Source organism: Ammospiza nelsoni, chromosome 1 (assembly GCF_027579445.1).
Source record: "Ammospiza nelsoni isolate bAmmNel1 chromosome 1, bAmmNel1.pri, whole genome shotgun sequence".
Lineage (NCBI taxonomy): Eukaryota > Metazoa > Chordata > Aves > Passeriformes > Passerellidae > Ammospiza > Ammospiza nelsoni.
The window spans coordinates 132,141,994-132,207,030 of NC_080633.1; the positions used below are offsets into that span (position 1 = coordinate 132,141,994).

General features: G+C 40.8%; 3 protein-coding genes across 5 annotated transcripts; 2 read left to right on the plus strand and 1 right to left on the minus strand.

Moving 5' to 3' along the window:
- Window positions 1-299: 299 nt before the first annotated feature.
- Window positions 300-28,691, minus strand: PTDSS1 (phosphatidylserine synthase 1). Of its 2 annotated transcripts, none has more exons than XM_059476814.1 (13): window positions 28,426-28,691; window positions 23,038-23,129; window positions 21,521-21,565; window positions 19,293-19,417; window positions 16,151-16,309; window positions 13,437-13,588; window positions 11,378-11,519; window positions 10,358-10,470; window positions 8,815-8,880; window positions 5,877-5,976; window positions 4,663-4,731; window positions 4,081-4,150; window positions 300-2,800 (listed from the first exon to the last, which is right to left on the minus strand). In XM_059476814.1, exons 1-13 carry the CDS (start codon window positions 28,602-28,604, stop codon window positions 2,691-2,693), a joined length of 1,422 nt encoding a protein of 473 aa, XP_059332797.1. In that variant the 5' UTR covers window positions 28,605-28,691; the 3' UTR covers window positions 300-2,690. The 2 variants fall into 2 exon arrangements, with proteins under 2 accessions (XP_059332797.1, XP_059332787.1); XM_059476804.1 differs by having other exon boundaries at window positions 300-2,803.
- Window positions 28,692-28,800: 109 nt separating this feature from the next.
- On the plus strand, window positions 28,801-43,168 carry MTERF3 (mitochondrial transcription termination factor 3). Of its 2 annotated transcripts, XM_059475676.1 has the most exons (8): window positions 28,801-28,969; window positions 29,378-29,729; window positions 32,060-32,212; window positions 33,173-33,362; window positions 36,332-36,479; window positions 37,679-37,750; window positions 40,500-40,661; window positions 42,912-43,168. In XM_059475676.1, exons 2-8 carry the CDS (start codon window positions 29,399-29,401, stop codon window positions 43,104-43,106), a joined length of 1,251 nt encoding a protein of 416 aa, XP_059331659.1. In that variant the 5' UTR covers window positions 28,801-28,969; window positions 29,378-29,398; the 3' UTR covers window positions 43,107-43,168. The 2 variants fall into 2 exon arrangements, with proteins under 2 accessions (XP_059331659.1, XP_059331650.1); XM_059475667.1 differs by having other exon boundaries at window positions 28,898-29,729.
- A 1,822-nt stretch (window positions 43,169-44,990) lies between these two features.
- On the plus strand, window positions 44,991-50,055 carry LOC132072684 (cytochrome b-c1 complex subunit 7). The gene is made up of 5 exons (XM_059471199.1): window positions 44,991-45,021; window positions 45,343-45,501; window positions 46,679-46,750; window positions 48,460-48,626; window positions 49,818-50,055. Exons 1-5 carry the CDS (start codon window positions 44,991-44,993, stop codon window positions 49,893-49,895), a joined length of 507 nt encoding a protein of 168 aa, XP_059327182.1. The 3' UTR covers window positions 49,896-50,055.
- Window positions 50,056-65,037: the final 14,982 nt, after the last annotated feature.

Sequence of the window (65,037 nt, forward strand, 5' to 3'; positions counted from 1 at the left end):
CTTGTGAGAACACATGAGAATTCCAGCCAGAACTGCTGATACAGGAGACAAAGTGCCATTTACCAAGCAGCACTTGAATAGTTTACTTAAGTTTCCCTTTTCCCTAGCAATCTCTCTTTTAAAGTAAAGAAAGAAAACACCCCAAAAACACAAGAAAAAAAACCAAACCACCAAACCAAAAAACCCCCAAAACACCCTGAAAACAAATAACAAAAAAACCCAAACAACCAACACCCTCCCAACCCCTCCCCAAATGAAACACCACACAACAACCAAAAAAACCCAACCAAACACAAACATTTAAAGTAAAAAAACTTAATTGGAAATAACTTAAATGTGTTGTCAAACAACATTTTTTCAGAACAAAGCTGTTGTAATAGTGTACAGAAGTCAGCTTCCATCAAGATGACACTTCAATATTTCTCTTTCGAGTATTTTTAGGGTGCAGTTCGGCAATGTGAGCACCAGACCTACATTTGCACAACATGTGCTTGTCCCCAAGGCAGGTAGATGATGTACTTCAGCATCTGTTTACACATGTAAGCTTTGTACACATAGTTGGTGTGTATACCCCTTGCAAGTACAAAACAGGCTCTCACACTGGAAATCCACAGTACTTAAAATACCCAAACCATTAGATTTCAAATCTCTTGCTTTGGTATTGAATCAATAGAAAATTTACAATGCCACTCTTCAGTCTTACACAGACTGAGTTTTTAACCAAGGAAATAAAAGAAATAACATGTCTCAGTATACAAAGAAATCTACAAATACATTCATCAATATGTAGTACATTACAAATACAAAGGCAATATATGGAATTGCTATAGTGTGAATAAAAACCAAGTAGCTGTAGGAGAGCCTGAAAATCTTCCTAACATATTTTTTCATGTAACATTAAATGTCACTGTGGCAATGATGATACAGCAGCTCCTACTACATCACTTTCCAAGCTCCATGTTTGATTGAAAAGCAGGGTAGGAAATTAAAGGCCTCTGAAGAGCTCAGCAGCAACACTTAAGTGCATTGAAAACATTGATAATCTGTGGCACATAGGAACTGATGGATTACACAGGATACTTTCTTCTATTTACAGTATCATACATTTGCATAAAATCTCTGCTGCATTTTTTCTTTAGTACCTAGCCTGTGGCAAATCACAGTAACATTAGTCAAAGAAAAAGCAAATCCTATTTTCTCATAAAGACTAAGTAACTAATGGGTATCACTTATCCTTGCTTAAGCTACCTACCCCTCTGAATGCCTTGAATCTCAAAATTTAATTGGCACTAAAACATTTTGATAACTTAATACAGAAACTCATTGCTCATGATTGCTTACCTCTTGACTTAATCATTACATTCACTGCTGGAGAATCATCCACTTTGCTAGATGTCACAATTAATGTATTTAAAAAACCCAAAAGAACACTCAGACAAAAAGTAAATCACCCTTCTCAAAAAAAAAACCCAAACTGCAAGACAGAAAAGAGAGACTTTGCTTTTGAGTATCTGATGCATGACAGGAAACACCAAAGCAATGGGCTCTATCACATCATGCTGCCTCTCAGACACCAAACACTACTGCAAGTCTTCACAAATAATTGTTTATGGAGATAGTAAGCAACGCAGCTTCAGCAAAAAACTGCCTTATCACCAAGCTCAAGCAGGGCATCTGAGCCTTCAAAGCAGTTCCTGATATCAGTCTGAAAACTGATTTCTGGGTCCAGCTAGGATGGAAGCAAATAGAAGGAAGTAGGAAGAAACACTGCACACAATGTGGCACACGTGAAAAAAAGACATATTTACACTTGAAAATGCAAAACACACTACAGTAGAGGAGGAAAAACAATGAAATAACATGACCTTTGTCACTGAGGACAGGAGGCATGGCCCTCTACTATGAAGCAATTTTTATATATGTATTTTAAAAACTTTTAAAAATTGAATATGTATGACTCAAGCAGGAGGACAATGTAGAAAAAAAAATCCCTGTGTTTGAAAATCAATTTCACATCCTTTACAAGAAACCTGGACCCATTTGCTTCCTGGTTAAACCCTGACATAAGGCCTAAAGAGCCTTTAAATAAAAGCAAGCAATATGAAATTTTTAAATACTTACTAACAGTTGCATGGGAAAGTTTTGTTGTGAAACTGAAAAGGAAAGGCAGAGCTGCTTTTAGTCAAAGGGTTGCATACTCTTCTAGAAAACAACACAATAAAGCAAACCAAAAAATTCAGTCAACCACACCAACTCACTATCAGTTTACTAACCTTTGGGTTGAAGTCCTCAACTAATCTATTAAAAATGACCTTGCAACACCTGAACACAAACCAGGGAGTACCTGCTATGATATAACAACTTTTTTTTCCAGTATACCCCTCATGAACTTTTGATGCCACCTACTGAAGAAACTAGATTTATATCAGTGAATGGCAAGTGTCATCAGGCAACAATTTATATCAGCGAATGGCAAGTGTCATCAGGCAACAATTTAGATCAGTGAATGGCAAGTGTCATCAGGCAACAATCTGCGCTACACTGGTGGCTCCATCTTCATCATCCTTCTCTTCAACACCTCCTTTTTTAAACTTTAATTTAAAAATGGTCTTCCATTTCGTAATTCAGAGCCAGGTCTGATCTTCTTTGTCACTTCTGGTCACACTGTAGAATGTCTTTAGATACCACTCTTATTTCTTGCCAATTCCATTTGATACTTTTGATTTGGAGTGTCGATTCCTCCTTCTAGATGAATGGCTTTCACTATTGACTGAATGTTTTGGCGGACTATTGTCAGCACCTGCTGAGAAATAAATATAAATTTAATTCATATTTATTTATTTATTTATTTAGTTGACATTGTCAAGCTCCTATCCGAAAGGCAGTAAGGCTTTTTAGAGCTAGAGTGTTAACAATATGGATTATTTCAGGCTAATACAAATTGGTTGATACTTGTACTCCATCTAGTGGCCCAGTTTTTTTAAAGCAATTCTTAAGACTCCTGTAAAATTCTTCCCTCTCCTCCCTCCCCCACCCAAAAAAATAAATTTGAAGTTTGCTATAGAAGAGTACAGTGGTGAAACATCTTCAAATTTAAATCATATCAATAATTGAGCCTCCTCATTTTTCTTAGTGGCAGAAGTTAAGAATTATTTAAGCAAAGTCCTAAATAAGAGGAAAGAATTATTTAAGCAAAGTCTTAAATAAGACTTTAGGCAAAATCAAGAACAAAATGTGAAAGAAGCTTGAAGCCTGTAATTAATGAAGTAACAGGAAGTTACAGAGAAGGGGTTTTTTAGTCAAATTTCTCCAGCATGCATAAATGGAAAAAACATTCTGAGTGTAAATAATTTTTCTCCAAAATATAAAAGTTCACAAATTTACTAAACTGAGAATAAACATCCAGAAAAATCATGTATGAAATATAAAGAAGATCTGGTTTAGATGCTTTTCAAACTTATGATAAATAAGAAATATTTTTAATTTTACAAACACCTGGAACATAAACTCTGACAGATAACTTCCAGGTGTGAATTTTTGATATACGTTCAATAAGCAAGACCACACCAAAAAGCCTATGGAGGAGACAGATAATTGACCTCTAGTGTAGGGAAAAGAAGTCAGAAAGAAGCTGCCTTTGCTTAGTGCAGAGAAAGCTGCTTATGACCATCAGGACTGCACAGACAAGGCAAAAGTCAGTAAGAACACAAGCTCCAGGGCCCATTGCTGACTATTTCTTAGCAAGAAGAAATAAAAGTACAGCAAATCAAACATGCAATGTTCAGAGAGAAAACCTGCTCACAACAGTTATGAAATGCATAATTCCCAGCACCTACAATAGTGGCCTGGAGTAACAACAGAAAAAAATCAGTTGATACATTAAAAAAAAAATACATTTCCAAGAATCAGAATTTAAAAGTGAGCAAAGAAAAATAGCTCTGTAGATGATTTATCTGCATTGGTCCTGCAGAGATGTTAAAACAAGTCCAGCTGAAACTAGGGAAATTTCTTAAGCCTCATTTTCTAGTGCTGAGCCTTAATTATACCATTTCAGGAATACAGCTACAGAAGTACCAATACCTCTGCTGAATTTAGAATGAAGCCAGGAAGCATCTGGACTGTATGGACTGTCTTCACTTTCTGATAAGGTCTGCAAAACAAGGACACATGTCATTGAGATGCTGGTGATTCATGTTATCACTTGGAAATGGACTTAGAAACCGTAGCAGAAGTCCTCATAAAACATTCAGACAGTACTTTGGACTTTTCCCTTCCTAGTTAGAAGGCACCACATAGATGATACAGTAAGAACTCACCACTTGCCACATGATCTGTTGTGTAACCAAGTATTCTTAATATTCCCCTAGCATTCCACCTGTGCAATGGGAACATTAGCTAACCATTCATCCTTGAATGCTGTGCTAAAATTACGGCCTCATTTTGAGTAACTAAGAGGACAGCATTCTTTAGAAACCACAGTGTAATTTGGGATCTGTCCAAGGCCTGCTGAATTCGGAGCTCTTTCTCTTGACTTCAGTTACACTCTAGACCATCCCCCCTTATCCCTATTTATGCTAACTCTGGTCAAGAATTCCAAAATCTAGGAGCTTTGGAGTTTTAACTCTGGAATGAAAAAAAGACAGGCTTCTTTTATATAAGTACCTTTTCTCGGTGGCCGTAGTACTCTGCATACCAAACCATTCCATATAAACACAGGAAAGTTGTAAAGGCCTAAACAAGGGGGGAGAAGAAAAAGAACAACAAGAAAAACAATCTGTAAAACTTTTTCCAAATTCCTTGCTGATTCAAGGTCTCAGAGTCCCTGGAGATGCCACATTTAGACTTTCATGCTCTGTTTCTCCCTGCATCTTTTGTCAGGATGAGTAAGACTCATGTGTCAACTTCAAGCTACACAGAGCTTGCCACCATGGGGTATGCAGAACAATTCTCAATGGGAGCAGGAAAATACATCCAGATCACCCACAGGTAACACTCCCAGCAGGATTTCGGTCCACACTGCGTACAGTCATCACACAAGGGCTGGTAGACACTTGTAGGTATATTATCAAGAAGCACCAGACTGGGAGAAAACCAAATTCTCCTTCTCTGCCCCATGCTTCAGGCTAGGTTACATACTTGGTTTTGTGGTACTCTGACCTGAGAAGCAATTCAGTACTTCTCTCCTCTGAAGTAGCAGGAATAAAATCACCAGGCTAAATAAGAGAACAATAAATTCTGACTCCCCATCACCTGTTCAAACTGTGTTCCCAATTAGAAGGGAGAAGTATTTATCTGTCAGCCCATTATAAATGCCTTCTTTTTCATTGACTGTGAAAAATGTGCTTGGCATCAGAGTTACAAGTCTGGCAAGACAAATGTCCATTTACTGTTATAAAATGGGCATTTCATGCTGCATTTGCAGTAATCACACTGAAGTACAGAAAGTTACAGGCTTAGTGAGAATGATTTGCTTGATAAATGAGGGCTGTTTATGTAGTTGTAAGACTTCAGTGTGGCACAACACACATTGCTTATTAACACTATCCATTTCCAGCAGGCACTACAGCAAACTCCACCAAAGCTAGGCTCAATCAAACTGACATCATCTCTCATAAAGATAAAGCCTCCTATAACTACTGTTTGTTTCATTGTTAAGCACCAGTAATCTGCTATGTCAAGAAATGAGAAGTTATTCTAGTCCCTTCAATGAGAGTTCTAAGCCATCTAGCATTTGTTTTTACTAGGACATGCATAAGGCTCTTAATCAGCATTGCCCCACAATGATCCCCTGCTGCCAACGTTTCAGAGAGGAAGCTATTTAGATGCTTTCAATGCTTTTGTCATGCTTTATGTTTCACATGAGAAATTTCACTTACCACACAGAGAAGCCAAAACACAACATACAGTATTTGTGTTTTGGAAAAAAGATCTTGTCCAAACTTGATGCACACAATAGCTTCAAGGAAGGCAATTACCCTATGGGTAAATGAAAGCAGGGAGGAGAGTGATTAAAAACACTAAGGATTTAACTCACATGTTCACAACTCAGACCCCAGACTGTCAGCTCTAAACAAGCACTACCCTCTAGTGAGCACTCACCTCCCTGACACCACCATTAACTGAAGCTCTGACAAATGTCATTTTCTATGTACACTTTTCTCAGCATAAACAGCACACAAAAAGTGATTGACTGAGAGTTCACTGTTCCATGGGGCTCAAGGGAACAAGGACTGTGTGTCAATAGCAGAGAATCTTCAATTGTGCCTACCCCTGTGCTTCAGTTCTCACCACATATGAATTTCTTTTCCATGCTGAACACCCAACAGACTCCCTTGATGGATGAACTAGAACTGAGCTTTGTTTATTTCTCTACTAGATGTAAATTTACTATAATTCTAAATTGTCTAGTTTGTTTGCTTCACATGTATTTCCCATATTTTCACATATGAGAACATTCCTATGAAACAACATTTCAAATTCTCTGAGAACCCATGCATTTGCTCGGGTTTATCTGTAACTCAGGTCCACACAACAGCCTCAGAGGATTTGGGGAGAAATGTGAGAGGAAAAAATGCAGTTTTTACTTTCCTCTCTGACATTAAAAGGATCAAAAAAAGTATCTCAATCTCTCTCTCTGCTACCAGGCGTTTACATCTTTTCAGGATCAAAAGCTATGAAGGCTTTTCCACTACTTGTTTATGAATCCAAAGTTTCTATTGTTTGCCATGAAAATAAATCTAGTTTGTATAGGTCCTGAAGAGAAAATTAGGTAGGTTTAACAATGTAAGTGTAGAAAAGTGACACTAAAAACCTGCATTAAAAGTGCAGGAAATTGACTCATCTCAATCTGAAGCAAATAATGAAAAACACTATTAAATTTCAAGTGTGATAGTTAGCTTGCTCAATAGAGGCTTTCCGGTTGTACATCTGAGCAATGCATGAAAACTCCTCCTCACCTATGTGCAGACACACTTCACATCACATCAAGTGTTCTAGTCTCCCAAGCTTGACACTGCAGTACCCATTCCCTACCAGCACTCTCAATGACCATTTCACCAAAAAATGGCACTACTGCCTTTCAGGGAAGACCCAGTTTCCCCCACAAAAGAGGAAGGAAAATGTGTGCTTGACTAAATCACTGGTATTGCAGAGATGGTCCTGGTATAAGTAATAAATCACAGCTTTCCCTGTACTATTCAATGTGACTTCCAGTATGATAAATGGGGCCAAAACTTAAAAATGTGGCAGTAACACCCAACTGACCAATACACAAATCAATGAGATGCACATTAGCAAAAAACTGAGAGCAGTATTATTCTCTTTAGTAACTATTTTTCCTTCTTGTTTTATATTATTTGTACTGATCCAGCTGCAGAGTAAGAAATCATGAAACCAGAAGGGGAAGAGAAAGACCGCCATCAGAAAACAAGCACAGGGTTATGATATACTCAAAGGCATAAACAAAACAATAGGCTATTTTTAATAAGGACTCCAAAAATACAGCTGTTTGCCCTGAACTTATACATTCTTTCTGTTATTCCTGTCAAGAATACTTGGGTTAAGCACATTTTACAATAGGAAAGCTATTACAGCTGATGAAAAGAGAAAGAAGGATGCTAACAGTGAAGGGTGTTAGTGTCCCACTGAAGGGTGATGAGAGCACTCCATAGAACTAAATGTGGTAAGTTTTCTTTCAAGCAAAATGGTCTTGTAACATTCTAACAAATTTTCCTTTTTGAAAGGCGTCATATTAATGAAAATAGTGCAATTTCAGCAAGACTGTTGCACTGACCTTGTTCATGCTTTACATCACTTTATATCTATCAAGAGTGATGCAATAGTTATGTCAAGTTGAAAGGAAACAGTTTTGTACTAATGAAAGGCACTAATTTTAATTATACCCATAGTTAGGCTGCTTAAAATTCCATTTGTGCCTTTAGAAGTGTCTTGTTTACCACAGAGATGAATGTTCCATATACTTCTTTTAATTGCTTCAAAAATTATATTCTAGATAGTTACATTACTGGAAGATTTCATCTTTTTCTGCAATCAACAGCAACTCCTAGTGATGCTCTGTTGTTTCTAGCAGATTACAGAAGTAAGCAGTAGGAAGGAGAATACTTATTCCATACACACTTCTCACTATGGAAGTGGGAAGTGTGTATGGAATAAGTACAGATCAGACTGTGGGTCAATGTTCTACTGCAGTAGACACAGAAGCAATCCTGCAGACATATTTGGGTATCTATTTATTGACATGTTACATTAATGTGTTCAGTGAGAGCTTTGGACCAAGGATGACGGGTTCTGTATCCTTAACAATTCTTCAGAAGCAAGCATGCAAACTCTTCATTTAAAGGTATTCTCAAAGAGAAAAAGAGATTGCAGTCAGGGTCACCATGGTTCATAGCACACTCACAGAAAGAGTGGATAACCATGCCTCATTTCACTGTCCTCTGCTGTGATGCTGCTAACAGCAGCAATGCCCACCTTGGCAGCCAGGGAAACTTCACCCTTACAGCCATCAAGCTGTAGAGGTAAGAGCTTTTTCCTTCTCACCTGACTAAGAATGGGCAGAAAGGCCAATGGTGCTTTGAAAGAGCCTAGCTTTATTCACCAGTTCCTAGTTATTCCTTCTGTTGTCCTTACTCATTCCATTACTTCCCATGTTCTTCCTCCAAATTCAGAATTTCCCTTTCCTCTGAGCTTGCAAAACCAAAACAAGACAAGGCTTCATGGGAACTGCCAGTTCCTGTGCTGGACCCATCTTTGACAATTGTCCAAGTGCTTCAGGAATGCAGCAAGAATACTTACCCAAACACCCAGCACTGAGTTCCCACCCTCTTGCACTGTGTGTCTGTGAGGTAAGCATAGTATTGCCTGAGAAGGAAAGAAAGAAAATTCTTCAGTGAAGTTGAAAGTCCCCAGAATATTTACATTTAGAAAAAAAATTGATACAGATGTATCTACAGTGAAAATGAAGTGGTGATGGTTAAATTCACATGTAATCCTTCTGGATGTCTACCAGATGGCTTCAATTCTAGCAGGACATATTATCACATATATCAAATAGCTTGAGACAACACAGAAAACAATCCTGAGAGCAAGGACTGGGAAAGTACCCAAACTAGTAGGCTAGCAACATTTGTCTCCTGCCTCTCCAGAGTCTCCAATTCTTATAAAAAAACTGCAACAGTTTCAAAAGAATTAGAGAATCCCTCATTTTTTTCCACAGTTTGTCTTTTATTTATTAACAACCACATTTTCTTGAGAAATGTGGGCTTGAAGCTTTAAAGAATATGGCTATTCCATATTATGTTTGAATGGTCTAACCACTGGCATATTTTCCTCTCAAGAACAGTAAAATTTTTCACTATTCTGAAAACAGTATGGAGGCCATTCTGCTCTGCTCTCTATGCTCCAGAAATTTAGGAGTTTTGAGAGGGGAATTCCAAAGAAGTGGAATCAAAGTTTCTGTTCTCAGTTTCTGATTTCCACTGACAGATGGAGAAGACAAGTGTTATTACTCCAACAATACAAGGACTGCTAAAGAATAAAGACTTCTACAGGAGTGCAAGTGCTACAAAGGAAAAAAAAAAAAAAAAACATGCAAATTCACCTATACAAGAGGTCACAGTGTATTTTGGGTGATTTAATTAATAGTGTGAAATCACTGCACATAACTTAAGACACTATTTGAGGAATAAACCAATTCATAGCTGTCATTTAACTGTCCAAGGTAACATCACTTTGGACATGAACAGGGAATTCTCTGCTTCTAAATTCAGATCTGTGTGCATTCTGTCTACCTCCAACTACGGAATGGGGAAAAAAAGAAAATTAAGGAACTTTGCTAACAAGGTAAAACAGCATGCATGACCAAAAGCAGATTCATGTTCCTATACAGCTGTCAACGCTGCATAAATATTGCTCTGTTCTCACAATAAGCTACTGCTCAATCACAATCAGGAGCTGTTAGAAAAATCAACAGCTCTGGTTTTCCTCATCTACACTTTTGGGAGCACCTGACTCACTAACTTGAATACTTTCACATGCAGTCCTCAAGGATAACATATGCAGCTACCTCACAAAACAGGGAGATCCTACACAAACAGGAGAAGGAACAGACTGGCTCTGCATCCCTATGGCAACACAGTTGTTAAGTACATTTTACCTCATTATTTTATTTGTGAGGAATTACATTTTATTGACAAGAGAGTATTGTTTTGCATTTTATGGTGGCAAAAGCATACATTTGTGAAATGTACATACATATTCACAAACTTTATGCAGTTCTTGGATGCCTAGAAGTTAAGCTACTTTAAACTGAAAAAAAACACTGAAGCAAAAAATTTACCTTACAGTGGGTGCTGTAATGATTCCTATGAAGAGAATTCTCCCCCAGCTTAAAGGGTGGCTTGCTTGGAACACAAAGATATGTTTCAAAAAGAATGTGTTCAACTCAGTTAGCTAGATCAAAAAAAAAGCTAGTTAATAATGTTCAACTTACATAATTCCTAATGAATTAGTACAGAAAATGTGCAAAGATTAATATGGAAACTAAAACAAGGAATTCCTGCTGTGTCTTTTGCTAGGACAAACAAGTAATATACTAGTAAAACAAAGAATTCTCCCCTAGAAACCTCTATCAAAGTATTTGCTCTCTTTCCCAAAACTCTTTAAGGGACCAGACACTAATTCATCCTGTAGAGATCTTCTGATAACTTGCACATCCTAAATCAAGTGCAAATAACCAAGGCAATTTTAGGAGAGAAGCAGAAGAGATCATACATTTGAAAAAAACCTCAAACAACTATATCAAATATTTATAGTTCTCCTTTAAACACTAAATAAGGATTGTTTTTTAAAATCACAAAAGTTTTAGTTTTAGAATCTTAAAGCATTTGTGACACACTATAGAGTCTTGCTGGACCAATGACAGTATTCTGAGTATCACTGATCCGTTCAACAGTCAATGGGAAAGGAAAAAAATCCAAGAAAAGCAAAGCAAAACAAACAAACACACACTCCCCACACAAACCACACTTAATCCCGTCACATCAACACAACAAAATAAAAATAAATTAAAATTCCACCACCTAAACTCTACTAACTAGCAGTTTTTAAATCTGTGTCAATGCAAAAAGCCAATACAGCAATCTGTAACATTTGGCTTTTTCCACAGATTCTGTAATTACACTCTTGAACTACCACATAACTCCCATGAAAGTGCCCTGTCCAATTCCTCATCATCACTTCATTTAACTGTATACTTCAGTAACAGACACACAGTCCATCAGAATATTTTTTTAGTCCAACACAGGCAGCAAGTAACTGAGCTGATGGCAGCTCTGATTTCACAGAATTGATTTCTTACCTGCCAAATAATCATGAAAAGGTAGACTCCAGCCACCCTCTGAAATGAAGACTTTGGGTCAAACCAGCGGACGTAGGTCCAGCTGGCTGGGGTGAACTGTAACACAGCTCTTTTGATCTTCCCTGTGGTTGTGTGAATGTCCCTGGGAAAAATAATGCCTGCAGTAAATACAAGGAATATGCCAGAAGGAAAAAACCAAAAAAGCAACAGCTCTGTTACTGATGCTTCTGAGGAACAACCACATTTTTTTGGTCAGCAGAGATCTTCTCAGACACAACTATGCACCAGGCAAGGGGGGGGATTCAGAAAAATAATCTATTAAGCATTTCAGTCAAGGTGTGTATTCTGCTAGAAAATTCTGCCCTTCTCTAGCCTCAGTCAATAACTCAGTAACTAACTACAAAACACATTTATCATTCTCTTCGCAAAGAAACAAGGACAGCAATTCTGCAACTTCCTTAATGAAAATCTAGAGGTTATTTCTTCCTAGTTTATGTTGCTACTGCTCTTGCCCCAAACACTCCTTGTTCTAGAGCTCACTGACATCAATCCTTCAAGAATCTGTAAGATTCATTATTCATTATTTGTATCAGGGACTGGGCTCCACAGGTTTGATAATACTACACCTCCAGCACACACAAGTCCTGCTGTTCTGATAGCAGATGCATGTGGATCTCCTGGAGAGGAGTGATAACACTGTTAAAAGCAAGAAAGCATTTAAATTCCATTTCAAAAGGGAATTATAATGTAGGCTCATCTGACGTGTTACTGATTCTTGCTTTTGATAATATTAATTCAGATGAGCAACAGCATCCAAAGGACACAGAATCTAAGAAAAACTCAGAGCTTCCTCTTCTGAAGGAAGACTAGCAGGACTAGAAGCCATTTTTCACCCTGTTATTTCTCTGGCCCTTCTAGATAAAAAAAAAAACCAAAAAATTATTGATAATTCCAATATTTGTGTTCTTCTAGGATAGAGAGAGCTTAGATTAGGGAGAATCTTCTAAACTTTAAGATCTGTATTTATTAAATGAAAAAAAAAAAGAAAAACTAAAAGGGCACAAGTAAAAGCTTCTCATTCTCATGAAGCAGCATCTTCATGTTAAAGGTCAGAAAAATCTACTCATGCATTAAAAAGAATATGAGGAAAGATTATTTCACAAAGACAGTAAAGACTAGTTGTGCCATAGATAGTCTGCTGTTTAAACTTTCAGTGAACCCCTCTAAAGACAGAAGGACCATCAACTCTAATAGAAATGCAGGAGAACTGAATTCAGACTAAAGGCTGGATGGTTCTTAGAGTAATTAACAAATCTGTGAGCAAAAAAAGAAAGCAGTACAGAAATTCACACAAGATACAAATTTGGAAATCAAGATCTGAGTTCCTTGTCCCTCCCTCAAGGGAATTCACTCTACTTGACCCTGTTTCATGCATATCATTGGTAATGTGCAGACATCCATGCTTGTTACCAGCTAGCAGGGCAGAAGGCAGGACAGGGCCAAAAAGCTATGGAAGAAGCCACACCTGGACAGCTAGGAACTGACATATTAGGCCATAAGCTGCTGCCCTTTTACACAGCAAATGCCTCTTTATTTTACAATTACTCCATTCATTTTAGAAGGTCAGCAATGAGGTAAAGCAATTCACAGCACAGGTACCATCAGCCCCATGCCCTCACTGCAATTTCTAGTGCTGACAGATTGCCACACTAATGGTGCACCAAGGTGAGCCCAAATCTAGTTAAAAAATATATGATGAAAAAATAATCACAATTTGTTTTGCTCCCTGACTTCCTCAAAGTTTTATGCACACAAAATAAACTGAAAATGCAAATAAGTTTACTATTTGTATTGTCCATTGGCATCAATGCTTGTAACTTGAAACTGCAAAGGAAAATCATATACAGAGTCACATTTAAAAACATGTACATACAGGAACATTACTATGACACTGATATTCAACATTTAAAATAAAATTACAGCACTGTTAGCACAGGCAGATTCCATGCTATTTTTTTACATGCAAAACAATGCTTATCAAGCTTTAATTTAGACCTACTTGAAGCTTGCCCAGTGATAGGTCCTCATCTCCAAGAAACGACAAACTACCATGCCCAACCAGATGCCACCCCCGTTACAAAGCAGGATGTCCAGAATGACTTGATCCCACCAGCATTCAGCAAAATTAGGCAGAAGGTGCATGAAGAAGAGCTACAGAATACAGCAAAAAGACTCTGGGTGAGGAACAGCACAGAATTAATATAAATTCACTTTTAAAGTACACATTCAAAAATCAGCTTTTCAGTACACAGCATACTTCAAAAGGACATGAGCCACAGCCACTGAAATTTGATGGACATCCTCCCATGAACTTCAGAAGGCCTTGAACAGAATCACACAAGGCATCAGAGGTTTCCTTCTCCCTGTTCCCTGTTGAGGCTATGCTGTATATAAGGATATCATGCAGCCCTTGCTTCTCAAAGATGATACACAATACATTAACAGAAATGTATGAAACAAACACAAACAACTGCATTTCCTGGAGGAAATAAGGTGGTTTGTGCTTTAAAAAATAAAATTAAGACAATCTTTGTTTCATTTTTGCTAAATAGTTTTAACTAGTATGTTTTGTAAACCAGCAACAAGATGCAGCAAGTAAAATGGATGCATTTGTAAAAACTGCCAGTACTAAAGCATGGTGGTGTTCAGGACCTAGGACTTATTTATTTCAACTCTATTTTCAGGAAATTTAGTGACTGTAAAAAAATTAAGAGTTCAACAGCATTTCAACAATTTTTGCTGCTATACTTAATACAGAATGGCTCAAGAAGTTAAGAGGACATTTCACTCCACTGATGCAGTGAGGGGAACAACTGGCCAGAGTTAAGGCAAGATATAAATATATTTTACCAAGAGCTACAAAAAAGGTTCACTGCCTCTCTTTCTCCTTTAAGAAGAATAATTTTACTTTCTTATTCTATGAAAAAAATCACTGCAATTAAAAAAAATAGACTGGAGAAGTTACCTATGGACAGGAAATCAAGACAGCCATGTGTTAAGCAGTCCCTCAGCAATACTCAAGGAGATAATTAAAAAAATACACAGCAAACTAAAGAATGTACCTCCACAAACACACTGCAATTCTTGTCAGTTAATGTACGTACACTGTGGCTGTGGAAGATTTTTGGTGTGATTTTGTAATAAAGTATCTTTTGTTCAGAGATGTGAGCATAAAGCACTGAAAAATATCAGATTTGAGAAAAGGAACAAGGATGTTTTCTGTATACAACACGAATGAATGCTGACTCATTTACAGTACATTACAGTGACTAATACTGGCAATGACAATTCCTGTGAAAACTCTTGCAAAAATGTATCAAATGCAGTTGTTTTTTTGTTTTTTTTTGACCAAGCTATGTGGATTTCAACCTTTACAAAAAAGAAAACTTGACTTTCTCTTCAGGAACCAAGTGATACAGTGTTGTTCATTGTCCTGGTAAAGTTTCCCTTTCATATTTTTGATTAATTTAGCCTGAGAGGGGCAATAGCCCACAAATGTCAGTAACATCCAGGCAAGGACACCAGAAGTCACAGATAATGAGGCAGCAAGACCCAGAGCACAGGTGTTAGCCTGACAGCCTCTAAGGTTCTCTAGCTGCTTTCTCACAATGAGACCAAGGTCTGCCTGCTCTCCAACTTTAATCCAAAAGTATGGAGCATGAGCCAAGGAGTTGGCTGCAATCCATGAATGCTAATAGGAAATACTCAGCTAAATCCCTAAGTAACTGCCATGATAACTTCTGGAAGTTTCTAATTACTCTCCTGAATTAACTGATTTATCAAAAATCCATTTGAGTGGTGATAACATATCTGTGTTTTGAACCTTGTCCAACACATTATCTGTTCCAATAATGTGCCTTCCAACAAGGGGAATACTAGACACCTGATGCTGTATCAAATTGAAGACAAGGGTTGTATGATGAACAGCAAGAGTATGAGTGAAACAAGTCCAAATACATTATTTTCCAGAGGGAAAAAATTAGTACAAGAACTAGCTGAGGTATTTTCTGTGAATGGGTACTTGTGAAATCCCAATCTTCATCAATTTCAAAATCACTTAGAAAACATAGTATCCTTCAATGCCACAGAACAAAAACACATTTTGAAGAGGAACTCACAGCACCAGGATTTTGAAACCCAAAATTTAATTTTAGACTAATAAATCCTCATCTATGCTTCTAAATTACAAATGCTTTATCAGATAAGCCATCCATTCTCAAGACAGCAAGCTTTAAAGAAAACTGATTTTAAAGACTAAGTTCAGGTGTTTACATCAAGAAGATTCCTCAACTCCACTTCACTTGTACATTTGCATCACTATACACAATGTGTGATATTGTTATATGTGAGGGACCAAGAGAGTAGATCACAGATACTGCAAAGTGAAAAAGGAGAACAGTTGCTCTGAATCAGGAAATATGTGAAATAGAAAAAGTAGCATGATCCTTATAACAGCAGAAAACAAATTATGAATGGCACAAATAGGCTGACTGAGACTTCTTTTCTACTCAAGCAGTAATAAATCACTTACAAAAAACCCAGCTTGCTGTTGTCTGTTCATTCAGCTGCATAAATTATTCATCTGGCTTATAAGACTTAAACTGTAAACCTCTACTGAGAAGTAGAGAGCCATCCTTCTAGTAACATTCACTCTTCCCCCAAGACCAATGCACATCTCTTCCCTTTGCAGATAATTAAGATGAAGTGCCCTACCTCAGTGAGCTCCCAGGTGATGCTGATAGTCCAGCAGAGCCCATAGCTGCGGATCAGCAGAGCCTTCATGGCCCAGCCCCAGAAATGTCCAAAAGCAAATATGTCAAAATGGCTGAGGATTCTCTCCCAGGTGATTACATGACAGTTCACTGCATACTCCTGTTAGGAAAAGAAAAAACCCAGAACAAAATTACTCCATCAACACACAACTTCAGAAAGAAGAAACATCTTTCCATCCAGTGCATTAAGCCTGGAATTATAAGGTATTAAAATCAGCATTATTTCATTTTCTTATCCTTCTAAACTGTGGCAAAAAACTTCCAGTATTAAGACTCAGTACTGCCATCACAGCTCTAATTTAGAGGGAAACAGAATGGACCTTGGTGCCTGAAGAAGCATATATTTCCTAAGTGACAGAGAAACAATGAAACCAATAAAATCCATAACAATAAAACCAGCAAACAATACTCCAGAAAATACTTATTTGCCCTTCTTTGGAGTCTTGATTTGAAATTGATTTCTCCACATTCATGTTGCCTGGTATTCAAATTGGGCTCATTAGTGGCTAATCCTCCTCAGTTTCTGATATAATGTTACTCATGTCAATGTTCACTTGAGTATCTTTTGTGTCTTATTTTCCTCATGAAAGCAATTTCCTAGAACCCATTCATATTGAGGACATTCAGCCACAGGCTTGGACTGAAAAAAAATTAGGGGAAGATCAAAGGGAACTTGCAAACGTTTTTTCACAGATGAGCAGCAGATTCCTTAAGAAGACCAATTAATATTCTAGTCACCAATGACAAAGGAACCAGGTTCTCAAAACATGTTGTACAGCAAGTGCTAGAAATCACTGCCCAGAAAGAAAAAATGCATGCCATCAGGAGGCTGCAAATGTGGGGTTCTGTCTCATCACTGGGCACAAACTGAACTATTCCTAACAGGAAACACATATTTTAAAAAATCTTTGCTCTTTAATCCTCCTAAAATACACATTGCCACCTGCAGGTGACAACTCAGCACTGCTCAGTGCTGTTAAATCAAGAATTCTCTTTCAGGCCAGAACTATTGCTAATCCTGCACAAATGAACACTAATCACGTTGAAGATGAGATAGCAGAGAAAGATTTAAATCCTGGCCACCACAAAGAGAAGAAAGCACAATTTCATATAAATCTGTCTAGCAGCAGGCAGCTAAGTCCCGCTGTGGGATGATAGGAGTTGTGTAGGTTACTGTAACTCACCCTTACTGCTGGTGCTTTCTTGTGCCTGTGCTGCTGGCCAGAGAAAGGTGCACCACCTGTTCTAAGGATGGTAAACCTGCAGCTTTAGTGCACCAAGAGAACTGAAACTGGCTCCTTTGCCAGCATGAGAAGCATGGAACACACCACAGAAGGTGCTGGCTCCTTGCTACACTATGATACCTATGATGAGTGCACAATGAGGCTATTTCGAAAGTAAGATATTTTCCATGGCTCTTGCTTTTTTATTTTATTTTTACTTTTTCCTATCTCATTTTTCCAGCTGCAGTGCTGCCAGTCATACAGTGAAATGTGTTGAACTTTTTTTTATACCCAAGCAACTTTGCTAGTCCTGAGCAAGCGACCAAGCTGCAGCCTTCATTACAGCTGCATTTTAAAAATTTACTCCAACTTCAAATGACAATACCTGGATTGCAAAGCAGACCAGGGCAAGTTTCCACTGACTGCTACAGTCAGGGAATCTGCTGTACTGTGCTTCTGTGCCAGTAGTAATACTAGTCCTCCCCTAGCTAGAATAAATTTCTAATTTAAATGACAGGAGAGCCAGGTGAATCTGACAAACCAACAGACTCCTTGTCTCAGCAACACCACTGACACTGGTGCTGGGGCTCCATTTAGCCATGTGCCCTCCCCCCATCCTAAGGGCAGGCTGCCCTCACCTCTCCAGCAGCACAGGAGGCTCCTTGCAGAACCCAAAGTCACAGCCCAGAGCTGCACAGCATGTACTGCTGACAGGCTGAGGTGCAGTACCTGAAGCATGCAGTTTTCCAGGCAAGGAGCATGCATGCAGCCCTCACTATCAATCAGCCAGCATGAGCTTACTGCCCTGTGAAGATTTCCATTCCCCCACGTGCTACAGGGCACGAGTTTGCAGCTGATGAGGTGCTGTGCCTTGGTCTGCATAAGCAATAAATTGCCATGTGTGAAAGACAGCCAGTCAATTTCCCTACTCATGAGGCATGAGCCCTATAGAAGCACCTAGCAGTCAACAGATGACCATGGTGGACAGATGCACAAACACGAGGTCAAGGGAGCATGTTGGTCAGATGGTGAGGAGTAATTTGATGTGATAGTGAGGAGGGCAAGATCAGTGATTCTTGCCTCCCCACACAGCCTCCTCTTCTGCTTGGTGCCCAACTGCTCACACAGTTCTGCCTGCCTCCCTGCATAACTCACACCCTTCTCTCAGGCCTCCTTTTACAAGCTCAGCTCTCTGTTCATGTCCCCACCTGAAGGGGAATGTTCTCCATAAGGAAACTCTTTGCAAGCTGCTCAGTGAGCAGAAGAACAAGCCTGGCTCTCTATGCCACTGCAGATTATGGTCTATGGAAATAATTTCCCAATGGTAACAGCATCAGTGCTCAGTTGCTGACTGACTGGAAGGGAGCAGAGTCCTGCAGTTGCCATACAAACACATACTCCACAGGCTCCATAGCACAACAGCAATGTACTAAGCTCAGAGCAACAAGATGAGACCAAAGCTCTTTGAGTGCAGCACTGTGGCATCAAAAACCCTGATCTGGGACACATACCATACAGGCTTCATTTAGATACTACCTTGCTAAGTCTATTTTCAGTATCCATCCTCATATCTATTACCAAAAAGCATCTAAAACTACCCCACTGCAAACATATATCCTATTCCAAATTGCACACTCATCCAAACATCTACATTAGCAAAAAAAAAAAAAAATACTGAGAAGACTCTTTTTCACACCAGCTGATGTCAATGTAAATAAATTGTTGACACAAAGGACTTGTTGGTTCTGTCAAGTATAGGCACAAACTTGCACTGGTCATGGAAACAAATTTAGATTTATCCATTCCCACTCATATAAAACATGCCTAAAGTACGTACAGTAAAGTGCCATGGATACATACCATAATATCTGCTTCCCTTGTGGCATATCGAAGATTAGGGTCCAGCCAGTACATCACTGCTTTTACCTGCTCAAAGTTGAGGAAGAGCACGAACACCAGGAACAGAAAATAGAGCACACTGAGACCTGCAAAAAGACTCAGTTTTAAAATCATGCTCAAAACTGCTTGGAACATAGAGTTCAAAAAGCTCTTTTCAAACAGCTGTTCTACAAATGAATTTCTATATGCAGCAGCTACATACAGAAAAGCTGAAGAGACCCCAGTCAGATGGCAATGTCTGAGCACTCTGCCCTTCGTATCCCCTCCTGTGACTAGTGATACAACACATGCTCAACTGCAGGAACAAAATCAGCCTAATCAATTTAGACATGTGCAGTACAAGGCTGTGATCAGGATGCTCCTTAGTAAGAGATACATTAGCATCCAGGATTGCATCAGCTCTGTCCCTTTGCTTTAAGTATTCTTGGTCTCACTAATGTAAGTCCCTAAGCCTTTACACAGATTTCAACATAAAGATCAACTTAATAATGCCACCTGGCAATTCTGAGCTGTGCTGGTAATAAAGAGTAATTATAAACTAATGCATGTCTGAGTTACTTTTGTGAGCTGGAAAATTTGCTGCTTGAACCTTTTAAAGATAAATATGATTATTATTTCTTTTCACATCATTATAAATTATGGAACACAACTGCATTTAGGAGTACCATTTCACTCTTCCAGTCTGAATAAGGTTTTTTTTCTTAAAAAGAAAAACTTATTGCCCTAGGTGTAGCACTGTGGGCAGATGAAGCTTTTGTTGGGACCATATCTTTACATTACTCACAAGATCCCAGATATCCAAGACCACATTTGGAGGAGGTATACAAACACCATTTCCAGAGCTTCAAATGTATCCTGCAGCAATGTCATGGAAGGCAGAAAGATTAATGTGAATAAACTTAGGATCTGCCATTCAAAATAAACTGCAGCAATTTTAAAAAGGCCTTTTAAACCATAACCAGGACTCACATGCTGATAGCCCACAGTGTACACCAGAAAGCAACTTTTGTTCAGAGACACATACATGCACAGGAAGTACGTGCATGGTCCTGTGCAGTCCCTCCCAGAAACACAAGGGCAACAGATGTCACCCTGCTAAATGAAGCACAGCCTGCAGGCCAGGGTGCATCTGGAAATGTTGAGGATGTACCAGTCCTGCCCTTCATCTACTGAAGGGGTCTGAGAACTGAAACACAGCTAAATGAACCACACCAGAAGGAGAATTACACAGGGAAAAATGCTGCTCCTGATTTTGCATGCAGCCTTTTCCCAAAAGTACAGGGGTCAAGCTCTGACAGCATCAACATTGAGAATGACCTTTCACTCTACATGTGGTGAAACTTGAAGTGAGCAGTAGGATCTAGTGTTTGCAGTAGGAGTAATGTTTCCTAAACTTTCCAAGAAGTAGGTTTGTTTAATGAGAACTGTCTAATCAGCAGTATCCTCTCAATGTCAACAGATGAGTAATCAGCTACTTTGGGAACCTACTTATTTTTAGATATAAGGTGGCAGGAGAGAGGAACATTCAGTCTGCCTAAAAAATAAGCAAATGTGCAGTCTACTATATGCTCTGTGAACCCTGAATTATTTAAAAATAAAATTCCTCATGATTTTGCTGTGTAATTCAGATGCTTAAGGAGCAGGATTTCACTTGTGAGTTTTGTAGCTAACAGAATTATTTTTGGAACTGTAAATGCAACTGATTTTTACAGGTACTTTTAATGAAATAAGTTAAGAATATGAATACATACATGTCAAGAATATTCATAAATGTTAACCTATGCAATTTAGCAAACAAATAAAGTAACAGCATATTTTGCCAATAAGGAAAAGAAACCAAGTACTCAACTGTGTTTAAAAATCAGACAGCATATGCAGTAGCTGGGGTTGGAAGAGCTGAAAGTAGGAAAGGTGTGGGGGAAGGAGATTGGGAAGCACAAAACAGGATTTGTAACAGAATTAATGATCCCTTTTTTGTGATTTCATTTACACCATCCCAACACAGGGTGACTACAATGAATTCCCAGACATAACTAAGAATAGATTATAAGCAACTGCTCAGGAGCAGGAGGAAAGTAACATTCACACAAGTTTGACACACAATTATGTTTCATGACAATTCCATTCATCAGAAAGCTAAAAAGGCAGGTCCTGCAAAATCAATGCAAAAGTTGGAAACACAAACTTACCAAAAACCATCCTCCACAGAGCAGGGTGAGGACGTGTAAAGGGTCCTATAGACAGCAAACAAAAAGCTTATTAGGAGACAGTCAGTAAAAACCACAAAATTTATTTTTGAGTCATTGCATATGACTACTTGGCATGAGCATGGATCAGTTCTTCATCAAACTATGTAATACACCTGAAAGCTGGAGCTCTATGCTGTTAAAAAAATTCCAGCAGATTTCAGAGTGGAAAAAGGAGACTGCCAGTTGGTAACATGAAGACAATTTTTCACTGTTTTTATGGAGTCATGTCCAGAACAGTAGCATGCTGTTTGTTCAGCAGACACCACATCTCAGGTGTCACCTGAGGATGTCCTGACCTGGTTTCCAGAATGCAGCTTGCTCCCAGTTAAGATATCACATACAAATTTGTCTGTGTTAACAAAAAAACATGGTCCTTAGTCTTCAGACCCACAAGAAATGTTACCAAACAGGCCTCCTGGAATTTCCAAACTGAGCATCATATATAGCTGACAAGAAGGAAGACACCTATGGTCTTTACTGGTGTGAAAGATGAAACTGATTTGTTAGACTAAAAACCTCTCAGCTAATGTGAACAGCAGAGAAGGTAAATCTGGTGAAACTGGAAAACATCTAAAGATGAATCAGACATTTAGGTAGCAAGAAGTGGCTCAACAAATATTTTCAGCCCACATTGCAGACCACTCTTCCACCACTGTATGCATCAAGCTGCTTTTTCTCTGGCATTCAGTTTTTTGTGCAGCACTTTGTGAAAAGCATGCATATAGAACTTTAACATCTGGGGAAAACATATCCCAACTCTGCAGTACAAAGCTGCCCTGCACATGATCACTATTTTTTCCTGAACATTGCCAACTGTCATACAGTTTAGACTTAACCCAAGAATCACTATTGTGCTGACAGGAATAAGCAAAAATTAAAAAAACCAAACCAGACAAACCATGTATAAGCATTTCTTCCACAGAATTAAGCGACACAGAAACGTTCTTACATTTTTATACTTTCTGCTCCTCACGCAACTACCAAAACTTTTGTCCAACTTTAATTTCTACTGAGCAACTGAGGTTTTACATTGTAAATGCAACTTAAACCATTTGTATTACTATCTTCTGGTAAGGTGCTGTGTCTGAGAACTTTTAGAATTATACTTCTGTTGAAACACACTGAGGCAAAGTTCTCCTAAACATTATTTAAGGGTCTGTTAGCATCATTACTTACAATCTGAGCTGCAACTGCACATCTGCAAATAGGACACTGATTTTGAGAACTTAACTTCCTTGTTAAACACAGACTATAAATAACAAGCTATAAATAACACTTATCTCTGCTCAGTATGACTACAACCCATTTTTAGACTGTTCCTTAACATAAAAGAATTCCAATGAGTAAAGAAAAATACACTGAAAATTGGTATTTAAATAAAAGTCCAAGTAAATATAGTGGCAATAAAGAGAAACATTTAAAAAACACAAAGAACAAGCTGTATAAACCTTACTCACCATTAGGAAAAGCTAGAACACTGATGATTAGAAAGAAGAAAATCACAGAGAGGATACCCCTCCAAATATTATCCTCTGGTACAGAATCATCCCTAAAGAAACAGACAACACAGTATTAAAGTACATTATAAGGATGAAGTCAAAAGGCTCTCAAGATACATTATTTAAATAAAGAATAAAAGGAAATTAAATATAAGAAATATGCATGCCCATTATGTTACAAGTTAAGACAGTAATTGCACTGAATGATTTTCACACTACACTTCTGGGTGTCTCCTTCTCACAGGAGGGTTAAATATTTAGTAAACACATGCAAGCCATTAGCATTGTTAGAAGTGAGTGTAGAAATAATGATCAAATTTAACATAAGGTGAAAAAAAATCTTCCTGCTTTAATACTTACAGAAACATCATTGAATTACTTTTACACAGCAACTTTTACTTTTACACCTAAACTAAAACTTCTGGAAGCCTGGATGCAATTCCTAGGTTTCCCTCTGCTGTTTTGGTGCTACTTACAATATCTTTCACTTCCTTTTGCCTATCCTCAACATCAAATGCCTGAGATGAGGGCAGAAATAATTATTATAATCAGTCTTTAGAAATAATGAATGTACAGCTTAGAATCTGTAACAGAGACACAGCACAACTTGAAAGACCCAAAGAAAAGTATCAATTACTTAAGATCGATTAAGCCAAAGCTCTGATTATAGCATCATGCATCTGTTGGGCTGCTGTTACATTATAGCCAGAAGACAGACCTAAGAATTCAGATTGGAATGCTGAGGCAAACTTGACAGAGCCCTTTCTTTTCAGGCAGGTAGAAGATTAACAAAATAACTCTCCCCTAACTTTACTAACCAGCAGACAGTTTCTGGGATACTTCAGTAATACAAAAAACCAAACTTCAGTCTATCATAGTATAAACAGTGAATATTTCATAATACCCACTACAACTAAAGTCAAAGTTTTACTATCTGGGTAGTTAGCATGCACTTAGGATCAGTTTATTCATTTGAGTATACTTGTTTATTTATCCACAACACAATAACAAAATAATTCCTAGCAAACTTTGAAGGTATAAAGCTCTTCCTGGAAGAGCATCTGTCACATTTCTGGGTGGTTCAGTAAAGAATCCATGACAGCATAAATGCTCTCCACATTAGATACTTGCTGCAGTTAGAAAATATTTCTCACTTAGCCAAATTATTTTTCTTTTCCTCAAAACTGAACCTTAACAGCTTCACAGCAGGCTTTCATCACTGTGAGGCATTTAAGCACTGTGTTAGTTTAAATGTATGGAAGGAAAAAGTGCATTAAACACAAATGGTTTCTCTGCAGGCCTTAGGGACTTCCCACAGCATTTTTTTTTAACCAGCTGAGTTCAGCCTTACCAGTCATTTTCCAGCAGCCATGCTGCACAGGCTGACACTTTATACCAGCCATAAACTCCAGGTTCCAGAGCTTAACTCAGGCTCCCTTGGCAATCCCAAGACTCATGCCATCCAGTGCACTTCTGGCCAGAGCCTCCAGCTCTGATGCCCCAGACAGCAGAACCATATCCCTCTTTTAACACATGTAAATAACACACTGAAACACTCTGTCATGGCTGCCACCAAGAGGATGAACTGGTGTTTTCCTTTTAGATAGAACAAATAAGTACAGTTGCATCACATCAATTCATCACAGCCAGCAAAGAAGTGAAAGACATTGTGATCACATCACTTAACTGCTGCACCAGGTGAGACTAAAGGTCCTCCCTTTGCACATCAGGATTCTGAGTACTACTCAGCTTCAGAAAAGCTCTCCTAGTCATGTTGGCACCACTTCCCGCCAAAATCAACAAAGATGTATGCAGGGTTAAACTGCCATTCATTCTAAGTGAGTGGCAAAGCATTTTACTTTGGCTTGCAGGTACATTTCACAAGGGATAGACACCCAATCTTCTTGCCAGAAGCAGGTAAGAACTGGTGTGAGCAGAAACTTACTGCTGCACACTAGCTGGTATAAGAATTATAGTGTTTACCTGGAAGAACTATTCTGGGGAATGCCAAAGGGAAAGATGCAATCATAACAAGCTGCAATTGGGAAAATGTACTAAATCATCTCCTTACATAGCCCAAGAATTGTTGACTCTGATTTTGAAATACAGCATTCATGCAGCAGAAGCAAGGTCTCTAATGCTTACATGGGAGGACAGATGAAAATTCTCAATTTTAACCCACTTTATAAGGGCATTTATCAATTCTGTGGCTTTTTAGAGAAGAAATTTGAAAAAACAAAGAGCATAAAAACTGCATAATCTTTATCCCTCTTCTGTTCTTCTCCAGAGCAGTAGATTACAAAAATGTCAACGAATGAGTTGTTACGTCACCAAAAAGAAGCTGAGGGGGGAACTCAATTGAGGAAAAAATAGCTAGGACACTAAATTTGGAACGTGGAAGAAAGAGGAAAAACATCTTCCATAAACTCAGCCAACCCTAAATACAACTAAAGAATCCAGTTTAATCAAGCCCATTAATCAAGGGACATGCAAGACAAAAGCCCTACATCCTACAGGTCCTACTCCTGCTTCCACAAACCCAGGCAGCTTCATCCCAGAAGCCACTAGTCTGTCACCCTCCTCAGTCCTGTTGTGTCCCACAAAATATCCCCTCCAGGACTCACTCCTGCAGGCTGCCTCTGGGCTCAGAGAGGGCCACACTCCTCTATCTAGGGTGGAAGAGGACAGGGAAAGCTAGAGCCACTCCCCACCTCTGCCCTGAGGCACAGGACAGAAGCAGTGGAGCCTCTGTCTGGCTCATTCAGCAGGAAACAACCAAGGAAGCTGCAGCCATTGTCAGAAGCACTAGAAGGATGTGCTTTAAAGAACAGAATACTCTCTATTACCCACTTTAACACAGAAAAATTAAAAAACACATTTCTTTTGGATTATTATTATTATTATCATCATACCTGAAGATTCCTGCTATCTGAAGTTCAGTTTCACCCTTATCTGTCAGCTCAAAGACAGTAGCAGCTGCTCTCAGTGATCCTAAGGAGGACTTCATGTTATGTATGGCTTGCTACACACAAGGGAAAAGCATTTTCTAAGTTCCTCAGAACTCTCCACATAATTTTGACACAAAGCAATTATAGAAGAGACAAGAATTTAAGGAACACAGAATTTCCTCTGTCTATGGTGAAGTTCCTGAAAGAATAAATTTTACTTCACAACATCAGCATGAATCTATCATAGAAAATCCCCCACTCAACAAAGTGCCCAGGAGAGCTACGGAACAACTGACAGCACAGGGGAAGCAAAGAATCACTTGTGACACCTTACAGGGAAGTCTACAGGGCCGTGTGCCCAGCAAGTGGGAAAAAGAACTTAAACATCACCTTAATTGCATGAGTCAGTGTAGACTCAATGCAATAAGCTGATGGAAAGGAGCACAGACTGTAAAAGCATGTGAGAAAGTATCTCCTCTTCCCCAGTCTCTCAAAGAGTGTATATGGTTTGCATAGTGTCCCAAATGAGGCCCAGAGGCAGCACTCTGATATCAATCAGATCTATGAAACTCCTACAACAGTTGAAAATAGCAGGACGAGAGGGGAGAAAGTAAAATCAGAGTACCTTCTACAACCTGAGAAGAGGAGAAATAGAGAAGAGTTAAACAGAAGTCAACTGGTATTTAAACACAGGAAGTGAGGCAGAGATAGACAGAGGGAAGAAAATGAAACTGAAGAAGTCAGTTAGAAAGACACACCAGCAATCCTCTTGGAAAAATGCAAACAAACATCCCAGAAGTGAAGCAATTTTATTTGGGCCTGGAAGACTCCAAAGCGCTGAAATTGCTTCTTAGCTCACCCTCTGCTTGAAAGAATTAATGGCAAAATTCCTTCCCCAAAGGTGAGCAATCCATTAATCCTCCAGAATGACACTGTGATGAAAATTTCTTAGTGAGTCAGAACTTTGACCTAAATTAGCCCTTCAGGGGAAAAGTGATGAGGCAAAGGGACGAGGAGCACTTGTACCAAAGGTCTGTAATTAAACATTGTAACAGAGCACAGAAATACATCTCTGATTTTGGAGTTAAGAAGGGATCCAAGTAGAACAAGGGATGTGCTCACCAAAAGTATCTCCCTTGGGGCCATACACATGTTGAAACAAGAAAAGGCACACCTCAGACTATCTGCACTATGTTACTTTTCCTTATGGCCCTGTCTCAGCTCAAGCCAGGCTTGGCCATTATTTCACAGCTGATGAAAACTAAACATTTGATTCTTAGAATAAGACAAAATTACACACTGAACTGTGTATCAGGCTTAGTGACAAATAATAATCTTCTTACATCAAATGGAGAGTTGTCATAAATTAGTGTTTTAAGGTCGCTTTCAAGGGGGGATTCGCCACAATCAGAGTTTAAGCCACAAGACCACTGAAATCCATGACTGCATACACACAGTGCCACAAAAATTTAAATGAGTCTAAAACGCACTGCACTACCTAGCCAAAACCTCACAGGAATCACTGCCTACGTACAACACAACTTAGTCTGCAGGAGGATTATACAATCATCTTCACATCCAGTGGGAAGCAACAAAGAGTATACACAACTTCAAAAAACATGCAGGATACCCCTGAGACTGCACTGCTATACCCCTTGTTTTCAAAGCAACGTTCCTGAAAAACCTGTCCGTTCCTGGCAGTATGGCCACAGATGACTGCAGGGGTGATGCCCACAGAACCCTCCCTCCCTGTGGTGCGCCAAGGATGTGGCTAAACCCACCCATGCCAGGGCCTGAGCCCTGCTAAACCCACCCGTGCCAGGGCCTGAGCCCTGCTAAACCCACCCATGCTGAGCCCACCCGTGCCAGGGCCTGAGCCCTGCCAAACCCACCCGTGCTGAGCACACCCGTGCCAGGGCCTCAGCCCACCCGAGACTGGCCACAGACAGCGTGGGGTACAGAAGCGGTGCCACAGAACAGCCACTGCCGTGCACCGCACGCTTGGGAAACCATCTACACGAGTGATGTCACCGCGGGGCTGCTCGATAGCCTAATAAAGGCCATTTCTGGCAACTCCTTGAAACACACATTTTAGTAGAGACTTTAGCAGATATCCCCAGAACGATGACCAAGTTCCCAGGAAACCCAGTGGGGATGATGCCCGCTCTGGAAAGGAGGGCAGGATGCCCACTCTCCATTCGGCACGGGCCTGCCGAGCGGGGGTCGCGGGGCGCTGCAGGAGCCGCCCGGGGAGCGCGCCGCAGGCACGGCCCGGCCGGAGCCGCGCTGCCCCTGCTCGCCCCGGGCCGGGCACCGACCCTCCCCATTCCCTGCCCGGGAACGCCGGGGCTGCCGGCACCCAGGGGCGGGGCTGCGGCTCCCCGCGGCGGCCGCGCACCTGGTGAAGGCGAAGGCCATGAGGCTGAGGATGGTGAAGCTGAGTAGGGTGATGGTGTGCGGGCGGTAGAAGAACTCTAGCGTGATGTCCTCCACCTGCTGCTCATTGATCATGCGGAAGTGCAGGCGGTAGTTTACGTCGTCCTTGCTCAGGGTCCGGCTCCCCACGCACGACGCCATCTCGCCCCCTCTCTCCCCTCGTCTCAGCGCGGCTGTGGATGCGCGGGGCGGCGCGGCGCGGCCCGAACCAGCCCGGCCGCCCGCCCGTGCCGCGTCCCGCCGAGCGCAGCCGAGCGGGCCGAGCGGGGCAGCGCCGCGCCCGCCGCGCCGAGGGGCGGAGCTCGCCCGGCCGCGCCCACGAGGCGAGGGAGGGAGAGAGAAACGGAGCGCAGGAGGGGAGTTGGCTGCGCCATACCGCCCTTTTATAACACGCGGAGAGAAGGACGCTGCTGCCTACTCCCCCGTGTTTCCTTCCTAGTGGTGTCGCCCAGGCCGGGCCGGGGAGCGGGGTGCACACGTGGGCCGCGCCGTGCCGCGCAGCGCCGGTGAGGCCCCGGTGGGTCCCGCTGTTCCCGGGCCGGGCGGCACTGTCCCTTCTCCCGCAGGCTGCACGCAGCGGCTACCGGCGTGGGGAGCCCTGCGGGGTGAGGACGGCGGGCGCGGCCCGACTCAGCCTCCCCGCCCTGTGCGGTTTTACGCGGAGGGCCCCGTGCCCCCGGGAGGGTTTAGGTCCTGGCTGGGCTTCCCCGTGCTCCCGAGGGAACGGCTGTTCTAGAGGGCGGCGGGCGGCGGCCTCAGACCCGGCTCCTCCGTTTGTGGCGCGTTTAAAGCCTGAAGGCCGTAGGTGGCGCTTTGCAGCGAGGGGTTGCTGTAACGCCGGGGGATTCACGCTCTCGGCTATACGGCGAGGCGGGCAGCGCCCGTATCACCCCGCGGCTTTTTCCTGCCCGTAGGATGCCGTGTTGCCGTGGGTGATGGCCGTGTGGGCTCGGCACGCCGCCCGCTGGGGCTGCCTGCTGAGCACGGCCCGTGCTGCTGCTGAGCTTCCTCGGCGGCTCGGGGTTGCCGCCTGCCCCGCACGGGCCTGCCCTGAGCTGGCCGGTCGGGCTGTGCTGCCCGCTGGAAAGGAGGCGGCTCTGTGCAGACTGCGGGGGCACAGGCGGCTGTCCGCAGGGAGCTGCTCCCCGCCCGACAGCGCCAAGGATGCAGCCTTCTCTGCTCCCGAAAGTAACCTGCCTTCAGTGCAACAGGAACAAGCAAAACCAGAAATATTACCTGATCTGAATGCAAAAATACTGGACGAAGGTAAGAGGCTTTAAGGGATACAATTTCTCCCGAATCCTCAAATTATGTCTGCAGTATGCTGTGGTTCAACCCCAACTGGGTTCTCCTTTTTTGCCCCGTTCGCCTAAAATATGTATCTGGATTTCCTGACTTTCACTTCTAATTAGCTCGTAGTTAATTCAGATAGTTATGGTCGATGTGGCATGCAAAGAATATCTTTAAAGTGAGATAAAGGTATAATGTTTTGGGTAGAAATGTAGGTCTGGAGCTGCTCTTTGAAGGAGTTTTCATAACCCTACCTGCATCTGTTTGCCTTTCCCTCACAGATGTGGTGGTACAAACTAAAAGGTTTTGGTTTGGGGGTTTTGGGCGTTTGGTTTTGGTGTTTTTTTAATTTTTTTTTTTTTTTTTTTTTTTTGGTTTGGGGTTTTTTTGCCTTTTTTTTTTTTTTTTGTTATTTGGCTTAGGTTTTTTTGTTTTGGTGGTTTTTTTTGTTTGGTCGGTTGTTTTGTTTTTGTGGGGGTTTTTGTTTTGTTGGTTTTTTTTTTTATTTTGAGTGAGGCTGGGAGACCGCACCCCTGAAGCAGCTCACACTCCACGGTTTGAGGGATCAGGAAGGAACAACAGGAGGCAGTGGTGTGAAGCCTCCTCAAGCGCTGCTCTGATGAGAAATGCTCACCCAACTGTCTTCTGAGGAAAGGACACGAAAGGAGATAAATGCAGCGGTGCCTTGGTGTTGTTGCCCTGAGGAAATTTACTCACTTTTTACCCCTACTTTTATATCTAAACAAAAAATATAATATTTCCATCCTTTCAAATTACTTTAGGTATGCTGAGGAAATCTGCTCTGAATTACTGAGCAGCTTTGTATGTTCAGATTCTGCTTTGAGCCCAGCCAGCCTGGATTATACAGAGCTTATTATTTGGGGTGGCTCAGACCTGCAGCAGAGATCTGTGTGTGTAGCTGGTTCTGAAACAGTGCTGCACCAAAGTGATGGATCAGCCAGTTGGTATGTGGCTGCACCTGTGATGTAGTTTATCCACTGGCCAGATTATCTGCCAGCAGACTGACTGGAGAATGTGTGTGTAGCATTTTGCCCAGTTGTCAGTCTGTATAATGGAGTAAACATAATTGATAATTTTTGGGGGTTTTGGTAACTTGAAGTATGATTCCCAATAGGAAGTGTAAGGACCTTAAAGTGGCAATAAAAGACATGTATGTGTGTGGAATGGACTTAATTGTATATTGGTTTGGTCCTCAACAAGTTGAAAAAAAACACCACCTGATATTCCTATATATTCCTAGAGAGTTCCTGTTCAATGTGTAAATGTTGCTGAAAGCATTGTACTGTGCTTTTGTTTCTGAGGCTATGAGAAAAAGACAAGACCTTCAATAGCTATCAAGCTAGTGTGTGCAACTCTTCCTGGAGCATTAGGCACATCCTAATTACTTTGGAGTTACTTGTAGAGTTCTAGTGTGCCTTTGTTTCTTGACTTCGAAGAGTGTTACCCTGGTCTCTCAGAAGCCATTATACAAAGGTGTAGAGCACTGAAAATCCCCTTCCCAAAGAGTTTATAATCAGGGCATCTGATCAGTAATCAAACTGATGATTGATGTGGATGCTAGCAGCTAGCCTGCAAACAGCAATCTTAATCTTGCTGCTGTGAAGTCCTATCTATGGAAAAATAGATCTGTTTAGAGAATTTGTTTTTTAAAGACCTTGAGTTCTGTGACTTGGAACACTTGGGGGAAAACAAGCATAATAATGTTCCCTTTGAAACCTTAGTGAGTAGGAAGTTATTCCTTTTGCTGTTAGAGATAGTGGCAGTCAGCTGCCTTTCTGTAATGGATAAGACATAATAGCCTGGCTGGAGTTGACTGTGAAATACATTGAAAGTTAAAACAGCTGCATTCCAGGCTGCATTTTCAGGACAGCCACAAAGCAGTGGGCTGGTCAGGTTATGAAAAATAGTCTTGGCAGTGGCCTTTTATCTGGCTGTGATCAGGCTAGAATGCATTTGTGAAGACATGAAAGAGGATCCTTTTCCAGAGGGTGATTTGATCTCTTGTCTGCAGTGTCTAGGCAGCAGACTGGCAGGCTTGCTGGGTGCTACTCTCAGATTTGGCCATATGAGTAAAAGTTGATGGGCAGTGACCAGGAGATGGAACAGAGGCAAAAACGGGGAGCAGAGTTTATGTTCACATGTTTTCAAATAATAGGCTGGCTGTTTATCACATGGCACAGTGTTCCTGCATTTTGGAAAGGATTTTAAGAGATCTGTATAGCATTTGGTGGGAGCAGCTTTGTCTTTCACAAAATGCATTTGGGTTTTCTATATTTGTTTCTCAGACTGGGATGACATCCCACCTTCATCTGCTCTGGAAGTGATTTCTGAGGAAGAAGCTGTACAGATCATTGCAGAACCCCTTCTCCCCATTCAGTCTTCCACGCTTCGTGATTACGTTGATCACTCAGAAACTCTTACAAAACTTGTCCACCTAGGTATGTGTGATTTTGTTTGTGTGCTCTGCCTATGCAGAGCTTTGCAAATCCTGTCATTTGTGCTTTGCTCTTTCTGATTACCTTGCAAACTTGAAAATGGGAACAGTGACCAATGGTGAAAAGCTGCAGAATGTTATCCAGGGTAAACAGACAAAAGGAGGGGACTGTGTCACTAGCAGTGCCATACTGCTGGGAAACAAAGCTGGCTGGTGTTAGTCCCTTAGTGCTCTGTTAGAAGGAGGCATCTCCCACAGCTTCAGGAGGTGGGAATCACTGTGTAATTTAATTTAATTGGTCTTTCTTCTTCTGGGCTGGTTAAAAATGCTTTGATTTGCTGCAAAACAAGCTGCAGCTCTTCATCCTTGGGAGGAAAGAAAAAGAATGGTTGCTATGCATAACATTAGGAGTGAGGCACAGTACACTGGAGAGGCAAGAGGGAAGTGTCAAAAAAACTTGGACTACAGAGATGCCCAAGTTCAAGCTTTCTCACCACCTTGTTCCCCAAACGTGCAAGGAAGACTGGGAAGAGGTTGGAGAAATTAATACTTGAGAGGAGGAATCTGTCCCCATATAGTAAGAAATTGTCATGTGTGAGTCAGTGTACAAAGGCCCTTCATTGCAAAATTGTCATCTCCCCTTTTATAACAGATTTGGAAATTTCATGTGCACATACTTCTGTGCAACAAGAGCAGGTCTCTAAATGTGGCACATGCAGGTTTCACTGCAAAGGTCTTTCTTCAAAAAATAAACTTAGCAAAAGCTTCTAAAATGACTGCTTATTTTATCTGGAGTCTTTCCACAATATACAAGGTATAGCTTTCTTGTGTTGAGTAATTAAAGTATGCAAAATCAGTGCAAAAAATTGAGTAGTCCTATAAATTCCAGCATGCCTTTGGGAAACACTTAGAGAAAGCAGGGTCTGTGTTTAATTAAAACAACTTCTAATTTTGTTTATTGTAGGAGTTGACTTATCCCAAGTGGAGAAACGTCAAAAGGCAGGTCAGCTCTTACTGACCTTGGACTTTGAAAAAGATGTAAAAAAAATACTTCTGTTTCTTAAGGATGTGGGTGTAGAAGACAATCAACTAGGACCATTCCTGACCAAAAATCCATACATTCTTGGTGAAGATCTGGAAGCTTTAGAAACCAGGTAAGCCTTTCAAGTAGTAGCAGGGTGTTAAGCCCCTTGGCTTGAAGATCTGGTTTCCCAAGGTGGTTTAACCTTGTCTGAAGGAACCTGTGCTGCCTGCTGCCTCCTTTCTTACTCTTACTCCTTTCTTACCCTGGCTGTATATTCTTGTGCCTCCCCATCTGTTGGCACTAATGTGTGATGGTATCATAAGTCAACACCGTCACCCACCTGAAAACTGCCTATTAACAAATTTTAATGCCCATCTCTGTCTCTCTGCCACAGAGGAAGCAGCTTGCCATCGTAGGCCACTTTCTTTACTTGTGTCAGCTTCCTTTCCAAAATGACATCCCTGAGGCTTTACATAAATTTGTTGAACAATATTAAACTCTTCAGCCACAATTTGAAGCCTCATGAATTCTGCAATCAAAGAAGCAGATCAGATTTCTTCTGTGTTGACATCTAATAGCAACAGGAGGTTTTGGTGACTTTTTTTCCTGTTGTCCAGCTGAAACTCAACACTACACTACAGTGAACTAATTTGTGTGTGTGTGTTTGTTCACACTTCTATGGCCCTAAACTGTTCTTCAGTCCTTAAAATGGACTTTAATTTGTAATATTATTCTTAATTCAATAGTTTTTTTCCCAGAACAACTCATGTATGTATGTGCATGTTTAATGAACTCAAAACTTCCCACTACTCCAGAGAAAAAGTCTGTCATCTTGGCTCTTGCATGTAGTAGCATTTCTATCTGAAAGTACCAGTATTTAGAAACAGGCACAAGAGTAGACTCTTGTATAACATAGACCTAACTTCTTTCTCCTCTGTTCTTCTAATCTTGTGTTTAATAAGTGGCCTTTCAGAAACAATATCCAAAAAAAATACCCTATGTCATTTTTCCAGAAGTAGTTTTGAGTTTAGGTATCAGACCAGACTGCTCTTCTGAAGAGAGGCTTGGGGTTTTTTTTGTGATAAATATCCTAACTCTTCCATTAAGTCAGATTTTCTTTTCAGTGACACTCCTGTGGCACTGGCTGATTAGTAAAGAAGGGGCTAAACAGAGCAATCCAATTTCTTCTTAATTTTCTGCAGTATGATTCTTCTGTAAGTTTGACACTGGTGAATGCTGTCCTGCAAGCTTTAAAGTAAGTGTGTGTGCTGTAAAGGCTGTGAAGTGAGTGTGTCTCAAATAGCTGTCTTTTGAAAGCTGAGTATCACCTTTGCATAAACAGTTCGGTGCAGATGGACGTGGTATTGGTTACATCACTCTGGAATGTTTTATTGCTATGGATCCCATGTTGCCAGGAAACAAAACAAAATTTCAATAGGTTTGGCATTTGACTTCAGATAAACACTGTAAAAGTCAAAACATTCCATAATTCCTAGCAATTTTGACAGTTGCAAATCAGTGTCTGTACTGCAGCTGCACCAGATGCTTTGTTTTATGCTGGTGTTAATGATGACTTAAAACTGTTAACATGCTACAGAGAACTGCTGAGCCCTGTAGTGGAACGAGGGCTGACCTTGGTGCCAACACTCACAGATGTATCTCAGGCTTTGGCCAGGTTGGATAGTTGTGTTCCTTTAATATTTTAGTTTCTACAGTCAAGTTACTACAATCTTGCCATTCCTCTTTTAAGTTTCTTGCCTTTCCAGGAAGAAACACTCCAAGTGTGAATCTTAATGACTTGTTAACAGAAAAGAAGTGGAGTCGGGACAGCCAAAAGATTTGATTTTTATTCTGCTCATTTAGCTGTTTCTGGGATGCTTGGAAGCTGTGCCAATTCCATTGTCATTGTCTGGAGCCTAGGGTGCTACCTTCTGTGTTGGGGTGCCTGCTCAGTTAGGAATTGGTCCTCTAGAGCTTGTTTTTATCTTCCATCTGGGAGTTTTTGGCTTGTGATAATTTCTGAGGATTTGTGGAAAGAGGGAAGTTGAGTGACTGGAAGGTAATTTTATTTTTTTTTCCTCTCCACAAGACATAGTTTAACAAAAAGCCCATTTTTTACTGAATATCTACTTCTGCAGAATATTCTGCAACCCATTTATTATCTTAATTACTACCAGATAAGGCAATTCTTGTATGCTCTAAGTTGATCTGACTGCAAATACTTCTCATATTGCAACTACTTTCATCTATAACCAGAAGAAGCCTCTCCAAATTGTAATTTAGTTGTTTAGTACATGGTCGTATGTGGATTAATTGTGTCTCTTTACTTGGTGTGCTGTATTTGTCCTCTTCAAGCATTTTCTTCTGGGAGCTGTGGTAATCATCTACTGCAAGTGGGACTTGAAATAGGATTTCACTTTCACTGAAATCAAAGTTTGGAAAAAGTTTTGACTTGGAAAGAAGGAAGGAAAGCAAGCTCTGTTAAATATCAAAACCTTAGTCAACTCCTCTTGCTTTCTGACAACCAGATGTTTGTTGCTCACTTGTTAGACCAGTGACTGAAAATAGGGCAAACACAACTTCAGCTGATGTAGAAATATCTTTTTCGACAATATCTCTACACACAGCATCCTTGTATGATATTTCTACTCCAATGCTATTGGCAAAACAGGAGTGTATGAGGTATAGACTCCATTCCTTCAGCAGTAGAAATGGAATTCATTAAAATAGCAAAAGGCTGTATATATCTTCTTGTCCATATCGTATTAATGTGTTTGCAGTCTAGGAGACAGACTAGTAGTTAACTGTAGGTTAACATTGTTATCTGCTTAAGTACAGCTGGAAGGAATTAAAATCTGTCTTCAGTATTGACATTCTGCTCTGAGGTTTATTTTACTTCTAATTAATTGGAAGGGAGGGTATTTTGCTTTTACGATAACTCCAGATTTCACCTTAATTATTTTTGGCAAGGTTGCATGTTAATGCTAGAACATCTGTCCATTTATAAGATATCATTGAGGAATTTAAGTGATCACTGAATAAATGGAGGCAATATAATCTTCATCACTGGATTTTATTTTGTTTTTGTTCTCTTTCTAGAGTGGCTTACTTAAAATCAAAAAAATTTGGTAAGTCAGAAATTGCTCAGATGGTCTCAAGAGCTCCATATTTGCTGTTGTTTTCAGTGGAAAGATTGGATAACAGACTGGGTTTCTTCAAAAATGAACTTGGTCTCAGTGTAAAAAAGGTAAAGACTGAAGTGTTCAGGTATTTTTTATTGACAGTTGTAAGGTCTTGCAATATGAATACTCCGAAGTGTTTGGAGATTATCAACAAACATTGTGTTAACACCAGCAATGTCACTAGAGGGTTATAGGAGGATAACATGGTTTTAACTGTCTGTGGAAGTGATATGGACACCTGACATTCAGAGGACCTGAAGTACAGCTTCTGAAGATGACCTGCTACAGTTTATTATCAAATAAGCATGTGTATGTCCAGTTCTGTTATTTGAGGTGGGTCAGAGGACTGAATTAATTACTGAAACAGCAAGCAGCTCTTTTAACTTCTGGAAAATTATTTGATGCTCTTCATCTCTTCAAGATACTTCAACATACTTAAAAATTATAAAACTAGTCTAATTTGTGAGTATCTTATCAAGATAAATGCTAAATCATACGCTCAGCTCACCAAGAGTGACCTCTGTGTTTGCTCATGGGTGCACACCACATTATGCGCTTAGCAGGTATTCAGCACCTTGCTTTGGATCTTCAGGGCAGGTGGTAGCTGGACTTGCCTGGAGTAAGTGGGCAGTGTTAATTGTGTCCTGCAGTAGGTGGGGATTGCAATGAATACCAAATTCCAAGTGGAATCTTGGGTTCGTCTGTTAGCTGAACAGTCATAGCTGCTACAGTGCTCTGTTGCTGGCCTTTCCGTATTTGAGGTGAGACATCTCCTTGGAAAAAGGTTTAGCCACCACCTTGTACTCAGGGTGGACTGCAAGTAATCAGACACTTCAGGGAATGTGGAGTATTTCTTGTAGTGCTGTTACACTGTGGTCTAACCAGATTCAGAAGTTAGCTCCACTGCCACTAAAAACCCTTTTATAGCTTCCATTGGGTGGTGTGTTGTTTACTTTTTTTAAAAAGATAGGAAGAAACAACTTGAGGGCTGAAAGAAATTGAGTACTTGAGCTTACTTTCTCCTTTTGATGCATGCTTTTACTCCCTATCAGCTTTACATTGTATTATTTTTTATTTTTTGTTTTCTTAAAGAACATATTTGAGTAATGTTTTGCATCTTAACATACTGCTGTTTCATGCAAATTCATCTTTGGTGTAGAGATAAAATGAAATACAAAATTAAATGAAAAAAAAAGTTTATATAGGATCTTTCTTTCAAAGCCTTCCATAAAACTCATTAATTTATGTGTTTTTCTGATTGTAGACAAAGGATCTGGTAATTCGTCTTCCAAGGCTACTGACTGGCAAAATAGAGCCTGTAAAAGAAAATCTTCAGGTGAGCTTATGAATAGATATTAAAAGTGTATTGTATATAGTTGAAGAGTTGTGAGGAGATTAAAATTCTTGTAGGGGATTGTGTACAGAAAGAATTTAATGAAATAATTTTGGTGGTGATATAAAGTAACTGTTAAACCATGTATTTTCCTCTATAGCATGCAAGCTCATTCAATGCACAGAGCATTACCTTATTCTCTTTTCTACTCTGATGCATTGCCTTCCTGCCAAAAGTTGCTATATGATGACATAAATGGTTACCCACTTTTAATGAGTAGAAAAATACTCAAGTCTTTTTTTCCCTCCCCTTAATTATTATGGTTTTTGCTAACTTGGATTGTCCGTGAGTATTTAGGAGCAAGAAATGTGCAGTTGATTATTTTTCTCCTGGCAGGTAACTAGCCTGCCAAAATGTGCATTTGACACCTATTGGCTGATAGCAGATGGTCATTATTAACAACTGTTGGGTAAATAACTTCAATCCCATGGGGATTCCTTTCCCTTTTGAAAATGTAAGTGTATTGCTTCAATTACTGTGCTGTAAAGCCATCGAGGCCAAACAGCATGATGTAGTGTAACAATTTGTGAAATTCCATAATTCTATAACAAATAACTATAAATCAAAATGTATAATTTTCAGACAGACTCACTGTTCTGAAACTATTAAACACTAGAAGTCTTGCAATCTGAAATGTGTGTGTGGTAAGGGAGGAGACTGGAAAGTAGCAGACTGTTCTAATTAATAGTGCTTTCTTTTAAACACACATTGTTTCCACAGGCTGGGGAGCCATTATTATAATGAATGTGTTTTTGAGGTCTTTATTTCTATGTGACTATCTTGTTTATCCACCAAGAAATACAGCATAGCACCTCTATTTTTAAAATGTGTGAGAAAGGGAAAGAAAGGAAGCGATTTTTAGGTCCCCACTGTTGGAATCTACTAATTCTTAAAAGCTCAAGCTTTTCAGGAGGTTGGATTCAGAATCTATGTTCAAACCTGTATGTCCTAAACTGGTGGTGGGAGGACAGTACTTGGAAAGTGAAATCTCGTACCAACAGTTCAGAAGTGATCAGGTTGCATCCCTCATTCTGCATGGACTGTTATTTAGAAACAAGTACAGTAGCTGATCTTGGTTGTCGTAAGATACCAGTCATGGACTAAATGTGCTGAAGGATTGTTTAGTCAATCCTCTGAGGGTTTAATCAAGCACAATTAGAGATTCATTGACAGGGTAAAACCTGTCAAAGCTTTCATTACCACTCCTATTGTGGGAATAATACATACTTTGTTGACTATTGCTGAGGCTTACACAATAAGGATATTAGCGTGTGTGGCTTAGAGAGTTATTGAATATTAAACATGTTTGCTGTCAGACTGAGTGCAGTCAAAGCAACTTACACTTGAGCTCACTGATCATGTCGAGGGAGCTGTTCCATGTCACAGAGTAGAAAATAAAAGCTCAAGATTCTTGCCACAGTTACCTCTATAGTGGGCCCAGCTTTATCTCTGCACTGATTTAACACAGGGTCTTAACTCTGGTTGTGTATCTTGATGCAGGAAGTTACCCCTGCCAGCTCAGCTCCGTGGAAGGTACCACTCATGTGCAAACACCTATTTCCATACTTGAACGCTGTCTCAGTTGATTGGTATTTTGTGTGGTGCACAAATATTTATAAAGCAGAAAAGCTGAAATGAGGAGTTGAAAGACCTGATTATAGTTGCCTCTAGAAACAGTTCCCTGTAAGGATTTGGAAGTCCTAAGGTAAATTCAAAACCTGGATTCTAAGCCCTTCCATTCATATTTGACAAGCAGTTCTGGAAAAAAGCCGCACTCTTGGCACATCAAACTGGGCAAACAAAAACACCACCTTCTTGCCAATTGAAGTACCTTAGTTTGATATGAAAGTCTGGTTATGTTAGCTGGCAAGCACACCCACTTCATGACTGAAAACAAGCTGCTTGTAAGTGTCACTGGAGGATAGAAGAAATGACTGAGTTAACAGACACTCTTGTATGCTGAATTCTTTCTCAACAACTCAATGAATTGCTTGCCATTCTGCACTTTGGGAGGAGTGCTCATGATTTTATTGAAAAAATGTGTTTTGTTTTCCTTTTGGGAAATCATAATTGAAGTCAAGTCAGTTTCTGAAAAAGACATCTTACTTTAGACTTTATTGAACTGTAGAATAAATCAAATACCCTACGTATTTTGTAATCTCTTTTAAGTTCAGCAGACTTAAGTTGAAAACTATAGAAATTATACTCTCTATTTTAAAAAATGTACCTTGGATACATTAGCAAAAGTAGGCACTACCTATTCGATTGCTGTGTTTTACAAAGCTCAACAGCTCCACAGAAAGAAAGTCTCTTGACAGCTTGGTATTGAAAATGATACAGGACTCTTTGGGGAAAATCTTTATGCTTTTAACTGCCATACATATAGAGATGTGGCTTTTTTGTTCATGTCTCAGACAAACTGAAAAATACATCATATTCACAGAGGCTATCCTTATTTTGGGGATATTTTATAAACAAATGACACTTTAATCTAGAACAATAAATAATTTGTATTGTCTGACTTGAGAAGAACTGAAGTGGCAGATATTTTTGTGGTTTTCATTCTTGTTCCTGTGTAAGAAAGAATAGAAGAATTTTGCATTACTCTATTTCAGTGGCACATTAAAATAAGCTGAGTTTGCTGTTTGTAAAATAAACTGACTTGCAAAGATAAAATTGTGCTCTTTTTCAGGTTTGTCAAATTGAACTTGGTTTTCAACGTGATGAAATTCAACAGATAGTGTGTAAAACTCCCAAGATTTTAACTGCAAGTAAAAAGAGACTCAAACAGACATTTGACTACTTACACAACATAATGGGCATTCCCCACCACATGCTTACTCGCTTTCCTCAGGTAAGCTGTTGATCTGGGAATAAATTGTAGGTGCTTCTGTCACAGACACTTCACTGATGTGCTGAAGGTGGAGCCTTGCTCTGTGCAGAACATAAGTGAATTCTCCAGCTAGCCTGTGGCTTTTACTCTAATTGGGATAACTTTTATTAGCAATCCAGAAACTATTGAAGATTTCCGATGGAACTGCTGCTTATTTTCCATTAGCACGTGTGACATCACTACCCAAAATCTTGTGATATTTAAGGTTTTTAACAGAGGTAGTCATGCTCACTTTTCTGTGTTCATGCAAGAGAGATTACTGCCTGCTTAGGGATTTGCTTCTCCTGAAATCTTACCTAAGAGACACAAGAGAAGACAGATTATGAAGAAGATCTGTTCATTAGGTAACATTATATATATAAATAGAAACATTTCTTTCAGGTTTGTCTACTTAAAAAATAACCTTTAGAAATTGTAGGATCTGAAAATACAGTGTAAAGGTAAGAGAAGTTCTGTCCAATAGACAATTAGATTATCCTTGGCCGTCTTATTGCTGCGGCAATTGCTAAAATACCACAGGATTGAAAATAGATTTGTTTCTTGATTACTATTTTGGGTTTTTTCCTACCTCCTCATTACTGCTATTTCCTCACAAATTGAAAGCTAAAAGTGTTAGTCACTTCATTCAATGCCTACATGCTGTTGCACTATCTTCTTACAAGGTAAAAATGAAAGCAGAAATTTCAGCTTCTGAACTGCAGTAATTTTCTTTCTAAAGCAAGTCTAGTAGAGAACCTAAGTGGCTAGAAAGCCAAAATTGCATGGGGGAATAAAACTATTCCTCAGGATTTTTATTATCTTGCTATTTAATCTATCTTTACTTAACAAGGATGCTTGCTTTTATGCTCAACTTCACTTTGCCCTCCTTGATCTGTAAATGACCACAAGTTTTGCTCACTTCTCAGTTGTCTTATTGTTGGCTTTATGGTGGTTCACCTCATTATTTTTCTTCGTTTTGTTTGGTAAGGTGAGTGTTTCCTCTATTCCTTATTCTTGGCACAGTCTCTCCCTCTCTTTCCTGTTCTTCCCTTTCACCCTTGAAAACTGAATTCCAGGATACAGGTAGTGCACATCAGTCTGCATATGGTTGGGCCTTAACTTGTGCCTTCACAAATACATATTTATCTCCATTGATACTCACTTTTATCCTGATTGACAGTAACGTTAAAAATAGGAAGTATAGAGGATTTTTTTTTTCAAATTCTATCTGATGTTACAGTTGCTGTGGTAACCATTGTGTCAGCTACAAATGGTGATTAAGTCTTTTTTTTAAAATTTCTTCTCTATTTTGACTGCCTCTTAAAATTCAAGAAGGCAGAGGAGGAACAGTAGTTTTGTTTTTCCCTCCTTGTTCAAATTAGTTTGCATCCCCATGGAACTCTTCTTCCATCAATGGAGTCTCTTTTTTAGTAAAATCTCTTCTTCCTGTGGCATTCATATGTTCATCAATATTGCCTCTATAGCATTTCTCTCTGTTCAGTTGTACTGCTCAGGAATGGACTTCGATCTTTGCTTTTACGACTTAACTGTGCATCTCATCTTCCCCACTTCCTTCTCTTTTCAAATGTTCTGCTGATTTCTTTTGTGTTTCCCCTACCATTGTTCTCATCTTTGTCTGTCTAGATTATTTTTTGTGGCAGGTATCTTCAAAGGTAGGCATTGCTGTGCAGCAGAAGACAAATGGTTGCTTTGAACCACCACACTGTGCCTTTTGGCCACATTATCATGACAGGAGTCACATCCACCCACCTCTGCCCTTGCCACGGTGCCAGTTTGTTATTTGCATTATGCCCTGTGGTCACCTCTTCATTTTTTCCTTGTAACAGTGGTTATTTGAATCTGTCTGATGCTAGAGGGAGAGTGCTCCCTGTTACTGAATGCCTCCACTGTCTTGGCTGTGATTACACAGTAATTACAAAGTAATAGAGTTGTTATATAGAAACAACTCTCAAGCACATTAGGGTTTTTGTATCACTCCCTGGTTTTTGTTGTGTATGTCAGCATATTGTATTGGAGTATTTATTTAGAGTTTAGATAATTTATATATAAATTTAACCTACCTGATGTTTGACGTAAACTAAAGGAAAATAAGCATATTATTTGTTTGCTTCCTAGAGCTTCAGTTTGGCTATAAAAAAAGCTCTAATTTTTTATGCCTCGGGGTCTGAAATTTAGACAACCTAAAAAATGGTTCCCTTTTTTCTTTCTTAGGTTTTCAACTCAAAGCTATTACGAATCAGAGAGAGGCATATGTTTCTTGCCTTCTTGGGAAGAGCCCAGTATGACCCAGCCCAGCCCAGCTACATCTCCCTGGATCAGCTGGTATCCCTGCCCGATGAGGTGTTTTGTACAGAGATTGCCAAAGCCTCTATGCAGGACTTCGAAAATTTCTTAAAAACACTTTGATTAGTAACACATGTAAAAAATTATAGAATTAAGTTGCAAAATAAACATACTTTATAAAACTACTTCCCTTTAAGGTCTCTTAACTTTTTAATTACTGGTTTTAAGAATTCATTGTTTATGAAGCGTGTAGGATTTAAAGGATTACAGTAATACTTATAGTAGCCTAAAAATGTATTTCAGAAGGATTGAGCCAATATGTTGATTGCTACTAATGCAAGCCATGTAATTAATCACTAACTTAATTCAGAGTGGATGATGCAGCACATTAACAGAAAGGTAAATTCAAATTCCTCTTTTTTTCTTTTGATAATGGCAGAATTTGGGGAGATAGGGAATAAGTCACGAGTCAGTTTTCCAGTCTTACCCTCTGTTATCTTCTCCTTTCACTCTTTTCCCCAAAAGTTAGAATAGCAAGATAGTGTGATAGTGAAGTAATGTGTTTACTTGCTTGAGCTAATAATGTTATTCTTTTCCTTGTATGGTAGAAAGAATCACACCATTAATATGTGAAGCTCCTCATACAGAAAGGCATTTTATCAATAGGTTACAAAGGTGTTTCTTGCCAAAGCTGGCTGCTGAAATTGGTATCCTAGAAGCTGGTTAGAAATGTCAAAAAAACCGCAGCAAATGGAATTTAGAAAAATTATAAAAAGAAAAAAATAAAGATGTTACTATCCCTGAAATCTAGAAGAACTTTATTTTAGTTACTTTTCTTTTCCCCGTGTTCAGTTTTTCTCCCCCCCCACACCAAGGAGATTCATGTGGCTTTAATACACAAGTAACCATATGAAAAGAGGCTATAGTATATATTAAGGTGATAAGAGTTGGTCAGTTGTAAAAGCTAGAGTAAATTCTGACATTGGGCATCATGGGAATATTGAAAATACTTATTAAACAAAGCATGTTAATATGGAAGTATCAAATGCTTCACAGTGTATTTGTGAAACAAATTTCCAAACAAAACAAAAAAGCTGCCTAAATCCCCATGCAGAACTGTTTGATGTTGTTTAGAAGTTTGAATTCCTTCATTAAAAATAGCTCAGGAAATCTGAAATCCAGATGTTTTAATTGGGATTTAAACTTATTTAATGAAAATGCCCCAACGTTTTAAAACCTCACTGTTGAAGCTAAAAATAGCAATTTTTATGCACACAGCAGAATAAAACCCAAAAGGCTAAATTCTGCTAGTAGGTAGCAAATAAAGTAAGATTAAAGAGATTTAAAGAATGAGAATAGTAATGATCTCTAGATTATGACTTTGGATAAATTCTTATGCATCCAAATTAAGAATTAGAAAAATAAATGCTTGAAACACATTGAAAAACCACATTCATTGTCTGCAATATATATCTGAGATGATCTCTTTTGTCTTTTTTCTCATGTTTTCTGTTCCATTGGCCTGGAAAGATTGCTTGAAATACTCTATTGAATAGACCGTTCTTGGTGGAGATGCATAACACATTTCATGGTGGCTGAAATGTGCTGACTAAGCAAGTCCCTCCATTTCCTCCTGTTAAGTAAAAGTATCCAAAGTCCAATATGCTTACTTGGATTTTTGACTGTATTAAATGCTAATAATAAACTGTAATTTTCAAATAATATTGTAAAAAATAATGTTTACAGTAAAAATGTTAATAGAAAATATGTGGGTTCATAGTGTTGGAGTTAACTTTTGCAGATTTTCTCCACTAGCCTTATTACTATGAGACAAACCATTGGACAGAATTTGTGTTACAGAGTCTGTATATTTAGAATGTCTCAAACGTTGAGCTTTAAATTCCTTTAATAATTTTAAATGTAGGAATGATTGCTGCCAGAGCGAAACCAGGTTCTTTGAATTGTTGAATTCACAAGCCTCCGCCGAAACAGCTTCCCCGAGCCACGATGAAGAATGTACACAAAACTTTTAAAGAGAGTACTAAAATGGAAGGGGAGAGGGGATCGAAGAATTTTTTGAGGATCGCGACAAAAACTTTGTGGCTTTACGATTAAAAATGAAACAAATCAGAAACTCTTATGGCTGAAATTACCCACTACGTTACCTATTACCTATTTCTTCCCCCCACGTCTGCATTTTGTCTCTTTCAGACGGCACTGGTCCCTTCCTGCAGGAAGGCCTGGGCAGATGCAGCGCTCTGTGCCACCCGCTCACCTGGCGGCTGCGATACCTGAGCAGAGCTAGCTTTCAGCTCCTTGGAGTGACCCATTGTTGCTTTGCTTATCGCGCTTTACAAAGCGAATTTTTATTTTTATATTGTTTTCCTCTGTCACTTATTCCTGCCCTGCGGCCAGAGCGCAGGCGCCGCCGCCGGGCCGGCATTGGCGGGCCCGCCCCCCCGCGCCGTACCCAGGAGGCCGCGCGGCGCCGAGGTCAAGATGGCGGCGAGGGCGCCTGGTGAGGCGGCGGGGCGCTGAGGGGCAGCAGGGGCACTGAGGGGGTGGCGGGGCTGGGTCTGTCCCTGCTCCCTCCCGCCTGCGGTGCTGGGCTCACCTCGGCCCGCGCTGGGCAGCGAGGCGGGCCGTGACCGGAAGAGGGGGAGCCGGTGTGCACCGTGTGCCCTTGACAGGGACGGGGAGTGCCGGGCGAGTCTCCTCGGCGGCCTTCCCGCGGCAGGGGGGGAGCCTGGCCCCCACAGCTGAGCTGTGTGGGCGCAGAGAGCGCTCGGGAGCACTGGGGGAAGCCTTGGGCTGCTCCTGCGGGGCCTCGGGCTTTGCTGTCCTGCGCGGGTACCCACTCGGCGCGCAGTCGGGCTAAGGTTATTTCTTGTCTGGCCCTGAAGGACGAAGGGATAACTAAGCAACCTGCTGAGGCAGTGCTCTAATGAGCTCTTTTGGGGTGTTTTGGGGATGGCCTGGTAAGACAGATGACTTAAAAGTCACGTGAAACAGCTCGCCCGCACTGCGTTGCCCGTGTCGTGCCGTTCGTGGCCTTCTAGACCCCTTTTTGAGGTATTTGATTATGTGTAAAAGCACCTCTGCCGTCCCAAACTACAGGAACGTGCTATATGTGGTATGGAGGTCTGGGGGTTTTTTTGTTTGGTTGGGATTTTTTTGAGGTTTTAGTGTGGATTTCATGATTGACTTTGGCAGCTCCTAGAAAAAGAAGTAGCATTCAAGTATCTGGAGAGGAGAGCAGAAGGTTAACAATATAATAATAGCTGAGCTTGAAGTCACATAGCGACAGCCAAGGAACCTAGATAAATTATTGGAAAAGCCTGATGGTTTTGCTTTATGCAGACACTATGGGTTTGGCTCATGTAAGTGTTACAGAGTCTAAGAGTTTTGTTGCTGTCTTTGCTGAGGAATTGGTAGCATTTTTCCAAGTCTTAAAGCAGCCTAACGTTCAGATTAAGTGAAATGGGTTAAACTCTTGTATGTAATGAATTCAGTGTCAGTTATGGGATACTGAGAAGTGGAGGCCAAGTCATGTATGGTCAAAATCAAACTTGATGCATTGTTACATTGCTGCATGTGGTGGAGGCCAGCAGATATTTGTGTACTGCACAGTACTGTGTAAATGTTGAATTTTACCTTGCTGTGCAACTGATGTTCATGTTCATTTGCATGTTCAGTTGCAGGAGGTGGTCGCCTGTTTGAGAGGCTTTGCAAGTGGTACTATAATGCAGCTGGGTTCAACAAATATGGTAAGTGTTTCATTGAGCTTTTAAAATTGCAAATGTAACAGTTCTCAAACTAGTTATGGTTCATAGCTGGCATATGTACATGCAGGTTGGCATAAGTCCTTTTGATCAAAACTAGCTACTACTTCTGTGGCGAAAAAAGTTGGCAATAACTTCAGTTATTTCTGTTATTTCCATTATTTCTGTGTTTGCTCATGTTTCATGAATTAACTTATAACAGCTAAGGCCAAGCTGGGGCAGTTGAAAAAGTTGTCACAAAGCAGTCCTGAAAACTCAATTATTTACATTTCCCCACTGAGTCACTTTCACTGGCCAGTGTCTTCTAACCCACAGACTGCCCTTGGAGCTGGAGAGGTTCCCACTGATAGTAGTCAGCCTATCTGCAGTGCTTATGCAGAGTATCCAAAGTGCAGAAAGGATTGTTGTAGTTGTTCTGCCCTTTGTGTCACCATAACTTCAGCTGGCATCACTCTGGCCTGCACAGGGTGGAATAGGTGTCAAAACAGGGCTTCCTTAAGGAGAAGAGGGTCCCTAAATGATATTGCCTTCGGTTTATTCAGAGTTCTTACCAAGTTTATTTCAACCATTTAGATGGCAGAACAGTTCCTGTATGACAAGAATCTGAATATTCAGATGCTGCAATTTATTGCTTACCACAATACAAACAAATCTCTTAAAGGAAGTTAACATATCTGCCCTGGAGAAGTTAGAGAAGAATTACAAGAAAACTGTAAACAAGTAGCTTAGATCCCTCCTCCAGAGATGCAGTGCTTAATTCCTCTTTAATTCCTCTTTTATAGTGCCTGTCTGCTGAAATTCTTACTTCTGCTGCTTCTCTGGAAATGCGAGTAAAAAACTAGAGACGCACCAAATTTAATATAGTGATTAAACTAGCAGCAGTACTCCCCGTGCCTGTGAACTAAATTACAAAATGGAATTTAAAAATATGTGACTCAAAAGAAATTTTTGTTTTATTGAGACACTACCGCCAAATCAGTCACATCAGATGAAAACATTTAACCACAAGTCAGTAGGTATGTTGTAGTAATCACCTTGGAATGCCACAGAAGTAATGTTTTGTCCTATTTTCTTAATACTGAACCTTACAGAAAGGTTGGTTGAGTTTCAAGAATCCTTTGTTTCACAGAAGGTGTGCGAGTGTGCTCAGTTTTGAGAAGTCTGGGTGTTTCTCTCTGATTTAACTTCTGATTTGGAGCTCACACACCAAGATAGAGCTTTGGGTTTCCATAGCTTCGTATAGTCAGCAGAGATCTGGTCATCATGAACAAGTTCAGAGTAAAATTCTTCAGCACTGAAGGAGTCCCATCTGTGGCTGGCTGACTCTAATGGATTCAGAGCTCTCAAAAACCCTTTACCTGGACAGTCATCTTTAACAGAGATACAAAATTAGATGCACAGACATTCTCTCCTTAGATCCAGAGAAGTTTTTTCTGTCTATGTATATTCTCATGAAACACATTGAATCAAATACCCATTTTCCTTATTCCTCTTTAAGAAAAGGAGTGAAAAAAGTAAATGGAGTCTGTGTTAGGATTGCATGTTCTTTCTGAGTAATCAGTGCCTCTCCTGGATTAGTTTGACTTTTCTTAATAATTTTGTGCTGGAAGTGTTTTGCCCAGGGTACATGTGTCACTCCTAAATCTTACTGAAGAGCGTTTATTCAGTGGCACTGTACATTCCCCTTGGCGCAGGGTTAATGCGGGATGATACATTGTATGAAGATGATGATGTGAAGGAAGCACTGAAGAGACTTCCAGAGCACCTGTACAACGAGAGAATGTTCCGCATAAAGCGAGCGCTGGACCTGAGCTTGAAACATCAGATCCTTCCCAAAGACCAGTGGGTGAAGTATGAAGAGGTATGTGCATGCGGTGTTCCCAAGGTGCAGCTCTTGAATGGCGCTGCTGGGACTGGTGATGGGGATTTTCATTCTCTGGGGAGACACATGTTTACGTGTTCTCTGTAGTGAATGAGTCAGTAGCTCATGGAATACCTCTGGAAAACACTTTTGATTGCAGTTTAAAAATCTGGTTTTCTGTTTGAATTACTAAATTTTTCTCAAGAAGACAGAAGCTTAAGCTGCACCTCAGAATCACAGCACATTGTTTGTGTTCAGACAAAATATTTCTTCTAAGCTGTCGGATAAACAGATACTATGTAAATAGCTTTGGAATTCTTAAAGAAGGTCTCCTGCTTTTCTGATTAATTTCTTAATCTTGCAGAAAATCTTGGGCCAAAGCTTTTGTTCCTGAAGGTGCCAAAGAAGAATAATTTGAAGGGAAATCATGCATTAAAATAAGTGTCACCTTGTACTTTAAAAAAACAAACTGCACTTTCCTTATCAGATGTAACTAAATTTTATTTTTTGGTAATGAATTGGTTGACAGACTTTGCATCACTGTCCACCTCAGCTTTCTCCAGATTACCTGGCAGAGAGGAATTTTATTATCAAACTTTTGACTATAGGAGAGTATAAAGGTATTAATGCATCTCTGAATAAGCAGAGGCTGTTTCTTTTGGTCTTACAGGTCATATTTAGGTAGCTGCTGCTTTGAATAATTGGTGACATATTTCCTCAAGCAGCAGTTTGGTTTGTAAGTGATAAATATGCTCAGGGTGTTTTCTATCAAATACAAGTTTACAGTCCTATTTAGAAGTTAAGCTCAAAAAGAGATTATCTGGAGTATTATTGTTGGACTTTGAACTAATTAAAGTGGATCTAGTACATTTGAGTATCTGCCAAAAGGAACACTGATTCTAAAGGCACAGCTGGAAGCATCACTTTTCACTTTGCCTGCTAATGTTGATGAGGCATTAGGAATTAGTGGTTGCTGCAGTTGAGAACTTGTCATCACAGTCTTGGCAGATACAAAGTTTACCTTTTCAGAGCAAGTAAGACAGGTTGTTTGTTTGTTTTCCTTGATAGGTTGGTGTTCAGGCAAACCTGGGAATGAATGAGAGAGAAATAATCTGTAGGAATGACTTGAGGTGTTTCTGCACCTTGCTTTAAGTTTAAATATATTTCTTCTATATATCTCTTCTTTTTCAGGATCACCGTTATCTTGAACCATACCTAAAAGAAGTAATCCGTGAAAGACAAGAAAGGGAAGCATGGAACAAGAAGTAACTATTGAACCACTTCATGCAAATATCCAGATATTTCTGATATTTTAAACATTAGGTTGTAGAAGTCCCTAGGGAGGCAGTTGTGGGGCTGAGGAATACTGTTTCAGCTTGTTCATTGAGTCTGATCATCCAACTAAAATAAACATGTCAAACTATAAAAATCTTGGAAGAGTTCTTTCTAAATGTTAACAAGCTAATGTTCGGATCTTTCCTGTGAGCATATACATTACACATTAGCTTAGTGGTATGCAGTCTTCATTCCAGCTTTTGATTCTTGCTATTTTCATCATACAGCTGTTTTCTGCAGTAGTAGAATGAGGTAAGAAATGTTCAAGGCTGTTGGTGCTAGTTGCTCTCTTAAGTTAAAGAGGATTTAGTATTCATTCATCAGTTGTCACTGTGGACAACCATACTGAACCGGAATTGATGTTACAATGGTATTGTGAGACAGAATGTAATATTCTGTGTACCCAAGCAGTTATATATTGTAAAAGTGGAAAATATAGATGATTCCTTCATCACAAAATAGGAAATGTTTCACTAACTTTTTATACCATATACATTGTTAAGCCTTAAAAGCTATTTTCATGTAAACCATGATGACTCTCACTTCAGCTTTTTGAGACTTTTTATTCTTTTAAAGAGTAAAAGTGGTATTCTGATGTACTTTAAACAACATAGCACTTAACATAGTTAACTTCTCGTGGGTTTTGTCATCACCTAAAGCATGCTCTAGTTTTTAGTGATTTGTATCCAGAAAATACTGGCCCTTACTGGCTGAAAACCTGGAGTTTAGTCTTCTGTAGTTCAATGGTGGTGTGAATTTGAGACAGATACTGGTATAAAGCATGCAATTCTGAGCCTGTTGTGTAACCTTCTGCATAAAGTACAGAATCTTGCATGATGGCCTCAAGGCTTGCTTTTTTCCTTTTGTTGTGCATGCTTGTCTGCCAGCTACAACACTCAATTTACCAACAGAAAAAGGAGCAAACCACATCTGCAGTTTTGAATTGGTGTCACCAAATAATAAAATACTGGATTAGAAGCTTTTAGCTTTGCTCATCACTCTGTTGCTAGCATTCCCTTGCTTGCTTAAGTCCCTTACATCTGTAGGATGGATACAGTGATCCCTCAGAACTTGACAGCCTGATGTGGCAAAACAAAATTCTGCAAAAATACTTTCATTGCCAATATTCCTCTAAAGTCTGCATGAAAAAATATATTAAGAATTTGAGGTTTCATTTTTCTCCTGTAGTAAAATCTAATGATTGAACCATACATAATTTGATGTGTTTTTAGGAACTTTATGATTTTCTTCCAAGAGAAAAATAGGGCACGAAGTTTCACACTTCTCTTTATGGAATTATTAGAGTATAGCTTTCTAATGAAATTAGAACTATTTCATTATCTCTTAGAATTATATTAGAAGACTTAATTACATAGTGAAAGTAGTACTATAAAAGCATAGCTGGTCAAATTTCTACTAAAGATAGAATTCTGTGGAATTACTCTTATCTCTTATCTGCTCATTTGACCACAGGTTTTGCTTAAGAAAAAAGCCTCTCAAAAATTACTTGCTTTATACAAAAGGGCTTTGTTGGCATAAGGTGCTTAAAAATAGACTGACCTTTGAGGGAAGTGCAAAGCAGCCACACCACAGTTGGCCTAAACCATCTGAAATCACTGACCCCCTTTACTCTCAAGTGTAACATCTTAAAGAGTCAGAGGTGAGTAGTAGAAGTTAATAAAAACGTCTTTCCAAGTGATCTTTTGGGCAGCTCAAGGAAAAGAGGAAAAAGGAAGCTATCCTGTTAAGAGCTTTCCTATTCACTGAGGCTTCATTTAGATGAGTTTTCAGATGCTTCTGATTTGGATTAATAATTTTTAACTTTAAATTTCCATAATGTCCAAAGTAGTCTGTTGAAGCATTTTGAAAAATTTACTATTGTTTAGTTGTATTTTGGAAGGCTATTAGTAAGGAAAATGTTATTTGCCATTTTTTGGCAGAGATGGATGTGTATTTGGAACATTTAGGAGTATCTAAAAATGATGAGGAATAGGGAGGAGTTGGTGTAAGAGTGGCATCTATTGCCTGGGAACCAGGAGCTATAGCAGCTTTGTGTTAGAGATCAAACTCTTCTTTAGGATATGTGGTGTGAGATGTGTATGCTTCTGCTACTGGCTAATGAGTGAGTAGCTTGGGAGACATTTCATGTTTCACCTTCTCGTGTTCCCCTCTGTGCACACTGAGTTGACAAGCATTAATCTTGGCCAGAAGAAATGGGAGTTTTCTTGTATGTAAGATTTGAATCCTGCTGGTGACAAGTTGGAAGGTCAGCCTGATTCCCAATTTTGAATGCTTAAAAATGTCTGGGATGGGAAGGAATGCATTTGCAAAAATGGAGTTTCAGAGCTACAATTTCACTGTATTGATTCTACCCCACCTGTGAATCTCTCTGTGGGATCCTGCCCTCTGAATCATCCCGGCCTGTGCAGCCATCAGCTTGCTATCTGCAAAGCTGCCTCATTTTAAGGAAAAGCTTAGTAACAGTAAAGGGGGTCAGATAGCTAGAGAGGAAAGGAAAGGAAAAAGGAAAGGAGAAAGGAAAGAGAAAAGAGTCTGATGCAGAAGGAAAGGACATTCTGCATTGGAGAACTGTGATTTCTTTATTCTGCTATCACAAGGTTCTTCTGTAATACTAAGCAAGACACTTGGTTCACAGAAGCTCCATGAAAATTTTGCTAATATATCTGTGCTTGGGGCTACATCTGCAGAAGTGCAGAGTAATCACATCTATGTCTGGGTTCAGTTAATTGGTTCTGAAAATATTAGGGGTAAGTGTTGGTATTTATCCATACACACGATGGTTACTACAGGTGGTGGTAGCAGGAGCAAATTTCACAGGGATTCTCACTATCCTCGTTTCTCTGGTGGTAAGTGCAAAAATACTTGCATAAAAGATGGTGTATTGGTGGCCTGTACCTGGTACTTTCAGAAACGAAGGATGAGTTGTGCACTGAAGAGGATTGTAAACAATTTCTGAATGAAAAGAGTGCCTAAAATGTGAACCTGCAATTTAAGGTCATATCATCATGTACAGTGCAGCAGCAAATCTTGCATCTCCTTGTTCCCGATTTCAAAACCTTCACCTTTGTTAATGTAGTTTTTTGAATATAAATTTTGTAGGGATTCCATAAATTACTGAGGTGTTTTTGTAGTTCACCACATCCAAATTATGTGTATAAAATTTAAGAGTCTGAGCTGACATTGCTAGTCTGCAGTTTGATGATAGTTTTAGCTTAAATTATTCTTCATCACTTTTGAGCAAACCTGTGCTTCACTTGAAATTCTCTTTATTAAATACATAATGAAATATAAGAATACTTTTTGATTGCTGAAGGTCATGTTTGCTATGTCAGACTGATTTCCTTAAATTTTGAATTGGTCAACCCCAAAACAATGGATTTTTTTCAGCACTGTAACAAGAAACATATGCTTGTTTTACATCCAACTTCCATCTGAAAGAGAGCTACAGCAGATACAAATCCCATAAGAATTTTGATGAAACATCGTGCTTGTCATTTTAGTGGAAGCATTTTAGCATTAGTATGGTAAACACATTCTGACTTGAGGCATTTTCTCTCTAGATAGCAAAGGTCAAAGATGACCTTCAGGATTTCTCCAGTGTTGGCAGTCGGGTTTGATGAACTGAAACTGTGGGCAGGGCAAAGGCTGTTCCTGGGCAGCAGAACAGGGAGAGGCAGCCCCTCCAGGGTAACACCAGAGTGACTTCACTTCTCATAACCTCTCTTGGCTATCTAGGGCCCAAAGGGCCAACATCTTGAAAGATTGTAGGCCGCAAACTTCATTGTAAACAGTGTGTTAGCATCTAAATACCATGGGGCCTGATCCCAAAACTGTTGCCTCAAACTGCCCTGCAGGCCATGTGGAGCTGTAAGCTCCCTTCAGTGTCAAGAAGTCCCTGACTCAGCCAGAACCTCTGCTGGTGTTACTGGGATGAGGTGACAGGCAACTATGGTGTCCCAAGGTGCAGAAAGCATCTGCACCTCTGCCTTCCTGGCAAGGTATGTGTTAAGACACGTCTGGAGAAGGAGCCCTCAATGCCTTCTGCTCACTGGTGATTTAATGCTAGGTTATGCTGGCAGCCTGTCAGCTCAATTACTTTTCCTTCACAAAAGGTGTGGATTCACAGTTCCCTTCTTGGTGAATGCTTACATATTTTACATAATATTTACATCTTTTCGGGAGTGCAAGTGGGACTATTAATCCTTTTGGCTATCTCTCTTCTGCTATGAAAATCTGATAAACTGTACCAGGAGACACGAGGACTCAAATCAGTTGCTTAGAGCTTTTCTCTAGGCTGGGTAATGATGTGCTTCAAAACTAGGGCAATGCCTGACTCCACCTGCCTAGAGGCACTTGCCTGTCTGGGCAATTACTGCCCACCAACTTCTGCCCTGCTCTCTCCTGTAGTACCTGAGCCTTGGCACTGGAGATAGGCCAAGGGCTTGAGTGAGGAATGCAGGGTGGGTGAGGGGTTGAGGTAGACCCAGGATTAGGGAATTATGTGCAGGGATCTGAAGGAAGTATAAGGGGTATAAGTTGTCCTCAATCCCCTTTGCCTGCTTTGGAGGTGCATGCTGAGGATGAGGTGGAGTTGATGCATTTGTGTGCAAACATGTGGTTTAATAAATTTTGAGAATGGGACCACTGAGTATGGGCATGTGGAGAGAGGTATGAGGTAGTTTGACAAAGGCAAAGTGCTTTTCAGGCCACTGCAGAGAGTGACACCTGTGTGTTCTAACTTTGGGAATGCCAAGTTCATGGCACTCTTTGAGGCTTAAGTTTTCCCTAAAGAATATTCAAAGATCATCCACTGAACCTTACTATGAGTGGAACCCAAGCTGTCCTTGCCCTGCCTCCAGGGTGCCCAGACATGACCTCAGCATCCATCTCCCATGGCCCAACCTCATCTGTTTCTTTCATGAAAACCAGAACATCTTCAAGAAGATGCCCCCACAGTTACAGGGTAGGTCTGGGTTTTGGGTGCTCACATCTCTGCTGCAAAAGAGGAGCACTGGATCTTTCTCTTCCAAAGCCTAAGTAAGCGCTGGAATTGTTGCTGCTTTATGAGAGCGTGCTGCTTTGGTTCCTGTGCTGGGAAAGGACCTGGAGCCTGAAACCTGATCAGAAGGAGGTAACTCAGCACAGCTGGGCTGTGCTCTCCTCAGCCCTTCCTAAAGTGGTTCCCCACTGGCCTGCATGGATCTGGCTCTTTGTGTCTAAATCTTCTGGATTGCAAGGGGCGGCTGCATAGTGAGACATGGAGTTAAGCACTGCTGCACTCAGTATTCCAACACCTAAGCCCTTTTATGAAGCCTCATACTCCCACTGCAGCCTAGCAGATTGAAATGATTGTTTATAAGCAGCAAAGTTCAGAGTCCAAAGCTCAGATCTCTTCAAGGCACTTCAGAAGGTTTTCTGTCTGCAAGTTGTGTTCCCCAGTGGAGTATTAGTTTAAAAAGATACTATTATGAAATAGTCATAAAAGCAGCTTGATCTATTTGGTTTGCTTCAATTAACTAAGAATTCTCCAAGTTCTCCATGTTTCTCAGTGCAGTGTCTCATCCTCAAGAAGGTGGGTGAAAACTCCATCAATGTGCAAACAAGCCCTCAGCAATGCTCAGCACTCAGCCAGCCTGCTGGAGCTCCCCACAGTGTCATTGCAGGGTAGAGGTGGCTCTGCTAAAAAGCAAGATGCATCCTGCTGCCGGGTGAGGCTTGGCACAGCCCTGCTCTGCACACTGCAAAAGCCAAGGTACCAGAGGAGGGGTGAGATCATCATTCCAGAGCTCTATGGAGGCAGTCACCCCTGCCTAGGAGCACCTGGGCACCTAGGGCAGGGCAAAGTCAGGACATGGGGCTGCACTGACAGCAATTAGACATGCCTTATTTATATATTTTATATAGCAGCAACACACAAAAAATTCTAGAGAAAAGTAAAAGTAACAGACCATATTTCCTTTCAGAAGTACAGCTTTGATTTTTATCACAGACTCTTGCTCTTTCTCATGGAAAAGAGGGGCGCAGTCACCTTCACCTTTGGAGCTCTGGGAGATCTCCTTCATGAATTTCCATCCTTAGCTTTTCATAAGTATATCAAACCCAGTGGTGCACCTGAACATGTCCAAAAAAGCCATTAAAGCCTTATTTAACAAGCTACTTCAAAAAGAGCAAGAGGGAGTGTGCTTTGAAAGGGGACTTCTCCTCCAGCTGCTTCCACCCGCACTTTAAAAACACATAAGACACAATAAAGCACGTGTTGACATAAGTGAGCCTCAAAAAAACCATTGGATTATTTTGAAGGAGTATAATCTTAAGTGAGGAGAGTTATCATCCTTCACCCAGCAAAACAATTACATCAGTGCAGCTTGGACTGGGATCTGCCTTAAGATCTCCCAGATGTTGCAAATGGTGTAGTTGCTGATCAGTTGCTCTGGGTAATTATAAGCTGTCAGATGGAGGAGGGGAGGTTGGTTCTCAAATGAAACAACATAAAAGCTTTTTGGGGAATTGTAGAGAGGAAGATCCACTGTTCACAGCTGACACCAAGAGCCACAAGAGTCTCTGCTTGTGCCTGAGTGGACATGTCTCAGAGCTTTAGACCTGAGCTATGGCATGCTGCATAGAGATGAGCCCTGCAGGAAGGGGTTTGCTGTGGACTGACCCTAGCCAATCTGCTCAGAAATCATTTTAGCAGAATCTCCTAGCCTAGAATGAGGGACTTGTTGCCCACCTCACTAGCAGAAACCCATCTGATCCTGAGGAAGTAGATACCAGCCCTTACACTCAAATGGAAAGAGGCAACCTGGGTAAAAACTGCCCTGGGGGAAATCAGCTTTCCCAGCCACAGGGCTGGTCCCCTGCTCAGACCTGGCCTGAGCAGCTGGAGGACAGAGCTCCAGATGAGGTGTTGGTGCTGTGCTGCAGTGCAACAAGAGTTCAAGACTCTGGGAGCTGCAAGAAGATGGGGAGCAGGTCCCTGATGCTGTAGCTGGGTGGCTCAAACACTTACCAGAGCCTGTCCCCTGCTCCAAGGTTCATTTTTGTGCAGTTTCTCTGAAGCATTTGTTGTTTGTAGCACAAAAAAGAGGTGGGAATGGTGAGTTTATGCCAGAAATAAGCCTGGCTCCTCTCCTCGTTGCATGTGACTGCTACTTCCCTTAAACACACCAGCAGGTCACTGGACTCATGGAGCATGCTCAGGTCATCAGTGACCCTCTGCTCAGCCCTTTGAAGGATTTGGGAAGGGACCAGCATCCTGAATGGCCTTTGGAAATCAGCTGGGAGATGCTTCAGCCTTAGAAAGAGAGGGTATTTTGGAAATCCCCCATGCTGGTGTTTCCATGGGTAACATGAATTGGGGAACTGCCTCTCCATGGTCCCTCCTGAGAGCCCCAGAGCACAGTCCCACTGGGCTCCAGCCATGCATCAGTCCAAGTGGTGAGTATCTGGGGTGTCTATCCAGCTCCCTGCAGCCAGGGCATGTGACAGAGCCGTGTTTGCCAGCTTGCAGCCGTGCCTCAGGCTGTGAACAAGGGCAGGGGAAAGCTTGGGGAGGATGAGGAAGCTGGGTGGCAGCAACCACCCCACATGGGCTGCCTGGGGTGGTAGCAGCAAACAGCAGCAGCAGCTTATGCTGCCCAGTGCCACGGCAGAGGGAACACAGGCTCCCAGCCCACGGCTCTGGCCTCTGTTACCAGCGCTTTGCTGCTTCCCCACCACCTGCTCAGTGGGGTTCCTGAACCCCAGAACAGACAGGGATGCACTCAGGGAGGGTGTGCTCAGCCACCACCCTTGCAAGAGCTGCCCAGTGCCAGAGATGCAGGTGGCTTCATCAACACACAAGGGTGACAAGCTCAGCATTAGGTCAGCTACACAAAAATGAACCCCTGGCAATGCCAATGCCCCAGGTGGAGGGCTGGCTCAGTCCTGGACACAATGATAACAGTGGGGAAAACCACATCACCCATCTCCAGCATCACTAATCAAGGCCAGCTCGCCCTGACGCAAGGTGGGGCTGTGCTGTAACAGCACAAGCACCACCAGAATGTCCTGGCATTGTCTTCTTCCCTTTTTTAATTTCATTTTTCAGGATGACAACACTTTAGAGGTTTATGACCAACAGGAGAATTTACTACTAAGTCATATACTGATGTAATGAAATCTAATATATGCTGTGTAATGAGTTATGAGATGTTATTTAGTTTCAGGGTTTTATTACTTCAATCAGTTATGACCATATTTCCTTTTATATGATTGCTCACCCTTTAAACATACCAGATGACTGTATAAAGAACACCTAATAAAGTCTGGAGATGTTAAAATATAAATGTTTTAATTTTTGCCATAAATTTGTTTTAATTCTACCAATGGTGGCTTTTGCACTGGAGGCGGTGCGGTCCTTGTTAGCAGTGCAGACCCTGGTAGTGCTGACTTGTTCCTTTGTGGGAAGGAGCTGGACAACTCTGCTTCATTACAAAGCACAGTTAGTCACCAATGCACATCCTTGGTGATTATACACAGAAATGGGAAGTTTTTTGGAATATAAACAAATGAAAGACAACACTTATCTGTGATAGAAGTCATTATCTTAATTAACCTCTCATATTTACCTTTGCAATTGCAACATACACATGCCCTGGTTTCTACCAGTCTCCAAGAATGGAGGATCAGGCTTATAGTCTTCAGTAGCAAGAACAAACCCAGGGATGTTCTGCCCATGTACCATTTGGCAATCCTCCTAATTTTTCCACATTTATGCATTGTATTCTAGAGTCTTTTGGGATAATGTCATAGCAGTGGAATTATATAGCTGTGAAATAAGATCAGGATCAAGTCTTTAATAAAACAATGTTTTAGCAAGCAAAGGACAGCTGCAGGAGTAGAGTCTCAGTTGTGACATGTTCATGGTGAGTGTGGAGTTCTCAGAAATTACTGTAGAATGTATTTTATGATGTTAACAACTCTGCAGTAAGAGTTTGTGTCCGAGTGGATACCGACTGGTGTAAGACTGCAGCATGCGGCTGCCCTCTGGTGAGCCACCCACTCCTGGGGATGCAGAGGTCTCCAGCTGCGGGCTGGGGTCCTGCAGGGGTGTCACCTGTCTGGAGATGACACCTACGTATAACAGATCTAATTACAATATCCTAATTTCCTCCCCAGCTCTGCACCAGGCAGCACTTCCATGATCTGCTGAACCTGGTGGAAGTCCCTGCTGGGGGCTCCAGGGCAGGGGAAGCCAGGCTGTGCTGTGCTGCTGCACTGCTGCTGAGCTGGCAGGAAAGAGCCTGGTAAACCCGGGCCACTGTACACGTTTTCTTGGCCAGCTTCAAGGGGGAGAAAACTACCTTTTAGTTACATTTTAATTCACTGTTTGCAGCAACCACAAATATTTTCATAAAGTTTAATCTACTATGACTATGGCTGCCATGTATGTCATGGCCCAAGGATGTCTTTGTAGGGATGGTCCCTGCTGCTCTATTGCCTGCAGCAGAAAGGTACCAGAGGCCCAATTTGACAGAAGTTCCATGCCCATCTCCATCTCCATCCCAGCCTCTGAGTCCTGTCTGTGACCAGCCTGTGCCTTGTTTCAGCTGTGGGTAGTATTACTGCCAAATGTATTCCTTTCCTTCCAATTCTGCAAGGCTGGGTGTCAACTCAGAGGAGTCCTTCTGGACAGCTATTTATCAATTCAATGGCTTTTAGTTGTATGTACATCAATATGCTTTACTTCTTCCAGTATTTATTCAATTATTGATAGAGATACTAACGGAAGGGAAAAATTTCTGAACGATCCATCTCATTTCTCCATTCTACTAATCTCTATTGCTAATTGCATAAATTTTAGGAGAACTACAGCAAGAAATGAAATAAAGAATTTACTATTCACAGTTCCAGGCTAATAATTCAGCCAAAGACATCATACATCAAATAAATGGCCAAGTGTACTTAAAATGTGTCTTTGTACAGTAACAAGGCAGAATTTAATCCCATTAAGAAAATGTTGGCAGTGGCTCAGTGTTTGGGAGTATGCCACTGAACTGTCCTGCTGTAACCTTGGATGTAGGAAAAGTTGAGACAAAGCAGCATACTCAGTTTGACACATCTTTGCCCTTTAGGTCCTTAATGATGCAGTGATTTACTGAAACATTTAATATTGTTTAGCTGCAGAAATTATCTCATTCGTGGAAGCTAAGCAATAACATGCTTGCTGAATGTGCCCTATCTGCTGCTTCATAAGCAAAGTTTGTTTGCAACTCCATAAAATACAGATTTCTGAGCTTTCTCAAAAACGCAAGTCCACATATTAATTTGTTAGAAACAAAACCTTTGTTCCATATATCTTCTTTAAAGAATAAAAAGACAGGAAGGTTAATATCTCACTAACCAAGGATTTAAGAAAAACATTTTTTTCTCAGGTTTTAGTTTTCATCTGGGTTACTCTGCTTTTACTTTGCCCCCATTGTTCTCAGAAGGATCCAGAGTACTTCTCTTCTCCAGGTACTTTGTATGTGGCACTTTGCTGCCAAAACTATTGACTTCTTTCTAATTAAGAAGGATTTAATATTTACCTTAGAAAAAATAGTATGGCTAGATGCATTTCTCATGACCACATATTTGTATCCTTGGAGTTTTAGCTGTGGATCTGGGGAAAAATACTCTGTGAATTAATGAAAGCATTAGATTTTCAAGACAAAATCACAGCTCATTCAGTATAACCTACCTCCAGCAGCATGCTGGGGGCTCAGCACTGCTGCTCTGGAGTGCTACCCACAGTGCTTCCACTCCTCCCCATGCACACAGCTTTCTTCCCTTCTGCTGGTGTGGCACCTCCCAGATTCTCCAAGCATGGAAGGAAAAAGGGTGCTTTGAGTGTTACTAAAATGCACAAACACTGTGAGTTGGAAGTATCAATATTCAGTGCCTTCCACTGGTCCTCTATTGAAAGTCTTGCCCCTAAAGTATCATCTGTGTGGTTTCCCTCCACTGTTACTTGCAATATCAGGTTGTTGTGAGGAATTAATCACTTGACAGAGCTTTGTGTCTCTTTGTACTGCAAGAGCTTCTAGAAAGATTCAAACTGGCAGTTTCTATAATAAGGCATGAGGAAATATATCTGAAGAGTGCATGTGTTTTATAGCCACAAGGTCGGAGAGTATCCATACATCAGGGCTACAGTGAGGAATAAGAGGGTAACTTTAGATATATGCCTAACACACAAACATGAGTGATTATATTTAGCTCTCATCCTCTGGCATTTGCTGTCAAACCAAGGAGAAAAAAAAATCCTGTCTCCTTTCTGTGTGATTGTAGGAGCCTTCACTTCATAGAACACAGTTCAGAAACCATAGGAAGCAAATAGTGTGGCCCATCGAGATGGGGCAGCCCCATTTCTCTTGCACTAGTCACAGTGCTAAGGATCTGGCAGAGATGCTCAAAGCGGCTGTGCTCCCGTGCTGGCAGCCCCATGGTCACGGCCAGGACGGGGTAACCGTGCTGCTTCCAGCAGATTTGCTTCAAGGAGCAGAGGGGCAGCCCAGCAGGGTGGGGTGGTGTGTGTGCCCTAGCAGGGCTCAGCACCAGCACTGGCTCCCAAGGGGCTCTTTGCTGCCGACAGCCTGGTGTTGATGTTTTAAGAGCAGCTTGCTGTCAGTGGAGATAATATGACAAAAATTAGGTAGGCAAGAGGGATTAAAACATGTACAATATTGCAGAACTTGTTAGGCTCAATTACACAAGTCAGGAACGAGTGGAGTGTTTGAAGACCTGGAAATTATTCCAATTTGTCATACCAGGAGACTCCTTCCCAGAAACCGGCTGTGTAAGCAGAGGCAAGTCCACCATATGGAGAACAGATGTCTCAAGGGAGCTGAAAAGAAGATACTTTGCTAGTACTAAAAATATTCAGTATGAGGAGGTGATAACAAGTGCTTCTAAAGAAGAAGCAATTATTTGTCATTGAGTAGACAATTTTTAATGTTTCCTAGAACACAAACCTATATGCTTAAATAATCTCAGACTGCCAGAGTGAAGGGGCATTGATTCATAGCTTGGGGTAGAAACTAAAATAATAAGCAGATTGCACATCTTGTTTAACCATCTGATTTTTAAAACATATTTTATTACAGTCTGTATCACTCTGAAAAAAAAGAAAGGAAGTCACAAGACAATGAGTTGTTGGTACACAGTTGTTTTAATGTACAAAGCAGTGTGGTTGCCTTTGCTATTTGCAGCTTGGATGTTTTACTTTTTTCCCTTAATTAGGAACTGTCATGGAGGTTGACTCGGTTTACAACTCAGTTTTGTTAGACCCGTGTCTGTCTGAGCTGCGTCCAAGATCAAATCTGCTAAAACATCAGAAATGAGACTTGAGAGAAGCACTTCATCACTGCCTCTGGGTGCCTTAGGAGATGTGCTAAGGGAAGATCCAACTGAGCAAGGAAGCCCAAGGACTGCTTGAATTGGAGCTCTGCAATGACTTGTTCTGTGAGCAAAAGCATGCATCTGTGGCTACTGCCTGTGTGAGTACCAGCCATGGTGCTTTCACACATCCCAGGCAGATGGCTGGGTTTTCCTCCTGACAGAGCAGCAGAGCAAGAGCTATTGGCACAGCTCCTTCTGCTCCAGCAACTCCAGCAAGTTACTGCAGGGAAAGGCAAAGCAGTACCAGCAAGGGCCCTGTGGCTTATTCTCTGGTGCTGAGATGAGAACTGTGACAGGCTGTCTGCCACAGCCAATCATCTAATTGTTAAAAAACCTCTAATGACTGCACTCCCCCAGTCGACAAAGGCAGCATGCTCCTGAGATTATATGTGTTTATAGCTGGGTAGTTTGTCCTACTATCTAAGCTAAATCTCCCTTGCATCCTGTTAAATCTATTCCTCCTTATGTCCACTCTCAGTGGATATAAAGATAACAGATTTTCATCCTCTTTACAGAAAAATATTTGAAGGCTGTTATCCCACTCCCTTTGGACCTATCTATCTTCTCTTCACTAGACTAAACAACTCCAAGATCTTTCAATCTCTCCTCACAGGTCAGATTTTACAAACCTTGTAATATCCTTGATGGTCTCTCAGGGCTTTCTTATTTCATTTATGTCTTTTCTAAAAGGTGATGTCCAGTTGCTGGATGCAAAACTTGAGAAGTTCCCAATGCCATGAAGTTACCACTCAGCCCTGAGCTCTCACATCCCACACCTCCCCTTGTGGGTGTCACTGTGGTCAGCTGGGGTGTGTTCACCTCAAGGTCTCTTCTGCTGCCTGGTTGGTCACTTCTTGTTTCAATACAAGGCCTTTTGACCTCCTAGCACTTTGCATGTATCTCTCTTTGGTTCCATTTGTTGATTCTGGAAAAGCTCTCCAATTTTTCATAGCTGTTTTGAATTTTAATCCTGGGCCCCAATATGCTCACAATCCTCCTGGCTTAGTGTGATGGGCCGATTTTATAAGCATACTTTATTCCATTATCCGAGTTACTAATGAAAATATCAAACTGAAACAGGCCCCAAACAGACCCTGGGTGACCCTATTAACAATGAATTTTCAGTTTGATGACAAACCATGATAAGTTCAGCATGTTTTCCAAGCATTTGTGCACCCACTGATTATTGATTTCATCTCTCCTTAGCTGTCTGTATGAGAAAGTAATGGAGGGAACATTCATATGCCCCACTCAGTTGGGCAACTGCTTTTTTAAAACTGTAAAAATCATTATTAAATACATTGTCTTTTTCTGCTGGGGTCTGCAGTGACCATGAGTCTGTAATGCACCAAGCACCCAAGGAAACAGCTAAGAAGGGAAGGAGGAGAGCAAGGCAGCATCCTCTGCAGGGAGCAGCCCGTACTGAGGCTCCTGCCATCTCATCCTGCACCTGCATATGGGTGCTCCAAAGAAAAACCCAGCATCTCTGGCAGCCAACAGTGAGAGCAGCAGCACCCACAGCCCCAGAAAGGCCAAGGGATTGCTGCCAATTCAAGGTGAGAAGCATTCTCCTTGATTCAGGAAAGGATCAGCATTTCTGTGCAGCCCTCACATGCATGGGGAGCCCTCCTTCAGCGAAGGGTTTGTCAGAGGGAAAAGGAACATTCTCCTGGGAGAGCACAGGAGAAGACTGTGCTTTTCAGGCTCAAGCTTGAAGAGGATGCTGCAGGAGTGACAGAACTTTATTGCTAGGGAAGAGACAAATGGTTTTTAGAACACGTTTTGGTTGCCCAGGGCTGAGTGTATATTGGGTGTCACAGCAGCTTCTGCAGCCACAGGATTCAGGACAGAGCCTTTTCTGCTGGTAGCTCTGGGCTATGTATATTACACCTTTACATTCAATATGATACTGCCTTTAGCCTGCTGGCCCCCTGCCAGTGCAGCTGCAGAGAACTTGGGGAAGTTTGCCATAATTTCCTTGGGAATTCTTGTGGAAAGTGAGTTTCACCTACTGCAGTGGAAGGGGAGAGGTTTAAGGGGTTTGGGTTTCTTTTTGTCCTGAAATGCTCAACCTTACTTAGAAGGATGTGGAATTTAACATTAAAATATTCCAGCTTGAACATACAGGATAACTGGAAATCAGTGTCGGTGACTGTTCAGAAAATGCACTGAGTTGATGCCCCATATTAAAACAAGGCAAATGTTACTTTAACCAAGATCCTGTGGATGTTGCTAGTGAAGAAGAAGATAGTCTCAACCCAGATTTTGGTGGACACCTTTAAAAAGCACCTAGATGGGTGTTTTAGTCCCTGCTCAGCCAGGAGCACAAGCTCAGCAGAGTCAGCCTAAGGCAGCCTTGCCCACATGCTGCTTGGCCAGCAGCCAGTCTTCCCCTGCCTTCAAGGGGTGAAATCCTGGCACTAACACCTCTGGCACTAACACTGGGGCACCAAGAGCCCCAACTGCTACACCCTTCAACTGCAATAGGGGTCATCCAAGCCTAGAGGAAGAGGGCCACAAGGGTAGGGACAATTAAAGATGGAGACACAGTGGACTTTTATCTGTTTCCTATCAGGAAAAGCATAAGTGATGTTTTAGGTTTTCAAGAATACCCTAACTCAGCATTTTGCTGCAG

What these genes read in the sequence shown, in the direction of transcription:
- PTDSS1 (XM_059476804.1), bottom strand. Translation starts at nt 28,604, where the DNA reads ATGGCGTCGTGCGTGGGGAGCCGGACCCTGAGCAAGGACGACGTAAAC. An exon ending in TATCACTGGGCAAGCTTCAA is followed by an intron (nt 11,520 to 13,436) that starts GTAGGTCTAAAT and finishes TATTTTTCCCAG; the next exon opens with GGACATTCACACAACCACAG. An exon ending in ACTACGGCCACCGAGAAAAG is followed by an intron (nt 4,151 to 4,662) that starts GTACTTATATAA and finishes CTTGTTTTGCAG; the next exon opens with ACCTTATCAGAAAGTGAAGA.
- MTERF3 (XM_059475676.1), top strand. Translation starts at nt 29,399, where the DNA reads ATGGCCGTGTGGGCTCGGCACGCCGCCCGCTGGGGCTGCCTGCTGAGC. An exon ending in TGCAAAAATACTGGACGAAG is followed by an intron (nt 29,730 to 32,059) that starts GTAAGAGGCTTT and finishes TTTGTTTCTCAG; the next exon opens with ACTGGGATGACATCCCACCT. An exon ending in CTGGAAGCTTTAGAAACCAG is followed by an intron (nt 33,363 to 36,331) that starts GTAAGCCTTTCA and finishes TTCTCTTTCTAG; the next exon opens with AGTGGCTTACTTAAAATCAA.
- LOC132072684 (XM_059471199.1), top strand. Translation starts at nt 44,991, where the DNA reads ATGAAGAATGTACACAAAACTTTTAAAGAGA. An exon ending in ACACAAAACTTTTAAAGAGA is followed by an intron (nt 45,022 to 45,342) that starts GTACTAAAATGG and finishes CGCTTTACAAAG; the next exon opens with CGAATTTTTATTTTTATATT. An exon ending in GATGGCGGCGAGGGCGCCTG is followed by an intron (nt 45,502 to 46,678) that starts GTGAGGCGGCGG and finishes TTGCATGTTCAG; the next exon opens with TTGCAGGAGGTGGTCGCCTG.